Below are 60948 nucleotides of genomic sequence, written 5' to 3' on the forward strand. Positions count from 1 at the left end.
GGGTCTCTATGGGGCAGAGGCTCCCTATAGAATTTTCTATGGGGCCGAGGGGTCTCTATGGGGCAGGAAATTCCCTCTAAAATTTTCTATGGGGCAGAAAATTCCCTATAGGTTTTCTATGGGGCAGAGACTTTCTATGGGGCAGGAATTCTTTCTGGAATTTTCTATGGGGCAGAGAAGTCTCTATGGGGTTTTCTATGGGGCAGAGCCATTTCTATGGGGCAGAAATCCCCTCTAGAATTTTCTATGGGGCAGGAAATTCCCTATAGGATTTTCTATGGGGCAGAGGGGTCTCTATGGGGTTTTCTATGGGGCAGAGTCATTTCTATGGGGCAGGAAATTCCCTATAGGGTTTTCTATAGGGCAGAGGATTTTCTATGGGGCAGGAGTTCCTTCTGGAATTTTCTATGGGGCAGAGAGGTCTCTATGGGGTTTTCTATGGGGCAGAGGATATTCTATGGGGCAGGAAATCCTTCTGGAATTTTCTATGGGGCAGAGAGGTCTCTATGGGGTTTTCTATGGGGCAGAGTCATTTCTATGGGGCAGGAATTCCTTCTGGAATTTTCTATGGGGCAGAGAAGTCTCTATGGGTTTTTCTATGGGGCAGAGGATATTCTATGGGGCAGGAATTCCTTCTGGAATTTTCTATGGGGCAGAGCCTTTTCTATGGGGCAGGAATTCCCCATGGGATTTTCTATGGGGCAGGAAATCCCCTCTGGAATTTTCCACCCCCCCAATTTTAACCCCTCCCCCTTTTTTCTCTCCCCTCCCCTCCCCCCCCCCACCTCAGTCCGCCCCTCCCCCCCCTCCCTCTCCGCCCTCACTTCCTGCGGCTCCGCCCCCCGGAAGAGCGTGGCCTGCCTGGCTTCCGGTTTCTTCCCCTCCCCCCTCACCCTCAGCTGGACCCCCTCCCCCACCCCCGGCCCCTCCCCCATCCCCCAGGTGCGAGCGGCTTCCGGAACTTTCCTCACCGGAAGTCGGCTGCCGATCCCGGAAGCGGCCACCGGAAGTTACCGCTGCAACTTCCGGCACGGAGCCACGGGGAAAACCGGAAGTGTGGAGGTGGCGGGTGAGTGGGGGAGGGGCGGGGAGGAGGGAAACTGAGGCAGGTTTGGGGGGTTTTGGGGTTTTTTGGGGTTTTTTGGGGGTTTTTGGGGTGAAATTCGTCAAAATTTGGGTTTTTTGAGGGTGAATTTGGTCCAAATTTGGGGTTTTTGGGGTTTGAGGTCACCAAAAATGAGAAAAATTTGGGATTTTCGGGTCCTAAAATTGAGCAAAAATTGGAATTTTTGGGGTCTTGGGTTGACCGAAATTTGGGATTTTTTGGGGGGTTTTTGAAGTTCTAAAATTGACCAAAATTTGGGATTTTTTGGGGGAATTTTTGGGTCCTGAAATTGAGCAAAAAATTTGGGATTTTTGGGGTTTTAAAATTGACCGAAATTTGGGATTTTTTTTTGATTTTTTGGGGTTTTTGAGGTCCCAAAATTTGGGATTTTTGGGGTCTTGAAATTGACCAAAAATCGGAATTTTTGGGGTCTTAAAATCGACCAAAATTTGAGATTTTTGGGGATTTTTTGGGTCCTAAATTTGACCAAAATTTGGGATTTTTGGGGTCCCCAAATTGACCAAAATTTGGAATTTTTCGCCCTCCGGGATCTCCAAAATCCCCCAAATCCCCCCAAAATCCATTTCGGGGGGAGGGGGCGTGGCCTTGACCCCGCCCCTCCCCCCACTTCCGGCCCCCTCCAGACCCCCAAGCTCCGCCCACCCCCGGGACCCCCAGCCCCGCCCCCACCTGGACCTCCCAAAGCTCCACCCCAGGTAGGTCCAAGCCCCGCCCACCCCCACCCCATAAAAGGAGATGGGGGCGTGGTCTTCTCCTTGACCCCACCCCCTTCAATGGTGGGAATCTCCATAGGCTCCGCCCACCCCGGGGGGCTCCGCCCTGAGCCCGGAAGGAGCTCGGGGGGCTCCACCCCCAGCCCAGGTAGGTCCCAAAAATCACCTGGGGTCACGCCCAGAATGGGGCGGGGCTGGGGTGGGCGGGGCCTTGGGGGGATCCAAAGGTGAGGTTCTCCAAGGTTCCTCCAAGGTTCCTCCAGGGTTCCTCCAGGGTTCCTCCAGGGTTCCTCAAAGGTTCCTCCAAGGTTCCTCCAGGGTTCCTCCAGGGTTCCTCCAAGGTTCCTCCAAGGTTCCGTTGAGGTTCCTCCAAGGTTCCTCAAAGGTTCCTCCAGGGTTCCTCAAAGGTTCCTCCAGAGTTCCTTAAAGGTTCCTCAAAGGTTCCTCCAGGGTTCCTCAAAGGTTCCTCCAGGGTTCCTCCAGGGTTCCTCCAAGGTTCCTCAAAGGTTCCTCCAAGGTTCCTCCAAGGTTCCTCCAAGGTTCCTCAAAGGTTCCTCCAAGGTTCCGTTGAGGTTCCTCCAAGGTTCCTCCAGGGTTCCTCCAAGGTTCCTCCAAGGTTCCTCCAAGGTTCCTCCAAGGTTCCTCCAGGGTTCCTCCAAGATTCCTCCAAGGTTCCTCCAGGGTTCCTCCAAGGTTCCTCAAAGGTTCCTCCAAGGTTCCTCCAGGGTTTCTCAAAGGTTCCTCAAAGGTTCCGTTGAGGTTCCTCCACGGTTCCTCCAGGGTTCCTCCAAGGTTCCTCAAAGGTTCCTCCAGGGTTCCTCCAGGGTTCCTCCAAGGTTCCTCCAAGGTTCCTCCAAGGTTCCTCCAGGGTTCCTCCAAGGTTCCTCCAAGGTTCCGTTGAGGTTCCTCCACGGTTCCTCCAGGGTTCCTCCAAGGTTCCTCCAGCCTTGAGGTTCTCCAGATCTGAGGTTCTCCAGGTCTGAGGTTCTCCAAAGTTGAGCTTCTCCAACCTCGAGGTTCTCCAACCTCCTCGAGGTCTCCGAACTTGAGCTTCTCCAGATCTGAGGTTCTCTAGAGCTGAGGTTCTCCAAAGTTGACCCAAAGTTGACCCAAAGTTGAGGTTCTCCAGCCTTCAGGTTCTCCAACCTTGAGGTTCTCCAGATCTGAGGTCTCCAACCCTGAGGGTCTCCAGACTTGACCCAACCTTGAGGTTCTCCAACCTCGAGGTTCTCCAAAGTTGAGGCTCTTCACCCTCCTTGAGGTTCTTGAACCTCGACGTTCTCCAACATTGACCCAACCTCGAGGTTCTTCAACATCGAGGTTCCTCCACCCTCAAGGTTCTCCAACCTCCTTGAGCTTCTCCAACCTTGAGGTTCTCCAACCTTGAGGTTCTCCAAATTTGAGGTTCTCCAACCTTGAGGTCCCTCAACCTTGAGGTTCTCCAACTTTGAGGTTCTCCAACTTTGAGGTCCCTCAACCTTGAGGTTCTCCAACTTTGAGGTCCCTCAACTTTGAGTTCTCCAACCTTGAGGTTCTCTAAAGTTGAGGTTCTCCAACCTTGAGGTTCTCCAACTTTGAGGTTCTCCAACCTTGAGGTTCTCCAACTTTGAGTTCTCCAACCTTGAGGTTCTCCAAATTTGACCTTCTCCAACTTTGAGCTTCTCCAACCTTGAGGTTCTCCAAATTTGAGGTTCTCCAACTTTGAGGTTCTCCAACTTTGAGGTTCTCCAACCTCCTTGAGGTTCTCCAACCTTGAGGTTCCTCTACCCCTGGAGGTCCCTCCACCTCGGGAGGTCCCACCCCACCCCTCGATCTCCTCCCCCCATCCCCCCCCAGGCACTTCCAGGCCTCTCCTCCCACCGGGCCGCGACCCCTCCGTGACCTCCACCACCACCACCACCACCCCCACCCCCTCCACCCCAGGTAGGTCCTTCAAACCCCGCCCACACCCCCGAGACCCCACCCCTTTCTCCATTACCTCACCGATGACATCATCACCTCCTCCCAGCAGTGACCGCCAAGGTCCACCCGCCCACCGTCGAGGTCTTCCAGACCTGTGGTGACCATGGATTGGTGGAGCTCCTCTGCCTGGTCGGTGGCTTCGCCCCGCCCACCCTCAGCCTCACCTGGTTGGTGGACGGGATCCCCCTGGTGGGCCACGCCCACACCGAGAAGGCCACGCCCGACCAGGCCCCAGGGACCTTCCGGGTGACCTCGCGCCTCAACGTCACCACGGCCGAGTGGAGGGAGCAGAGCTTCTCCTGCCAGGTGGAGCACGCGGCTTCCGGAAGCTTCCAGGAGGCGATGGCGCGCAGCTGTTCCGGTGAGGAGGGGTCTTCAGGGTCCTAAAACGACCAAAAATTGGGGTTTGGGGCCTTCAAAGTTCTTGAGAACTTCAGTTTGACCAAATTTTGAGGTTTTGGGGCCTTCAAGGTCCTAAAATGACCAAATTTTGGGGTTTGGGGCCTTCATAGTTCTTCATTTGACCAAATTTTGGGGTTTGGGGCCTTCAAAGTTCTTGAGAACTTCAATTTGACCAAAATTTTGGGGTTTTGGGGTCTTCAAAGTTCTTGAGAACTTCAGTTTGAACAAATTTTGGGGTTTTGGGGCCTTCAAGGTCCTAAAATGACCAAATTTTGGGGTTTGGGGACTTCAAAGTTCTTGAGAAATTCAGTTTGACCAAAATTTTGGGGTTTGGGATCCTCAAGAACCTGAATTTGACCAAATTTTGGGGTTTGGGGCCTTCAAAGTTCTTGAGAACTTCAGTTTGACCAAAATTTTGGGGTTTTGGGGTCTTCAAAGTTCTTGAGAACTTCAGTTTGAACAAATTTTGGGGTTTGGGGTCTTAAAGATCCTAAAATGACCAAAATTTGGGGTTTGGGGCCTTCAAAGTTCTTGAGAACTTCAGTTTGACCAAAATTTTGGGGTTTGGGATCCTCAAGAACCTGAATTTGACCAAATTTTGGGGTTTGGGGTCTTCAAGGTCCTAAAATGACCAAATTTTGGGGTTTGGGGCCTTCATAGTTCTTCATTTGACCAAAATTTGGGGTTTGGGGTCTTCAAAGTTCTTGAGAACTTCATTTTGAACAAAATGTTGGGGTTTTGGGGCCTTCAAATTTCTTGAGAACTTGAATTTGACCAAATTTTGGGGTTTTGGGGCCTTCAGGGTCCTAAAACGACCAAAAATTGGGGTTTGGGGCCTTCAAAGTTCTTGAGAACTTCAGTTTGACCAAAATTTTGGGGTTTTGGGGTCTTCAAAGTTCTTGAGAACTTCAGTTTGAACAAATTTTGGGGTTCTGGGGCCTTCAAAGTTCTTGAGAACTTGAATTTGACCAAATTTTGGGGTTTGGGGGTCTTCAAGGTCCTGAAATTGAGCAAAATTTGGGGTTTGGGGCCTTCAAAGTTCTTGAGAACTTCAGTTTGACCAAATTTTGGGGTTTTGGGGTCTTCAAGGTCCTGAAATTGAGCAAAATTTTGGGTTTGGGTTCTCCAACAGACCCAAACCCAACTCCAACCCCACTTTTGGGTTCTCCAAGACCCCGAATCCAACCCAAACTCAACTTTTGGGTTCTCCAAGATCTCAAACCCAACCCAAACCCAAATTTTGGGTTCTCCAAGACCTCAGCTCAAGTTCTGAGGTTCTCCAAGACCCCGAATCCAACCCAACCTCGAATTTTGGGTTCTCCGAGACCCCAAACCCAACTCCAACCCCACTTTTGGGTTCTCCAAGACCCCGAATCCAACCCAAACTCAACTTTTGAGGTTCTCCCATGATTCCAACCTCAAATTTTGGGTTCTCCAAGACCCCAAACCCAACTCCAACCCAAATTTTGGAGTCTCCAAGACCTCAACTCAAGTTCTGAGGTTCTCCAAGACCCCAAACCCAAACCCAACCTTGAATTTCGGATTCTCCAAGACCCCAAACCCAACTCCAACCCAACTTTTGGGTTCTCCCATGGTTCCAACCTCAAATTTTGGGTTCTCCAAGACCCCAAACCCAACCCAACCTTGAATTTTGGGTTCTCCAAGACCCCAAACTCAACCCAACCTCGAATTTTGGCTTCTCCAACCTCTCCAACCCCACTCAACTTCAAATTTTGGGTTCTCCAAGACCCCGAATCCAACCCAAACTCAACTTTTGAGGTTCTCCAAGACCCCGAATCCAACCCAAACTCAACTTTTGAAGTTCTCCAAGACCCCGAATCCAACCCAAACTCAACTTTTGGGTTCTCCAAGACCCCGAATCCAACCCAAACCCAAATTTTGGGTTCTCCAAGACCCCGAATCCAACCCAAACCCAAATTTTGGGTTCTCCAAGACCCCGAATCCAACCCAAACTCAACTTTTGAGGTTCTCCAAGACCTCCAACCCCAACCCAACTCAACCTCCGTCCTCTCCAACCCCCTCTCCTCTCTCCTCCAGCCCCCACCACCAGCCTGATCCGCACCTTCGTCCTCCCGCCGTCCCCCTCGGACCTCTACATCTCCCAGACCCCCAAGCTGCTGTGCCTGGTCACCAGCCTGCCCAGCGACGAGGGCCTGGCCGTCACCTGGAGCCGCGAGTCCGGCGGCCACCTCCAGCCGCCCCTCCCCCTGCGGGTCACGCCCCAGTTCAACGGGACCTTCTCGGCCACCAGCGAGCTGCCGCTGGCCGCCGGCGACTGGGAGAGCGGCGCCGCCTTCGTCTGCCGGGTCAGCCACGCCGAGCTGCCGGCGCCGCTGGAGAGGCGGCTGCAGAGGCGGCAAGGTAAGGGTTAAACCGGTTCGGGTGGGGTTTCTGAGTTTTACGGAATTTTCCCCAATTTTCCCCATTTTTTTCTGATTTTTTTTTCCGATTTTTTCCTGGTTTTTCCCCGATTTTTTTCTGAATTTTTCCCCCTTATTTTTTTTTTTTTTCCCGATTTTTCTTGAGTTTCTCCCAATTTTTCTCCTTTTTCCCCCAATTTTTCACCCAATTTTTTACCAAATTCCCCCAATTTTCCCCTAATTTTTCCCCCAATTTTTTCCTCAATTTCCCCCAATTTTTCCCCAATTTTTTACTAAATTCCCCCAATTTTACCCTAATTTTTCCCCCCAATTTTTCCCCAATTTTTTAACAAATTCCCCCAAATTTCCCCCCAAATTTTCCCCAATTTTGCCTCGGTTTCCCCCCAACAACCCCAATTTTTCCCCAATTTTTTCACAATTTTTTCCCAAATTTCCCCCAATTTTGCCTCAGTTTCCCCCCAATTGTGCCTCAGTTTCCCCCAATTTCCCCCCTAAAAACCCCAATTTTTCCCCAATTTCTCCCCAATTTTTCCCCAATTTTTTCTCAAATTCCCCAAATTTCCCCCCAGATTTTCCCCAATTGTGCCTCAGTTTCCTCCCAATTCTGCCTCAGTTTCCCCCAATTTCCCCCCTAAAAACCCCAATTTTTCCCCAATTTTTCCCCAATTTTTCCCCAATATTTTCCCCAATATTTTCCCAAATTCCCCCGTTTTTTCCCCAAATTTTCACCCCAATTCTGCCTCAGTTTCCCCCCAACTGTGCCTCAGTTTCTCCCCAATTGTGCCTCAGTTTCCCCCCAATTTCCCCCCCTAAAAACCCCAATTTTTCCCCAATTTTTCCCCAAATTTTCCCCAATTTTTCCCCAAATTGCCCCAAATTTCCCCCCAAATTTTCCCCCAATTGTGCCTCAGTTTCCCCCAATTGTGCCTCAGTTTCCCCCCAATTGTGCCTCAGTTTCCCCCCAATTTTCCCCATAAAAACCCCAATTTTTCCCCAATTTTTCCCAAATTCCCCTGTTTTTCCCCCAAATTTTCCCCCAATTGTGCCTCAGTTTCCCCCCAATTGTGCCTCAGTTTCCCCCAATTTCCCCCCTAAAAACCCCAATTTTTTTCTCAATTTTTCCCCCAATTTTGCCTCATTTTCCCCCCCAGTTGTGCCTCAGTTTCCCCCCAATTCTGCCTCAGTTTCCCCCCAATTGTGCCTCAGTTTCCCCCCAATTTTCCCCATAAAAACCCCGATTTTTCCCCAATTTTTCCCAAATTCCCGTTTTCCCCCCAAATTTTCCCCCAATTGTGCCTCAGTTTCCCCCCAACTGTGCCTCAGTTTCCCCCCAATTTCCCCCCCTAAAAACCCCAATTTTTCCCCAATTTTTCCCCAAATTTTCCCCAATTTTTCCCCAAATTCCCCCAAATTTTCCCCCAATTGTGCCTCAGTTTCCCCCAATTGTGCCTCAGTTTCCCCCCAATTTCCCCCCTAAAAACCCCAATTTTTCCCCGATTTTTCCCCAATTTTCCCCCCAATTGTGCCTCAGTTTCCCCTCAATTCTGCCTCAGTTTCCCCCCAATTCTACCTCAGTTTCCCCCCAATTTACCCCCCTAAAAACCCCAATTTTTCCCCGATTTTTCCCCAATTTTTCCCCAAAATCCCCAATTTTTCCCCCAAAATCCCCATTTTTAACACATTTTTCCCAAAACCCCCCTTTCTCCCCCCAGGAAAGCGCCTCCCCCCTTCCGTCTTCCTCCTCCCACCCCCCCCGGAGGAAATTTCCGGGCCCCGCCCCACCCTCAGCCTCACCTGCCTGGCCCGCGGCTTCTTCCCGGAAGCCATCGACATCCAATGGCACCGAGACGGCCACGCCCCTTCCTCTTCCGGCGGCCCCGCCAACCCGGAAGTGACGCCGTGGGAGCCGCGCCGGGAGCGGGGGGGGGAGGGGAGCTACTTCCTGTACAGTCGCCTGGAAGTGACGCGGGAGGAGTGGGAGGGCGGGGCCGCCTTCGTCTGCACCGTGGTGCACGAGGGGCTGCCCCTGCGCTTCCTGCAGCGCCGCATCTCCCGCCAGCCCGGTAATTAGCGGTAATTAGCGGTAATTAGCGGTGATTAGCGGTGATTAGCGCATTAAAGCTCTTTGTTTTGGCGAAAATCGGAGTTTTTTTGGTGAAATTTGGGTGGAAAATGGGGTTTTGGGGGTTTTTAGGGCCTGGGTTTGGGTTTGGGATCGGTTTTATTCATTAAAGATGGGTAATTAGGTTAATTAGTGGTAATTAGTTAATTAAGGGAATTTTTCTTGGTGAAAATTGGGGTTTTTTTGGTGAATTTTGGGTAAAAAATGGGATTTTGGGGCTTTTTTTTGGGTTTTGGGGCCTGGATTTGGGTTTGGGATCGGTTTTATTCATTAAAGATGGGTAATTAACTTAATTAGTGGTAATTAGTTAATTAAAAGTTCAATTTTTGGCAAAATCCGTAGTTTTTTTGGCGAAATTTGGGTAAAAAATGGGATTTTAGGAGGTAAATTTGGGGGTTTGGGGCCTGGATTTGGGTTCAGAATCAATTTCATTTATTAAAGACTGGTAATTAGGTTAATTAGTGGTAATTAGTGGTAATTAGCGGATTAAAGCTCTTTGTTTTGGCGAAAATCGGAGTTTTTTTGGTGAAATTTGGGTGGAAAATGGGGTTTTGGGGGTTTTTAGGGCCTGGGTTTGGGTTTGGGATCGGTTTTATTCATTAAAGATGGGTAATTAGGTTAATTAGTGGTAATTAGTTAATTAAGGGAATTTTTCTTGGTGAAATTTGGGGTTTTTTTGGTGAAATTTGGGTAAAAAATGGGATTTTGGGGCTTTTTTTTGGGTTTTGGGGCCTGGATTTGGGTTTGGGATCGGTTTTATTCATTAAAGATGGGTAATTAACTTAATTAGTGGTAATTAGTTAATTAAAAGTTTAATTTTTGGCAAAATCCGTAGTTTTTTTGGCGAAATTTGGGTAAAAAATGGGATTTTGGGGCTTTTTTTTGGGTTTTGGGGCCTGGGTTTGGGTTCGGGATCAATTTTATACATTAAAGATGGGTAATTAGGTTAATTAGTGGTAATTAGTGGTAATTAGTTGATTAAAAGTTCGATTTTTGGTGAAAATCTGAGGTTTTTTGGTGAAATTTGGGTGGAAAATGGGGTTTTTGGGGTAAATTAGGGCCTGGATTTGGGTTTGGGATCAATTTTATTCATTAAAGACTGGTAATTAACTTAATTAGTGGTAATTAGTTAATTAAGGGAATTTTTCTTGGCAAAATTCGGAGTTTTTTTTGTGAAATTTTAGGGTTTTTTGGGTGAAAAATGGGATTTTTGGGGGTTTTAGGGCCTGGGTTTGGATTCAGAATCAATTTTATTCATTAAAGATTGGTAATTAGCCTAATTAGTGGTAATTAGTGGTAATTAGTTGATTAAAAGTTCGATTTTTGGCGAAAATCAGAGGTTTTTTTGTGAAATTTTGGGTGAAAAAATGGGATTTTTGGGGCTTTTTTTGAGGGGTTTTGGGTTTTTTGAAGTGTTTCATTCATTAAAGCCTGATAATTAAGTTAATTAGCGGTAATTAGCGGCAATTAGCTAATTAAAAGCGTTTTTTTGGCGAAATTCGTTGTTTTGGGGCGAAAAAATGGGATTTTGGGTGGTTAATTTTGGAATTTTTGGGGTGCTGGATTTGGGATCTTGAATTATTTTATTCATTAAAAACCGGTAATTAATTAATGGTAATTAGTGATAATTAATTAATTAAAGGATTTTTTTGATGGGGTTGCGAAATTTTGAGGGGTTTTTTTTGGGTTAAAAAACCCGGGATTTTGGGGCGTTAAATTTGGGGTTTTTTGGGTTTTTTTTTGTTTTGGTTTTATTAATTAAAGTCCGGGAATTCAATTAATTGGCGGTAATTGGTTAATTAAGGGGATTTTTTGGGGGAAAAATGGGGGAAAATGGGAAAAAATGGGGAAAAAACGGGGAAAAAATGGGGAAAAATTGGGGAAATGGGAAAAATTGGGGGGGAAATGGGGAAAAATGGGAAAAATGGGAAAAATGTGTAAAAATGGGAAAAATTTGGGGAAAAAATTGGGAAAAAATGGGGAAAAAATGGGAAAAAATGGGAAAAAATGGGGGAAAATGGGGAAAATTGGGGAAAAAGGGGAAAAATGGGAAAAAATGAGAAAACTTAGAAAAAAATAAGGAAAAAATAAGGAAAATATGGGGAAAAAATGGGAAAAAATGGGAAAAATGGGGGAAAATTGGGGAAAAAGGGGAAAAATTGGAAAAATGGGAAAAATTGGAAAAATGGGTGAAAATGGGAAAAATTGGGGAAAAATTGGGGAAAAATTGGGGGAAAAATGGGGAAAAAATGGGGGAAATTGGGAAAAAAATTGGAAAAAATGGGGGGAAATAGGGGGAAAATGGGAAAAATGGGGGAAAACGGAGAAAAAATGGGGAAAAATGGGAAAAAATGGGAAAAAATGGGGAAAAATGGGAAAAAATGGGTTTATACTGGTTTGAACTGGGATTTCACCCCTGGGACTGAACTGGGATGAACTGGGAGCACTGGGAATTGGAAAAAATGGGGAGAAAATGGGAAAAATGGGGAAAAAATGGGAAAAATTAGGAAAATGGTAAAAAAAATGGAAATAAAATGGGGAAAAATTGAAAAAAAATTGGGGAAAAATTGGGGGAAAATCGGGGAAAAATGGGAAAATGGGAAAAAATATGGGAAAAATGGGGGGAAAATGGAGAAAATGGGGAAAAATGGGAAAAATGGGGAAAAATGGGGAAAATGGGAAAAAAATTGGAAAAAATTGGGGAAAAAATATGGGGGAAATGGGGGAAAAATATTGGGAGAATGGGAAAAATTGGGGAAAAACGGGAAAAATAGGGAAAAATGGGGAAAAATAGGGAAAAGATATAGGAGAAAATGGGAAAAATGAAAACAAATGGGAAAAAAAGTGGAAAATGGGGAAAAAATGTGGAAAATTGAGAAAAATGAGAAAAAAATGGGAAAAAACTGAGAAAAAATAAGGGAAAAAATATGTGGAAAAACCGGAAAAATTGGGAAAAAATGGGGAAAAAACGGGGGAAAAAATGGGGAAAAAAGGGGAAAAACGGGTCAGACTGGTTTATACTGGTTTTTACCGGTTTGAACTGGTTTTGACCGGGATTCCCGCCCCCTCCCCCAGAGCTGCAGCTGCCCCCTGATCTCTGCCGGGAGGAGCCCGGGGGGGACCCCTGGGACACCTTGGGGGTGGTGATCACCCTGTTCCTCCTCAGCGTGGGCTACGGAGCCACCGTCACGCTCTGCAAGGTAACTGGTTTGGACTGGTTTGGACTGGGAGGGGCTGGGGGGGGCAGGAAATGGGGAGAAACGGTGAAAAAACGGGAAAAAACGGTGAAAAAATGGGGAAAAACGGTGAAAAAATGGGGAAAATGGGAACAAGATGGCGGAAAATGGGGGGAAATGGAGTTTGGGTTACTGGTTTGTACTGGTTTGGACTGGTTTGGACTGGGAGGGGCTGGGGGAGGCGGGAAATGGGGAGAAACGGTGAAAAAACGGGAAAAAACGGTGAAAAAATGGGGAAAAACGGTGAAAAAATGGGGAAAATGGAAACAAGATGGCGGAAAATGGGGGGAAATGGAGTTTGGGTTACTGGTTTTGTTCTGGTTTGGACTGGTTTGGACTGGGAGGGACTGGGAGGGGGAGAAATGGGGAGAAACGAGGAAAAAACGGGAAAAAACGGTGAAAAAATGGGGAAAAATGGTGAAAAAATGGGGAAAATGGAAACAAGATGGCGGAAAATGGAAACAAGATGGCGGAAAATGGCGGGAAACGGGGATTGGGGTTAGTGGTTTGTACTGGTTTGGACTGGTTTATACTGGGAGGGACTGGGAGGGGCGGGAAATGGGGAGAAACAGTGAAAAAACGGGAAAAAACGGTGAAAAAATGGGAAAAAAGGTGGAAAAAAATGGAAACAAGATGGCGGAAAATGGAAACAAGATGGCGGAAAATGGCGGGAAATGGGGATTGGGGTTACTGGTTTGTACTGGTTTATACTGGGAGGGACTGGGAGGGACTGGGAGGGACTGGGAGGAGGGGGAAATGGGGAGAAACGGCGAAGAAACGGGAAAAAACGGTAAAAAATAGGGAAAATAGGGTTAAAAATGGAAACAAGATGGCGGAAAATGGCGGGAAATGGGGTTTGAGGTCACTGATTTGTACTGGTTTGTACTGGTTTGTACTGGGAGAGACTGGGAGGGGCTGGGAGGGGCGGGAAATGGGGAGAAACGGCAAAAAAACAGGAAAAAACGGGAAAAATGGTGAAAATGGAAACAAGATGGCGGAAAACGGCGGGAAATGGGGTTTGGTGTTACTGGTTTGGACTGGTTTGGACTGGGAGGGACTGGGAAGGTGGGAAATGGGGAGAAATGGGGAAAAAACGGGAAAAAACGGTGAAAAAATGGGGAAAATGGAGACAAAATGGCGGAAAATTGAAACAAGATGGCGGAAAATGGCGGGAAATGGGGTTTGGGGTTACTGGTTTGTACTGGTTTGAACTGGGAGGGACTGGGAGGGTGAAAAATGGGGGAAAATGGGAAAAAATGGGATAAAAAGGTGAAAACATGGGGAAAATGGGAACAAGATGGCGGAAAATGGGGGGAAATGGGGTTTGGGTTACTGGTTTGTACTGGTTTGGACTGGTTTGGACTGGTTTGGACTGGGAGGGGCTGGGGGGGCGGGAAATGGGGAGAAACGGTGAAAAAACGTGAAAAAACGGTGAAAAAATGGGGAAAAATGGTGAAAAAATGGGGAAAATGGAGACAAAATGGCGGAAAATTGAAACAAGATGGCGGAAAATGGCGGGAAATGGGGATTGGGGTTACTGGTTTGTACTGGTTTGAACTGGGAGGGACTGGGAGGGTGAAAAATGGGGGAAAATGGGAAAAAACGGGAAAAAACGGTGAAAAAATGGGGAAAAACGGGGGAAAAATGGGGTTACTGGTTTATACTGGTTTATACTGGTTTGAACCGGTTTGAACCGGTTTGAACCGGTTTGAACTGGTTTGAACTGGTCTGAACTGGGCCCCGCAGGTGCAGTGGGTGCTGAGCTCCCTCCTGAGGCTGAGCGTCCAGCAAGGGGCGTGAAACTGGTTTATACTGGTTTATACTGGTTTGAACTGGTTTATACTGGTTTGAACTGGTTTGGACTGGTTTGAACTGGTTTGGGCTGGTTTGGGCTGGTTTGGACTGGTTTGGACTGGTTTATACTGGTTTAAACTGGTTTATACTGGTTTATACTGGTTTATACTGGTTTATACTGGTTTGAACTGGTTTGGGCTGGTTTGGACTGGTTTGGACTGGTTTATACTGGTTTATACTGGTTTAAACTGGTTTATACTGGTTTATACTGGGGGGAAATTCTCAATTTTGGCGGGAAAAATTTTGGGGAAAAAATTTGAGAATTTGGGGGGGGAAAATTTGGGATTTTTTGGGGCAAAAATTTGGGATTTTTGGAGCAAAAATTGGGAATTTGGGGGAAATTTTGGGGAAAAAATTTGGGAATTTTTGGGGCAAAAATTGGGAATTTGGGGGGAAAATTTTGGGGATTTTGGGGGGGAAAATCGGGAATTTTGGGGGGGGAATTTAGGGATTTTGGGGGCAAAAATTGGGAATTTTGGGGGAAAATTTTGGGGGATTTTGGGGGAAAAATTTTGGATTTTGGGGGGGAAAATTTGGGGAATTTGGGGGAAAAATTTGGGATTTTTGGGGCAAAAATTTGGGAATTTTGAGGGGAATTTTGGGGTAAAAATTGGGAATTTGGGGGGAAAAATTTTGGGATTTTTGGGGGCAAAAATTGGGGATTTTTTGGGGGGAAAATTTGGGAATTTTGGGGGAAAAACTTGGGGTTTTTGGGGCAAAAATTGAATTTTTTGGGGGGCAAAAATTGGGAATTTTTTGGGGGGAAACTGGAAAATTTTGGGGTAAAAATTGGGGAAAATGGGGAATTTTGGGGGAAAATCGGGAATTTGGGGTCAAATTTAGGAATTCGGGGTAAAAAATCCCAATTTTGGGGCAATAAAAGCGATTTTGTGTAAAAAAAAAAAGCGGATTTGGAGTGGAATTTGTGGAATTTTGGGGTGAAAAAATGGGGAATTGGGAGGGGAAAATTTGGGAGTTTGGGGAAAAAAGGGAAAATTTTGGGGAAAAAAGCGAAAATTTGGGGGGAAAAAAAGGGAATTTTTGATGCTAAAAATGGGAATTTTGGAGGTAAAAATCGGGAATTTTGGGGAGGGAAAAATTGGGAATTTTGGGGTGAAAAAATTGGAATTTTCCGGCTTTTGGAGCAGAATTTTGAGGCAAAAAAATTCGATTTTGAGGGCGAAAAATGCGAAAAATTTTATTTTTCAACCTCGAAATTTTTTGGTGTTTTTTTGGGGGTCGATTTTGAGGCGAAAAATGCAAATTTTGGGGGTTAAAAAAAGCGATTTTAGGCAAATTTGGGGGTTTTGGGGTGAAAAAAAAATCGCGTTTTTAGGTTAAAGTTGAAATTCGGGGAGGGGAAAGCAAATTTTGGGGGGGAAATGTGAAAATTTGGGTGAAAAAAGAGAATTCTGAGGCGAAAAATGAGGATTTTGGGGTCAGAATTGGGGGTTTGGGGAGGATGAGGATTTCGGGGGGAAAATATCAAATTTTGGGCCAAAAATTTGGGGTTTTGGGGGGTAAAAATTGGGAAAAAATGGGAATTTTAAGGAAAAAAAATGGGGATTTTGGGGTAAAAATCCCCAGTTTTGAGAAAAAGGGATTTTAAGGGGGAAAATTGAATTTTAGGGTAAAAAATCCTCATTTTAGAGGGGGAAAAAATGTGAATTTTAGCGGGAAAAAAGTGAATTTGAGAGGAATTTTTGGAGTTTGGGGCGGAAAAAATCAAAATGTCGATTTTGGGGACAAAAACGTGAATTTTAGGGTAAAAAAAAGTGAAATTTTAGGGTGAAAATGTGAATTTTAGGGAAAAAAAATTCATTTTTTGGGCAAGAAAATTCATTTTTAGGAGGAAAAAATGCCGGGTTTTGGGCAAAAAAAATTGGAATTCTCATTTTGGAGTGAAAAAATCGCATTTTTGGGTAAAAAATCCCATTTTGGGGTGAAAATTTGAAGTTTTAAGGGGTAAAAATTCAGGTCGAGGGAGAAAATTGAATTTTGAGGGGGAAAAAGGCGATTTTGGGCAAAAAGCGCCGGAGCTGAGGGGGGAAAATGCAAATTTTGGGCGGAAAAAAATGCAAATTTGTGGGTGAAAAAATGCAAATTTTGGGGTTAAAAATACGAGTTTTGGGCCCCTCCACCCGTTTTAGGGGAAAACCCGAAGGTTTTGGGTAAAAAACCGAATTTTTTGGGTGGCGAAAGCCGCAGGTTTGGGGTGAAATTTGAATTTTTTGAGTAAAAATATCTGATTTAGGGGAAAAAAACCGATTTAGGGGAAAAAAATGAGAATTTTGGGGAGGAATTTGAACTTTTTGGGTAAAAAAATGTGATTTTTAATAGGGAAAATCGGCAAAAATCGCGAATTTTGGGGGTAAAAAATGCGGATTTTGGGGGGGAAAATTCACATTTTTTGGAAAGAAAATGAAAAATGAGAGGGGGAATAAAAAATGGGGATTTTTTTTCAGGAGAAAAAATCACAAATTCAGAGGCGAAATTCAATTTTTTAAAGGTGAATTCTTTATTTTAAGGTAAAATTCAACAGTTTTGGGTCAAAATTCGGCGTTTGAAGACCAAAATTCCCAAATTTTTAATTAAAATCATCAATTTTAAGACAAAATTCCCACATTTTTATTTAAAATCATCAACTTTAAGACAAAATTCCCATGTTTTTAATGAAAATCTCCATTTTTAAGACACAATTCTCACATTTTTAATAAAAGTCATCAATTTTAAGACAAAATCCACGCATTTCTAATTAAAATCATCAGTTTTAAAACAAAATTCCCGGGTTTTTAATTAAAATCATCAATTTTAAGACACAATTTCCACATTTTTAATTAAAATCATCAATTTTAAGACACAATTTCCGCATTTTTAACTAAAATCATCAATTTTAAGGCACAAATTCAACGTTTTTAATAAAAACTTCCGATTTTAAGGCACAATTTCCACATTTTTAATAAAAATCATCAATTTTAAGGCAAAATTCCCAAGTTTTTATTAAAAATAATCAATTTTGAGGCAAAATCCCCCATTTTAAGGCAAGAATTCCAAACATTTCACGGCAAAATTCCGCAATTTTGGGGGAAAAAATCAATTTTTTACCATTTATTCCCTTTTTAACCCCAAAATTCCCATTTTTCCCCCCCAATCCTCCAAAAATCCCAATTTTCACCTCGTTTCCATCCCAAATTCCCGGGTTTTGACGGAAAAATCATCGGATTTTTGGCATAAAAACTTTCATTTTCCGCCCCCCAAAATTCGCTTTTTTCCACCCAAAAATCCTCGTTTTCCTTCCTCAAAAATCTCCTTTTTTCATCCCAAAATTCCTCATTTTCCTGCTTAAAAATCTTCTTTTTTCCTGCAGTTTTTAACCCCAAAATTCTTCATTTCTGGGCTCCAAAATCCCGAATTTTTCAGCCCCAAAATCGCTGCTTTTCCACCCAAAAATCCTCATTTTCCCACCCTTAAAATCCTCATTTTTCCTCCAAAAACCTTCTTTTTTAAGCTCTAAAAATCCCGATTTTTCCATCCCCAAATTCCTCAATTTTTAAGTTTTTTGGGCCTTAAAATTCACCCCAAAAATCTCAATTTTAAAGCCCCAAAATCCCAATTTTTCCACCTAAAACTTCGCCTTTTTCTGCCCAAAAAAATCTGCGTTTTAACTCTCCAAAATTCACTTTTTTCCATCCAAAAATCCTCATTTTCCAACCCCAAAATTGCCTCCAAAAATCTTCTTTTTTAAGCTCCAAAAATCCCCCTTTTTCACCCCAAAATTCATCAATTTTTGCCTTAAAATGCACCCCAAAATCCTGATTTTAAAGCCCCAAAATCCCAATTTTTCCACCTAAAACTTCTCTTTTTCCTGCCCAAAAATCTGCATTTTAACACTCCTAAATTCACTTTTTTTCCGCCCAAAAATCCTCATTTTCCCAGCCTAAAATCCACATTTTTTCCGCCCAAAATCCTCATTTTTCCGCCTAAAAAATCTTCAATTTTCCGCCCCCAAATCCTGAATTTTCCGCCCCGAAACCCCCAGAATTTCCCGCCAAAAATTCGCATTTTTCACCTGTTTTGGGTTACAAAATCTTCATTTTTAGCTCTGAAAAAATCCCGATTTTGGGTCCAAAAACTCTGATTTTGGGTCCAAAAACCTCGATTTTCTACCAAAAACCCAAATTTTGGCTGAATTTGCCGTTTCTGCCCCAAATCTCGTTTTTCCCACGGCCCCAAAATTTCCATTTTTGGCCCCTCCCCCACCAACTTCTTCTTTTTAACCCCGAATTTGCCGAATTCGACCCAAAATCCTCTCCTGGGGCTCCCCCTTGTGGAAAATGATGAAAAAAGCCTCAAAAAAACCCAAATTTTGGGTTTTTTTGGCATCAAATTATGGGGGTGGAGCCACCACGAGGCCACGCCCACTCCAGCCACACCCGCCCATTGACCACGCCTATTCGCCCCTCCCCAATCCCAAATTTAATCCAAAAATTGAATTTTTTGCTGATTTTTTCCAAAATTTTGGGGTCTTTTGGGGGGTTTTCCGCACCTTGGCCACACCCACTTTAGCCCCACCCCTTTTCCCACCAAACCCCGCCCCTTTTCCCTTCCCACCCCAAATTTTCCCACCAAAAATTCCATTTTTTATCCCATTTTTTTACCATTTCCCACATTCCTCCATTTTTTTCCCATTTTATTAAAAGTTTCCAACACTTTTTCCTCATTTCCCCCCATTTTTTACCATTTTCCCCCATTTTTTCCCATTTTCTGCCAATTTTATCCCAAATTTCTACCTTTTTTTTTCCCGTTTTCCCCATTTTTCCCATTTTCCACCAATTTTTCAAATTTCCCCCATTTTTTCCCATCTTTTTCCAATTTTTCATCGTTTTTTCCCCCAATTTTTATTATTTTTCCCATTTTCCATCGCTTTTTTCAAATTTTTCCCCATTTTCCCCCATTTTTTCCCAAATTTTCCCCATTTTCCCCCATTTTTTCCACCATGATTTTTTCCCTTTTCCCGCCATTTTGTTTTTCCCTTTTCCCGCCATTTTATTCCCCAATTTTCACCATTTTTCTCCATTTTTTTCCCCATTTCCCCCCATTTTATTCCAAATTTTCCCCATTTTCCCTCAATTTTCCCGTTTTCCACCATTTTATTCCAATTTATTCATATTTTTACCTTTTTCCGCCATTTTGTTTTCCCTTTTCCCGCCATTTTTTCCCCTTTTTCCGCCATCTTGTTTCCCCTTCTTCCGCCATTTTGTTTTTCCTTTTCCCCCCATTTTTTCCCCATTTCTCCCCATTTTTTCCCCATTTTCTCTATTTTTTCCCCCATTTTTCCCATTTTCCACCATTTTCCCCAAATTTCCCCCATTTTTTCCCGCCATTTTCTCTCCTACTTCCGCCATCTTGTTTCCCCTTCTTCCGCCATTTTGTTTTTCCTTTTCCCGCCTTTTTTCCCATTTCCCCCCATTTTTCCCCATTTTTTCCCCAAATCTCCCCCATTTTTTCCCGCCATTTTCTCTCCTTCTTCCGCCATCTTGTTTCCCCTTTCCCCGCCATCTTCTTTTTCCTTTTCCCGCCGTTTTTTTTCCCCCCCACCCCGAATTCCCAATTATTTCCCCCCAGGCCACGCCCCCTCAGCCCCACCCGGGCGGCCCCGGTGACCACGCCCACCGGTACCACCCCCGGTAGGTGAGGGCCCAGGCGGCCCAGCCCAGCGCGGCGCCGGCGGCGTTCCGCCCCCAGGTGTTGCGGTAGGTGAGGGTGACCACCAACAGGAAGTGCCACGTGACCAGGAGCAGCAAGGCCAGCAGGTAGAGCACCGAGAGCGCCGCCGGCGGCGCGCGCTCCTCCCCTCCAAAATGGCCGCCGGAGCCGTCGAAATGGCCGCCGCGGCCAGCGAGGTGGCGGCCGCGGCGGGGAAGGTGGGCGGGGGCAAGATGGCCGCCGGCGCGGTCAAAATGGCCGACGTCGAAACGGCTGAGGCGGGGTTCATGATGGCCGCTGTCAAGATGGCCGCTGTCAAAATGGCCGCTTTCAAAATGGCCGCTTTCAAAATGGCGGCCTCGGGGTTCAAAATGGCCGCCTCGGGGTTCAAAATGGCCGCCGTGAGGTTCAAAATGGCCTCCTCGGGGTTCAAAATGGGTTCCTCGGGGTTCAAAATGGCCGCCGTGAGGTTCAAAATGGCCGCCTCGGGGTTCAAGATGGCCGCTTTCAAAATGGCCGGCCTGGGGTTCAAAATGGCCGCCCCTGCCCCAAAATGGCCGCCCAAGATGGCCGCCCCAGCCATAATAGGATGGCCCCGCCCCTTCCGGTGTCAGCGGGCGGCCCCAGCCGTGATTTGCATGCGGAGGCTCCGCCCACTCCCATCGGATCGGCCGCGGCCACGCCCAGCCTCTTCTGGCCGCCATCTTGGATTCTTCTCCCACCTCATATCCGGCCGCCATCTTGGATCCGGGCGCCATCTTGAATTCCTCCCTTGCGTCATATCCGGCGGCCATCTTGGATCTGGGCGCCATCTTGAATTCCTCCCTTGCGTCATATCCGGCGGCCATCTTGCCGCGCTCCTCGGCCGCCATCTTGCCCCTCCCCCCGTAGAGGCTCCGCCCCAGCGCCGCCGCCTCCTCGGCCAATCCCAACCCACAATGCACCAGGGCGAAGGCCTGGGGGGCGGGGCCAAACCCTTCCCAGGTGTGCCCCGCCCCCCGACACGCCCCCGGATCGTCCAATGGGAGCAGCAGGATGCCCTGGGGGGCGGGGCTTCGGCACCAACCCGTGGCGGCCTCCAGGGCGTGGCCGAGGGCGTGGCCGGCGCGGGAAAGCGCCAGAGCCACGGCCAATCGGGCGAGGGCGCGGAGGGCGGAGCCCCAAGGGGGGCGGAGCCAAGGGTGGGAGGCCACCAGGAGGGAGCCAATCAGGAGCCAGGTCCAGGCGGCGGCGCTGGAGGTCAGGCGGCTGCGGGGGGGATCGATTATCGATTATTGATTATCGATTATTGATTATTGATTATCGATTATCGACTATTGATTATTTATTATTAATTATCGGTTATTGATTATCAGGGATTGATTACCGGGGATCGATTAATGGTTATCGGCGGTTGATTATCGGGGATTGATTATCGGCGTCTGATTATCGGGTATTGATTATTGATTAATCGGGTATTGGTTATCAGGGATCGATTATTGGGGATTGATTATTGGTTATCGGGGATCGATTATCGGCGTCTGATTATCGGGGATTGATTATCGAGGATTGATTATCAGTTCTTGATTATCAGTTATTTGGGATTGATTATTGGTTATCGGCAATCGATTATCAGGAATTGATTATCGGTTATTGATTATCAGTTCTTGGGTGTTGATTATTGGTTATCGGCGATCGATTATCGGGGATCGATTATCGGTGTCTGATTATCGGGGTTTGATTATCAGGGATTGATTATTGATTAATCGGTTATTGATTATCAGTAATGGATTGTTGGGTATTGATTATCAGGGATCGATTATTGGGGATCGATTATTGGTTATCGGGGATTGATTATCGGCGTCTGATTATCGGGGATTGATTATTGATTCATTGGTTATCGATTATCAGGGATTGATTATCGGGGTTTGATTATTGATTCATTGGTTATCGATTATCAGGGATTGATTATCGGGGATTGATTATTGGGGATTGATTATTGGTTACTGATTATCGGGGTTTGACTATTGGTTATCGGTTATTGATTATCAGTTATTGGGTGTTGATTATTGGTTATCGGCGATCGATTATCGGGGATCGATTATCGGGGATTGATTATTGGGGATTGATTATTTGGGATTATCGGGGATCGATTACCAGATATCGGTTATCAGGTATTGATTATTGGTTATTGGTTATTATCCCCCTGCCCCATAGATCCCTCCCAGCCCCACAGATCCCATCTCTGCCCCATAGATCAATCCCCAGCCCCACAGATCCCATCTCTGCCCCATAGATCAATCCCCAGCCCCACAGATCCCAATCCCTGCCCCACAGATCCCATCTCTGCCCCATAGATCCCTCCCGGCCCCATAGATCAATCCCCAGCCCCACAGATCCCCAGCTCACCCCACAGATCCATCCCAGCCCCATAGATCCCATCTCTGCCCCACAGATCAATCCCCAGCCCCACAGATCCCATCTCTGCCCCACAGATCAATCCCAGCCCCATAGATCCCATCTCTGCCCCATAGATCAATCCCCAGCCCCACAGATCCCATCTCTGCCCCATAGATCAATCCCCAGCCCCACAGATCCCATCTCTGCCCCATAGATCAATCCCCAGCCCCACAGATCCCATCTCTGCCCCATAGATCAATCCCCAGCCCCACAGATCCCATCTCTGCCCCATAGATCCATCCCCAGCCCCACAGATCCCATCCCAGCCCCATAGATCCCAGCCCAGCCCCATGGCGGGGAGTCCCAGCCCCACAGATCCCCAGTTCACCCCATAGATCCATCCCAGCCCCACAGATCCCATCCCAGCCCCATAGATCCCATCTCTGCCCCATAGCTCAATCCCCAGCCCCACAGATCCCCATCTCACCCCATAGATCCCATCCCAGCCCCATAGATCCCAGCCCAGCCCCATGGCGGGGAGTCCCAGCCCCACAGATCCCCAGCTCACCCCATAGATCCCTCCCGGCCCCATAGATCCCATCCCAGCCCCATAGATCCCAGCCCAGCCCCATGGCGGGGAGTCCCAGCCCCACAGATCCCCAGCTCACCCCATAGATCCCTCCCGGCCCCATAGATCCATCCCCAGCCCCATAGATCAATCCCCAGCCCCACATCTCCCCCTCCCGAGCCCCACATCTCCACCCCCAGCCCCACAGATCCACCCCCATCACCGGCCCCACATCTCCCACCTCCCCAGCCCCACAGATCCCCATTCCCAGCCCCACATCTCTCCAACCCCAGCCCCACATCTCCGCTTCATCCTCCCCAGCCCCACATCTCCCCTGCCCCACATCTCCCCCTCCCCACCTCCCCATCCCCAGCCCCACATCTCCCCCTCCCCAGCCCCACACATCTCCCACCCAGCCCTACATCTCCCCATTCCCAGCCCCAGCCCCACATCTCCCCCTCCCCAGCCCCACATCTTCCCCTCCCCACCCAGCCCCACACCTCCCCAGCCCCACATCTCCCCATTCCCAGCCCCACATCTTCCCCTCCCCACCCAGCCCCACACATCCCCATCCAGCCCCACATCTCCCTCCCAGCCCCACACCTCCCAGCCCCACATCTCCCCATTCCCAGCCCCAGCCCCAGATCTCCCCCTCCCCAGCCCCACAACTCCCCACACAGCCCCACATCTCCCCCTCCCCACCCAGCCCCACATCTCCCCCTCCCCAGCCCCACACCTCCCAGCCCCACATCTCCCATCCAGCCCCACATCTCCCCCTCCCCAGCCCCACACCTCCCAGCCCCACATCTCCCCCTCCCCACCTCCCCCTCCCCAGCCCCACACCTCCCCAGCCCCACATCTCCCCATTCCCAGCCCCAGCCCCACACCTCCCAGCCCCACATCTCCCCATTTCCAGCCCCAGCCCCAGATCTCCCCCTCCCCAGCCCCACACCTCCCAGCCCCACATCTCCCATCCAGCCCCACACATCCCCACCCAGCCCCACACCTCCCCAGCCCCCCATCTCCCCACTCACGCCTCCAGCCGGTTATGGGGCGAGGCCAGCACGCTGTGGGGGTCCCCCCGCCCCCTCAGCAGCGGCCCCAGCCCCACAAGTGCCCCCAGGAGCAGCGCGTGGGCCCGGGGGAAGCCGGGCAGCCCCAGCAGCGCCGCTGCCCCACGGCAGAGCCCGGTCAGGGCCGCCCCACAGCAGCGCTGCCCCATAGCCAGGCCCCGCCCCACAGATCCGCTCTGCCCCATAGATCCTGAGCTTTGGGGGGGTGTGGGGGGGGTCTTCCCTCCCCTCCCCCACGGCGGGAGCGGCGCGGACGCGGCCCAAGGGCAAAAGGGGGGGGGGGGAGGGGCGGGGATGGATGGGGACAGGTGGGGGGAGGGGGAGGGGTGTGGGGGGGGGAGGGGTTTGGTTGGGGGGGGTGGGGGATGGGATCTGTGGGGTTGGGAAGTGGAATCTGTGGGGCTGGAAGTGGAATCTGTGGGGCAGAGAAAGATCTGTGGGGCTGAGAATGGGATCTATGGGGCAGAGAAAGATCTGTGGGGCTGAGAATGGGATCTGTGGGGCTGGAAGTGGAATCTGTGGGGCAGAGGAGGGACCATGGGGGTGGGGATGGGATCCGTGGTTCAATCTATGGGGCTGGGATGGATCTGTGGGGCTGGAAGTGGAATCTGTGGGGCAGAAGAGGGGCTGTGGGGGCTGGGAATGGGATCTGTGGGTCAATCCATGGGGCTGGAGTGGAATCTGTGGGGCTGGGATGGATCTGTGGGGCTGGAAGTAGAATCTGTGGGGCTGGAAGTGGAATCTGTGGGGCAGAGAAGGATCTATGGGGCTGAGAATGGGACCTGTGGGGCTGGAAATGGGATCTGTGGGGCTGGAAATGGGATCTGTGGGTCAATCCATGGGGCTGGAGTGGATCTGTGGGGCACAGGGAGTGGAATCTATGGGGCACACCCCGATCCATGGGGTAGAACCGGATCTATGGGGCAGGGATGGATCTCTGGGGCAGAACTGACCTATGGGTCACACCCAAATCTATGGGGCAGACCCAGATCTATGGGGCAGATCCCAATCTATGAGGCAGACTCGGATCTATGGGTCAGAGATGGATCTATGGGGCAGAACTGATCTATGGGACACATTCAGATCTATGGGGCAGACCCAGATCTATGGGTCAGAGCCGGATCCATGGGTCACACCCGGATCTATGGGGCAGACCTGGATCCATGGGTCAGAACTGATCTATGGGGCAGGGACGGATCTATGGGTCACACGTAAATCTATGGGTCACATTCAGATCTATGGGGCAGAACGGATCTATGGGTCACACTCGGATCTATGGGGCAGACCCAGATCTATGGGGCAGAACGGATCTATGGGTCACACTTGGATCTATGGGGCAGACCCCGATCTATGGGTCAGGGACGGATCTATGGGTCACATTAAGATCTGTGGGGCAGACACGGATCGATGGGTCACACCCGGATCTATGGGGCAGGGACGGATCCATGGGTCACATTCAGATCTATGGGGCAGAACTGACCTATGGGTCACACTCGGATCTATGGGGCAGATCCCAATCTATGGGTCAGGGACGGATCCATGGGTCACATTCAGATCTATGGGGCAGACCCCGCTTTATGGGGCAAGGATGGATCTATGGGTCAGAGCCGGATCCATGGGTCACACCCAGATCTATGGGGCAGACCTGGATCTATGGGTCAGAACTGATCTATGGGGCAGGGACGGATCTATGGGTCACACGCAAATCTATGGGTCACATTCAGATCTATGGGGCAGAACTCAGTCTATGGGTCACACCCGAATCCATGGGGCAGAGCAAGATCTATGGGTAATAACTGAACTATGGGTCACACTTGGATCTATGGAGCAGACCCCGATCTATGGGGCAAGGATGGATCTATGGGTCACATTCAGATCTATGGGGCAGAACTGATCTATGGGTCACACTTGGATCTATGGGGCAGACCCAGATCTATGGGGCAGATCCCAATCTATGGGTCAGGGACGGATCTATGGGGCAGGGACGGATCTATGGGTCACACGCAGATCTATGGGGCAGAACTGATCTATGGGTCACTCTTGGATCTATGGGGCAGACCCTGATCTATGGGGCAGATCCCAATCTATGGGGCAGGGACAGATCCATGGGTCACACTTGGATCTATGGGGCAGACCCCGATCTATGGGGCACATTCAGATCTATGGGGCAGACACGGATCTATGGGTCAGGGACGGATCTATGGGGCAGACCCCGATCTATGGGGCAGACCCAAATCTATGGGGCAGGGATGGATCTATGGGTCACATTCAGATCTATGGGTCACACCCAGATCTATGGGTCACACCCAGATCTATGGGGCAGACACCGATCTATGGGTCACACCCTCCCCTCCCCCCCAACCCCATCACCAGAGGGGGCGTGGCCACACCACACGTCAATCATTTATTGCTGGGCGTGTCCCGCCCCTCCCCCTCCCCCTCCCCCTCCCCCTCCCCCCCGAGGCCCCGCCCCCGTCGTCGCCGTCGTCGTCGCTGTCGCGATAATCCCAGAGCCGGACGGTGCCGTCCCACTGCGGGGGGCGGGGCCACGTCAGGCCACGCCCCCTTCCAGGACAGGCCACGCCCCCTACCTTAAAACCCCGCCCCTTTTAGCCCCTCCCACTGCTCAAATATGCAAATTGAACCAAGCTCCGCCCACTTCTCAATTAAACCCCTCCCCCTTTAGCCCCTCCCACTCATTAAATATGCAAACTGAGCTAAGCCACACCCACTTTTCAATCAAGCCCCTCCCCTTTTAGCCCCTCCACCTCGTTACATATGCAAATTGAGCCAAGCCCCGCCCACTTTTCATTTCAACCCCTCCCTTTTAGCCCCGCCCCCTTTCAGCCCCGCCCCCTTTAAGCCCCTCCCCCAACCCTCAAATTAGCGCTTAAAAATTCCCAATTTTTTTCCCGCCAAAAATTCCCTTTCCTGGTTTTCAGGCCACGCCCCTTTCACCCCAAACCACGCCCACTCCCCCCAGATTGGCCACGCCCACTTCCGGTTTCAATTCCCCTCCCCCCGGAAATTCCCGCCCCTTTAAAATCCCGATTTCCCCGCCACTTTTAAAGCCCCGCCCCCTTTTGATTTCCCGCCATTTTAAAGCCCCGCCCCCTTTTAAAGCCCCGCCCACCGAAGCGCTGGCGAGCCACGCCCCCTCGGGGCTCCAGCTGACGTCACGCACGCAGGCGCTGTGATTGGTCAGGCGGCGCAGGGCCCGCCCCGTGGTGACGTCATAGACTGAGGAGGAAGAAAGGGGCGGGGCCAAAGGTCCCAGTTTAAACCAGTTCAAACCGGTTAAAAAACCCAAAACCCGCAGTTTTTAACCCATTTTTAACCCATTTCCCCCTCCCAGTACAAACCAGTAACCCCACCCCCCATTTCCCGCCATTTCCCGCCATCTTGTTTCCATTGTCCGCCATCTTGTTTCCCCATTTTTTCCCCGTTTTTTTCCATTTTTTTACCGTTTTTTCCCATTTTTTCCCCGTTTTTCCCTCTCCCAGTCCCTCCCAGTCCAAACCAGTAACCCCAACCCCCATTTCCCGCCACTTTCCGCCATCTTGTTCCCATTTTCCGCCATCTTGTTCCCATTTTCCGCCATCTTGTTCCCATTTTCCGCCATCTTGTTTTCATGTTTTTCGCCTTTTTTTCCCGTTTTTTCCCCGTTTCTCCCCATTTTTTCCCCCTCCCAGCCCCTCCCAGTACAAACCAGTCCAAACCAGTAACCCCAAACCCCGTTTCCCGCCATCTTGCTCCCATTTTCCGCCATCTTGTTTCCGTTTTTTCACCGTTTTTTCCCGTTTTTTCGCCGTTTCTCCCCATTTCTCCCCTCCCAGTATAAACCAGTATAAACCAGTTTACCCAGCACGGCTCCCTCGGCGCTGCCGGCCGCCAGGGCGGGGGCGAATCCGGGCGGGGCCAGGCGGCAGCGCAGGAGCGTGTGCAGAACCACGTGACCACGGAACGTCAGCAGGGAGGCGTCGCCCGGAAGGGGCGTGGCCCGGCGGGCTGGAGGGGGCGGGGACAGCGGTCAGGCCACGCCCGTGGAGGAGGGGGAATGTTTGAAGGAAAATTTGGGCGGAATTCAAGCGAAATCGATGAAAACGGAGCCAAATTCACCCGAAATTGAATGAAATTGACCCGAAATTGACTAAAATTGAGTGGAATTCACCCAAAATTGAGTGAAATAAACCAAAATTGATCAAAATGGACCCAAATTCACCCGAAATTGACCCAAAATTGACTGAAATTGAGTGGAATTCACCCAAAATTGAGTGAAATAAAACAAAATTGACTGAAATTGACCCAAATTCACCCAAAATTGAGTGAAATAAAACAAAATTGACTGAAATTGACCCAAATTCACCCAAAATTGACCCAAAATTGACTGAAATTGAGTGGAATTCACCCAAAATTGAGTGAAATAAAACAAAATTGACTAAAATTGACCCAAATTCACCCAAAGTTGACGAAAATTGAGCAAAATTCACCTAAAATGACCCAAAATTGACTCAAATTGAGTAAAATTCACCTAAAATTGACTAAAATTGACCAAAATTAACCCAAAATTCACCCAAAATGACCCAAAATTGACTCAAATTGACCCAAATTGAGAAATTCACCCAAAATTGACCCAAATTGAGGGAAATTCACTCAAAATTGACAAATTTCACTCAAAATGACCCAAAATTGACTCAAATTGAGCCAAATTGACCCAAATTTCAGCAAAATGGAGCCAAATTCACCCATAATTGATCAAAATCGAGTAAAATTCACCCAAAATTGAGTGAAATAAAGCAAAATTCACCCAAATTGACCCAAAATTGTCTTAAATTGACCCAAATTCAGCAAAATTGACCCAAAATTGGCCCAAATTGAACAAAATTCACTCAAAATTTACCCAAAATTGAATGAAATTGACCCAAAATTGAGCAAAATTGAGAAAAACTCAAAACTGAGCAAAATTCAACCAAAATTGACCCAAATTGACCCAAAATTGACCCAAAAATGACCCAAAAATGACCCAAAAATGACCCAAATCAGCCCAAAATCCACTTCCGGCTTCTCCCAGTCCAAACCAGTCCAAACCAGTAACCCCAACCCCCATTTCCCGCCATTTTCCGCCATCTTGTTTTCGTTTCCCGCCATTTTCCGCCATCTTGTTTCCAATTTTTAACCCTTTTTTCCCCATTTTTTCACCGTTTTTTGCCGTTTTTTCACCGTTTTCTCCCCATTTCTCCCCCTCCCAGCCCCTCCCAGTACAAACCAGTCCAAACCAGTAACCCCAACCCCCATTTCCCGCCATTTTCCGCCATTTTGTTTTCATTTTCCGCCATCTTGTTTCCATTTTTTTCACCATTTTTCCCAATTTTTTTCACCGTTTTTTCCCGTTTTTTCACCGTTTCTCCCCATTTTTCCCCTCCCAGTACAAACCAGTACAAACCAGTAACCCCAACCCCCATTTTTAACCCTTTCTCCCCCATTTCCCCTCGTATTTTCCCCATTTTTTCACCGTTTTTCACTGTTTTTTCACCGTTTTTCACCGTTTTTTCACCGTTTTTCCCCATTTTTCCCCCTCCCAGTACAAACCAGTATAAACCAGTCACCGTTCCGGGGCGCTCTCTGCCACCGGTAGTCCCAGCTCTGCCGCGCCACCGCTCTCCGCGCCGCCGCCAGCGCCGCCGCGCCCGAGGGGCGCCGCAGGTCCCAGAGCTTGGCCGACTGGTCCTTGGAGTTGGAGACCACGTAACGCCCGTCCCCCTGGCGGTGAAAACCAGTAAAAACCAGTAAAAACCAGTAAAAACCAGTAAAAACCAGTTTGGGCCTTTTTTTCCCCTTTTTTTGTATTTTTTTGGAATTTTTTTGGAATTTTTTTGGATTTTTTTGGATTTTTTTTGGATTTTTTTGGGATTTTTTTTTGGATTTTTTTGGATTTTTTTGGATTTTTTTTGGATTTTTTTTGGATTTTTTTTTTTTTATTTTTTTTGGATTTTTTTTTGAATTTTTTTTGGATTTTTTTTTGCATTTTTTTTGATTTTTTTTTGGATTTTTTTCACGATTTTTTTCATTTTTTTCACGATTTTTCCGCATTTTCCATGATGACAGTTTGGTCTCCTGGCCCAGTTCAGAGACGAAATCCCAGTTCAAACCAGTAAAAACCAGTAAAAACCAGTTTGGGCCTTTTTTTCCCGTTTTTTTGCTTTTTTTTTGGAATTTTTTTGGAATTTTTTTGGATTTTTTTTTTATTTTTTTGGATTTTTTTTGGATTTTTTTCACGATTTTTTTCATTTTTTTCACGATTTTTCCCCATTTTCCATGATGACAGTTTGGTCTCCTGGCCCAGTTCAGAGAGGAAATCCCAGTTCAAACCAGTAAAAACCAGTAAAAACCAGTTTGGACATTTTTCCCCATTTTTTTGCATTTTTTTGGAATTTTTTTGTGGTTTTTTTTTTATTTTTTTCGCATTTTTTCCCTTTTTTTTTGATTTTTTTCCCAATTTTTTTTCCCCATTTTTAACCCTTTCTTTGCCGTTTTTCACCATTTTTTCCCCGTTTTTTCCCGTTTTTTCACCATTTCTGCCCATTTTTCCCCTCCCAGTATAAACCAGTATAAACCAGTAACCCAATTCCCTTTTTAACCCATTTTTAACCCTTTCCCCCCCATTTTTTTACCATTTTTAACCCTTTCTTTGCCATTTTTTCCCATTTTTTCCCGTTTTTCCCCCATTTTTCCCCATTTCTCCCCCTCCCAGTCCCTCCCAGTATAAACCAGTAACCCCAATCCCCATTTCCCCATTTTTCCCCATTTTTCCCCATTTCTTCCCCATTTTTCCCCATTTCTTCCCCATTTTTAACTCTTTCTTTGCCGTTTTTCACCATTTTTTCCCCGTTTTTTCCCGTTTTTTCACCATTTCTCCCCATTTTTCCCCTCCCAGTACAAACCAGTATAAACCAGTAACCCAATTCCCTTTTTAACCCATTTTTAACCCTTTCTCCCCCATTTTTTTACCATTTTAACCCTTTCTTTGCCATTTTTCACCATTTTTTCCATTTTTTCCCCGATTTTTCCCGTTTTTTCCCCATTTCCCCCCATTTTTCCCCTCCCAGTCCCTCCCAGTATAAACCAGCAACCCCAAACCCATTTTTAACCCTTTTTTACCCATTTTAACCCTTTTTAACCCATTTTTAACCCTTTTTAACCCTTTCTTCTCCATTTTTAACCCTTTCTTTACAATTTTTCCCCATTTTTTCCCATTTTTTCCCCGTTTCTCCCCATTTCTCCCCCTCCCAGTCCCTCCCAGTATAAACCAGTAACCCCAAACCCCATTTCCCCATTTTTCCCCATTCTTCCCCATTTTTAACCCTTTATTTACCCTTTTTAACCCTTTCTTTGCCATTTTTCACCATTTTTTCCCATATTTCCCCTCCCAGTACAAACCAGTATAAACCAGTAACCCAATTCTCTTTTTAACCCATTTTTAACCCTTTCTCCCCCATTTTTTTACCATTTTTAACCCTTTCTCCCCCATTTTTTTACCATTTTTAACCCTTTCTTTGCCATTTTTCACCATTTTTTCCCATTTTTCCCCCATTTCTCCCCCTCCCAGTCCCTCCCAGTATAAACCAGTGACCCCACCCTGGCGTGGAGGAAGGTCAGCCCGTCGCGGTGTCCGGCCAGAGTGACCGCCGGCCCCTCGGGGAGGCAGCGCCGGTCCCAGGCCCGCGCCACCGCGTCGTCGCCGCCCGACAGCAGCAGCTGGCCCGAGGCGTCGGCCACGGCCACCGCGTTGACGTCGTCCTCGTGGGCGGGGACCTGCGGGGAGAGGGACTGGTTTGGACTGGTTTGGACTGGTTTGGACTGGGAGGGGGAAAGAACGGGGGGAAACGGTGAAAAAATGGGGAAAAACGGTGAAAAAATGGCGGAAAACGATGGAAAAATGGGAAACAAGATGGCGGACAACGGAAACAAGATGGCGGACAATGGAAACAAGACGGCGGAAAATGTAAACAAAATGGTGGAAAATGGCGAGAAATGGGGTTTGGGGCAACTGGTTTGGACTGGTTTATACTGGGAGGGACTGGGAGGGGAAAACTGGGGGAAAAAAGGGATGAAACGGTGAAAAAATGGGAAACAAGATGGCGGAAAATGGAAACAAGATGGCGGACAATAGAAACAAGGAAAATCAGGTGAAATGGGGGTTGGGGTTACTGGTTTGGACTGGTTTGGACTGGGAGGGGGAAAAAACGGGGGGAAACGGTGAAAAAACGGGGAAAAACGGTGAAAAAATGGCGGAAAACGATGAAAAAATGGGAAACAAGATGGCGGAAAATGGAAACAGGATGGCGGACAATGGAAACAAAATGGCGGACAATGGAAACAAGATGGCGGAAAATGGAAACAAGATGGCGGAAAATGGCGGGAAATGGGGTTTGGGGTTACTGGTTTGGACTGGTTTATACTGGGAGGGACTGGGAGAGGGGAAATGGGGAAAAAACAGTGAAAAAATGGAAACAAGATGGCGGAAAACGGGGACAAGATGGCAGAAAATGGCGGGAAATGGGGTTTGGGGTTACTGGTTTGTACTGGTTTGGACTGGGAGGGGAGAAATGGGGAAAAAACGGGAAAAAACGGTGAAAAAACGGCGGAAAACGGTGGAAAAATGGGAAACAAGATGGCGGGAAATGAAAACAAGATGGCGGAAAACGGGGACAAGATGGCGGAAAATGGCGGGAAATGGGGTTTGGGGTTACTGGTTTGGACTGGTTTGGACTGGGAGGGGTAAAAACGGGGAGAAACGGTGAAAAAATGGGGAAAACCGGTGAAAAAATGGTGGAAAACGATGAAAAAATGGGAAACAAGATGGCGGACAATGGAAACAAGATGGCGGACAATGGAAACAAGATGGAGGAAAATGGCGGGAAATGGGGGTTTGGGGTTACTGGTTTGTACTGGTTTATGCTGGGAGGGACTGGGAGGGGAAAACTGGGGGAAAAAAGGGAAGAAACGGTGAAAAAATGGAAACAAGATGGCGGACAATGGAAACAAGATGGCGGAAAATGGCAGGAAATGGGGGTTGGGGTTACTGGTTTAGACTGGGAGGGACTGGGAGGGGCTGGGGGAGGGGGGAAATGGTGAAAAAAGGGGGAAAAATGGAGAAAAAACGTCGGAAAACGGTGGAAAAATGGAAAACAAGATGGCGGAAAATGGAAAACAAGATGGCGGACAACGGAAACAAAGGAAAAAACCAGCCCAAACTGGTTTGAACTGGTTTGAACCGGTTTGAACCGGTTGGAACCGGCCTCACCCTCAGGACACGCTCCTGCGCCTGCCGGTCGTAGACGTAGAGGCAGCCGTCGTTGGCCCCGCCCACCACGTCCCGCCCATCCGGCCCCACGGCCAATGAGAAGACGGCGAAGCGGCGTTCTTCCGGTCTGGGGAGGGGGCGGGGCTTGGTGAGAGGTGGAGACACGCCCACTTTGCCAGATTTGGGTTGTGACGGGGTTTAAGCCACGCCCACTTTGCCATATCTGGGTCTAACGGGGATTAAGCCACGCCCACTTTCCCATATTTGGGTCTAATGCGGATTAAGCCACGCCCACTTTCCCATATTTGGGGCGAAAGGGGATTAAGCCACGCCCACTTTGCCATATTGGGTTACAACGGGATTTAAGCCACGCCTACTTTCCCATATTGATTTATAATGGGATTTAAGCCACGCCCACTTTCCCATATTGGGTTTGTTGTGGTTTAAGCCACGCCCAATTTGCCATATTGGGTTATAACGGGGCTTAAGCCACACCCACTTTGCCATATATGGACTTCATGTGAGTTCAAGCCACACCCACCAGCCTTTAACCCCGCCCCAATCCCGGCCACACCCCAATATGCAAATTAGACCCCCCAAACACATTAAAAATGCAAATTAGGAGAACCACGCCCACAAAATGCAAATTAATGCACAAACCACGCTCCCTAAACCAGGCGCAACCCGGACCCCCACAAATGATATGCAAATAATATGCAAATTAGAGCCTTAAAACTCAAGCCACGCCCCAAATATGCAAATTAGAGCATTGCAACCTAAGCCCCGCCCCCACCTGAGCTCCAGGGCCGTGTGGGCGTCGCCGTCGCCATCGAGATCAAAGACATGAACTGCGGAAAGGGGCGTGGCCTCGTTAGCCTACGCCCCTTTATTTTGTGGGCGGGGCTTGGGATGATCCCAGGCCACGCCCACTTCCGGTTCCCCAAAATTCCCGTTTTTTCGCCCGTTTTGCGGCCGATTTTTCCCGTTTTTTCGCCCTTTTTGAGCACTTCCGGTGACCTCCCAGTATGAACCGGTTAAAACCGGTTTAAACCAGTTTAAACCAGTATAAACCAGTAACCCCATTTCCCGCCATTTTCCGCCATCTTGTTTCCCTTTTTAACCCCATTTTTTTTGCCGTTTTTTCACCGTTTTTTTCCCGTTTTTTCGCCTTTTTTCCCCATTTCTCCCCCTCCCAGTCCCCTCCCAGTACAAACCAGTACAAACCAGTAACCCCAGACCCCATTTCCCGCCATTTTTAACCCTTTCTTTGCCATTTTTAACCCATTTTCTGCCGTTTTTAACCCTATTTTTGCCGTTTTTTCACCGTTTTTTCCCGTTTTTTCGCCCTTTCTCCCCATTTCTCCCCCTCCCGGTCCCCTCCCAGTCCAAACCAGTCCAAACCAGTTACCGGCCGAGGCCCAGGAGCAGTAGAGCGCCTGGCGCCCGTCGGGGCTGAAGGCCACGTCCAGGATGCTCCAGCCCACCTGGCGCCCCCTGCTGGCCCGGAGGAGCCGCAGCCCCTCCCCCGACACCTCGAAGAGCCGCAGGGTGTGGTCTGGGGAGGGGGGGGTTTGGGGTGAGTTTGGGGGATTTTGGGAAAATTCGGGATTTTTTGGGGATTTTTTGGGGAATTTTTTGGGATTTTTTGGGGATTTTTTTGGATTTTTTGGGGATTTTTTGGGGAATTTTTTGGGAATTTTTTTGGGATTTTTTGGGGGATTTTGGGGGATTTTTTTTGGGATTTTTTTGGGATTTTTGGGGGATTTTTTGGGATTTTTCGGGGATTTTTTTGGGGAATTTTTGGGGATTTTTTTGGATTTTTTGGGGATTTTTTGGGGGGATTTTTTGGGAATTTTTTGGGGATTTTTTTGGGATTTTTTGGGGATTTTTAAAGGATTTTTTTGGATTTTTTAAGGATTTTTTGGTGATTTTTGGGGGGATTTTTTGGGAATTTTGGGGGATTTTTTTTGGGAATTTTTTGGGAATTTTTTGGGAATTTTTTGGGATTTTTTGGGGAATTTTTGGGGATTTTTTTGGGATTTTTTTGGGATTTTTTAGGGGATTTTTGGGGGATTTTTTGGGATTTTTCAGGGATTTTTTGGGGATTTTTTTGGGGATTTTTTGGGATTTTTTTGGGAATTTTTTGGGGATTTTTTGGGGATTTTTTTTGGATTTTTGGGGGATTTTTGGGGGATTTTTTGGGGATTTTTTTGGGAATTTTTTTTTGATTTTTGGGGATTTTTTGGGGATTTTTTTTGGGATTTTTTGGGAATTTTTTTTGGTAATTTTTGGGGATTTTTTGAGGATTTTTTGGGGATTTTTTCCAAGAATTCCTTTTACCAAAACCCCCCCAAAAACCGAATTTAAACCTGAAAAAACCCCCAAAAAACCCCCAAAAACCCCCAAAAACCCCAAAAATTTCCATTTTTTTCCCCATTTTCCCAGGATTTTCCAGAAATTTCCGGGGTTTTCCAGAAATTTCCGGGGTTTTCCGGAACTTTCCGGGGTTTTCCGGAACTTTCCGGGGTTTTTCCGGAACTTTCCGGGAATTCCCGCCCACCCTGCGAGGCCGTCAGGAATTTCCGGCCGCATTCCGAGAAGATTCCGCAGAAAACCTTCTGGGGGTGGGGCTCCAGCGCCGCCTCGTGATTGGGCAGGAAGCTGAGGGGAAACCAGAACAAACCAGTATGAACCAGTATAAACCAGTATAGACCAGTATGGACCAGTTTAAACCAGTATAAACCAGTATAAACCAGTTCAAACCAGTCCAAACCAGTATAAACCAGTATAAACCAGTATAAACCAGTTCAAACCAGTATAAACCAGTTCAAACCAGTATAAACCAGTATAAACCAGTTCAAACCAGTCCAAACCAGTATAAACCAGTATAAACCAGTGAAAACCAGTATAAACCAGTATAAACCAGTATAAACCAGTTCAAACCAGTATAAACCAGTATAGACCAGTATGGACCAGTTTAAACCAGTATAAACCAGTCCAAACCAGTATAAACCAGTCTAAACCAGTTTAAACCAGTATAAACCAGTATAAACCAGTATAGACCAGTATAAACCAGTATAAACCAGTATAACCAGTATAAACCACTTCAAACTAGTATAAACCAGTATAAACCAGTATAAACCAGTTCAAACCAGTATGAACCAGTATAAACCAGTATGGACCAGTTTAAACCGGTTTAAATCACTTTGAATCAGTTTAAATTGGTTCAAACCAGTTTAAACCGGTTTAAAACCAGCTTAAACCAGCTCAAACCAGTATAAACCAGTTTAAAACCACTTCAAACCAGTATAAACCAGTCCAAACCAGCCCAAACCAGTTCAAACCGGTCTAAACCAGTTCAAACTGATTCAAACCAGTCTAAACCAGTTCAAACCAGTTCAAACCGGTTTAAAACCACTTCAAACCAGCCCAAACCAGTTCGAACCAGTTCAAACCAGTTCAAACCAGTCTAAACCAGTCCAAACCAGTTCAAACCAGTTTAAAACCACTTCAAACCAGTTAAAACCAGTTCAAACCAGTATAAACCAGTATGGACCGGTTTAAACCAGTTTAAAACCAGTCCAAACCAGTTCAAACCACCTCAAACCAGTCCAAACCAGTCTAAACCAGTCCAAACCGGTCCAAACCAGCCCAAACCAGTATAAACCAGTATAAACCAGTATAAACCAGTATAAACCAGTATAAACCAGTATAAACCAGTACAAACCAGTATAAACCAGTATAAACCAGTCACTTACTGGGAGCTCAGCTGCGATCTCTCCTGCCGGGAGAAGCTCCGCCCCCATTCGCGCTGGGAGGGGGGAGGGGCGGGGTCAGTCCCAGTTCAAACCAGTCCAAACCAGTCTAAACCAGTCCAAACCAGTCTAAACCAGTCCAAACCAGTCCAAACCAGTCCAAACCAGTCTAAACCAGTCTAAACCAGTCCAAACCAGTCCAAACCAGTCTAAACCAGTCCAAACCAGTATAAACCAGTATAAACCAGTCCAAACCAGTCTAAACCAGTCCAAACCAGTCCAAACCAGTATAAACCAGTCTAAACCAGTCCAAACCAGTCCAAACCAGTCCAAACCAGTTCAAACCAGTCCAAACCAGTCCGAACCTGTCGCAGCAGCCGGGTCAGGTTGGGCTCCGCCCCTCCCCCTCCCCCCAGCTCCGCCCGCAGCTCCTGGAGGGCGGGGCCGGGTGGGGGAGGGGCAGCTGTGGAATAAAACAGGGGGAGGGGCGTGAGTGAAGCCACGCCCACCTCGGACTAAACCACGCCCACTCCCTTTAAGTCCCGCCCCCTCCCCATTCAAACCGCGCTCCCACAATCCAGGCCCCTCCCCCTCCTTTTAACCCCTCCCCCACCCCAATTAAGCCCCTCCCCCACCCCTTTAATGACCCAAACCCCGCCCCTTTAACCCCTCCCATTTAAGCCCCGCCCCTCTTTTAACCCTCCCCATTTAAGCCCCGCCCCATCTTAAGCCCCTCCCATTCTGCTCAAGCCCCACCCCTCGGGCAAGCTCCTCCCATTTAAGCCCCGCCCCCTCTGTGTAAGCCACGCCCCTCTGGGTTTAAACCCCGCCCCTTTAAGTTTAAGCCCCACCTCTAGGTTTAAGCCCCACCCCTTCATTTTAAGCCCCGCCCCTGCCATTTAAGCCACGCCCCCTGTGTTTAAGCCCCGCCCCCTCACCCCCGGGCGCCTCCTGGGCCCCTCCCCCATCTCCTTCCTCCTCCTCCTCCTCCTCTTCCGGTTCCGGTTCCGGTTCCGGGTCGGACTCGGAGCCCTCGGAGTCCGGGGGGGGCTCCCGGAGCCGCCCCCGCCGGGCCCTGGAAAGTTCCGGAAAGTTCCCCAAAAATTCCCAAAAAATGCCCAAAAAATTCCCAAAAAATTCCAAAAATACCTAAAAAATCCACGGAAAGTTCCGGAAAGTTCCCCAAAAAATTCCCAAAAAATTCCCCAAAAATTCCCAAAAAATCCGCGGAAAGTTCCGGAAAGTTCCCCAAAAATTACCCAAAAATTCCCCCAAAATTTCCCCAAAAATTCCAGAAAATTCCCAAAAAATTCCCCAAAAATTCCCCAAAAATTCCAGAAAATTCCCAAAAATTCCCCCAAAATTCCCCAAAAATTCCCCCAAAATTCCCCAAAAATTCCCCAAAAATTCCCAAAAAATTCCCCAAAAATTCCCAAAAAAATTCCCAAAAATTCCCCCAAAATTCCCCAAAAATTCCCAGAAAATTCCCCAAAAATTCCCAGAAAATTCCCCAAAAATTCCCAAAAAATCTGCGGAGAGTTCCGGAAAATTCCCCAAAAATTCCCCCAAAATTCCCCAAAAATTCCCCAAAAATTCCCGGAAAGTTCCTCAAAAATTCCCCCAAAAATTCCCAAAAAATTCCCCAAAAATTCCCCAAAAAAGTCCCCAAAATTCCCCAAAAACTCCCAAAAGAACCCCACCAAAAAATCCCCAAAAATGCTCAAAAAATTCCCCAAAAAATTCTCAAAAATTCCTCAAAAAATTCCCCAAAAATTCCAAAAAAATTCCACCCAAAAAACCTCCAAACCCCTCAAAAAATTCCCAAATTTTCCCCCCAAAATCCCCCCCCAAAATTCCCAAGAATTTCCCAAAAAATTCCCCAAAAATTCCCCAAAAATTCTCCTGCCCGCCCCTCCCCCCACCCAAACCCCTGCCCCTCCCCCCCCGTGGGAAAACCCCTCAAAACCCCCCCAAAATCCCCCCAAAAATTCCCAAAATTCCCCCACCTCGCCCCTCCCCCCACCCCAGGCCCCTCCCCCACCCCCCTCGGCCCCAAAACCCCCTCAAAAAAATCCCCCCCCCAAAAAAATTCCCAAAAAAATTTTTTCCCGGCAAAATCTTCCCCCCCTCCCCCTCAGGGCCGCCCCCTCCCCCTCCCCCTCCCCACAATTCCCGCCCCTCCCCCACCCCCCCCCTCACCTCCTCAGCAGCTCCCGCAGCTCCTGCAGCTCCAGCCCCTCCCCCCGCCTCCCCTCCCCTCCCCCACCCCTCCCCCCACCCCCCGCCCCTCCCCCTCCCCCTCCCCCACCGCTCCTGCCGCCCATTCCCCACCGAATCCCCTCCCCCCCACCCCTTCAGGAACCGCCGCCACTTCCGGGTTCGGGCCGCGCCTTAACTCAGCCAATCACAGACAGGCCACGCCCCTTCCAGCGCGGTTTGGACCAATCAGGAGCGGGCGTGGAGGCCCCGCCTTTTTCCCGCCCTTTTTTGCGCCCCCCCCCCCCCCCCCCCCTTTTCCCCTCAGGGTTGTTTGTGCGTGAGGGGAAGGGGGCGTGGCTTGAAGGCGCGACTGGGATTGGTCGGCGGTGTCACGTGGTGGGAAAAGGGTGAAAGCGCGGCGCTGATTGGCGGAGGGGAAGGGGAGAGATGAGAGGAGGGCGGTGATTGGTGGAGAGGGGGGAAGGCGGGAAAAGGGGCGGGGTTTGAGGGGAATTTGGGGGAAAATCGGGGGAATTTGGGAAAATTTGGGAAAAACGGGGAATTCTGAGGGGAAATGCGGGGGGAAAAGGGGGAATTTGGGGGGAAAACGGGGAATTTCGGGAAATTTTGGGGAAAAACCGGGAAATTTGGGAAAAAAACGGGAATTTTGGGCAAAAAATTGAATTTTTGGGGATAATTGGGGAATTCTGTGGGAAAATTTGGGGGGATTTGGGAAAAATGGGGAAATTAGGGGAAAAAATGGGGAAATTTGGGGAAAAAATGGGAAATTTTGGGGTAAAATGGGGAAAAATTGGGAATTTTGGGGAAAAATTTGAATATTTGGAGGGAATTTTGGGGGAAAAATTGGGAAATTTGGGAAAACTTGGGGGAAAAAAGGAAGAAATGGGGAAAAAAGGGGAAATTCTGGGGAAAAAATCGCCTCAAAAAATTTTTTAAAATATTTTTTTTATTATTTTTTTTTCTCTCCCCCTCCCCCCCCCAAAAAATAATAAAAAAATTTAAAAAAAATTAAATTTTTTTCTTTTTTTTTTTTAATTTTTTTTTTCTACCCCTCCCCCACAACCCCCCAAAAAAAAAACCCCCCCCAAGCCCCTCCCCCACCTTTCAAACCCTCCCAAAATCCCCCAAAATTTTATTTTTTAATTTAAATTTTTTTTTTTTATCCTTTTTTTTTTTTTTTTTCCCCTCCCCCTCCCCCGACTTTTTTTTTTTTTAATTTATTTTTTTTTTATAATTTTTTATAATTTTTTTTTTTTCCGTCTTCGGCTCCACCTGCAAAAAAAACAAACTCGGGAATTTTTTTTTTTTTTTTGGGGTGAAAAAAGGGGAAAAAAATGAAAAAGAAAAATTAAAAACTTAAAATTAGAATTGAAAATAAAATTTGGGGATTTTTTCCGGATTTTTTTTGGGTTTTTTTTGGGGTTTTTTGGGGTTTTTTTGATTGGGGTGGGGGAGGGGCGGGCTTGCCCCTCCCCCCACCCTTGGGGGGGTTTTTTGTTGATTTTTTTTTGGGGAGATTTTGGGGGTTTTTGGGTATTTTTTTTTTTGTTAATATGGGGAGTACCAGGAGGTGGCTCGGGATCGGCCCCTGCGGAGAGAAATGGGGAGAAAAATCAGGATTTTGGGAAAAAAGGAGGAGATTGACGCAAAGTGACGCAAAATGGAACGAAAATGACCCAAAATTGACCTGAAATGACCCAAATTGACCTGAAATGACCCAAAATGACTCAAAATTGACCCAAAATGACCCAAAATTGACCTAAAATGACCCAAAATTGACCTAAAATGACCCAAAATTGACCCAAATTGACCCAAAATTGCCCAAAACGATCCAAAATTGACCCCAAATTACCCAAAATTGACCTGAAATGACCCAAAATGTTCCCAAATCGACCCAAAATGACCCAGAATGACCCAAAATTGACCTGAAATGACCCAAAATTGACCCAAATTGACCCAAAATTGACCTGAAATGACCCAAAATTGACCTAAAATGACCCAAAATGACCCAAAATTGACCCAAAAGTTACCCAAATTGACCCAAAATTGACCCCAAATTACCCAAAATGACCCAGAATGACCCAAAATAGACCTGAAATGACCCAAAATTGACCAAAAATGTCCCAAAATTGGCTCAAAATGACCCAAAATGTTCCCAAAATGACCCAAAATTGACCTAAAATGTCCCAAAATGACCCAAAATTGACCTAAAATGACCCAAATTGACCCGAAATGACCCAGAATGACCCAAAATAGACCTGAAATGACCCAAAATTGACCAAAAATGTCCCAAAATTGGCTCAAAATGACCCAAAATGTTCCCAAAATGACCCAAAATTGACCTAAAATGTCCCAAAATGACCCAAAATTGACCTAAAATGACCCAAGTTGACCCGAAATGACCCAGAATGACCCAAAATGTCCCAAAATTGACCTGAAATGACCCAAAAATGACCTAAAATGACCCAAAATTGACCTGAAATTGACCTAAAATGACGTAAATTCACCCAAATTGACCCAAAACAGACCCAAAATGACCCAAATTGACCCGAAATGACCCAGAATGACCCAAAATGTCCCAAAATTGACTCAAATTGACCCAAAATGACCCAAATTGACCCAAAATTGACCTAAAATGACCCAAAATGTTCCCAACTTGACCCAAAATGACCCAAAATGTTCCCAAATTGACCCAAAATGACCCAAAATTGACCTAAATTAACCCAAAATGTTCCCAAAATGACCCAAAATCGACCTAAAATGACCCAAAATTGACTTAAAATGTCCCAAAATGACGTAAATTCACCCAAAATGACCCAAATTTGACCTAAAATGTCCCAAAATGACGTAAATTCACCCAAATTGACCCAAAATTGGCTCAAAATGATCCAAAATTGACCCAAAATAGCCCAAAAATGTCCCAAAATGACCCAAAATGACCCAAAATGACCCGAATTGACCAAAAATTGATATAAGATGACCCAAATTCACCCAAAATCGACTTAAAATGTCCCAAAATGACCCAAAATTGACCTAAAATGACCCAAAATTGACCTAAAATGACCCAAAATGACCCAAAATTGACTTAAAATGTCCCAAAATGACCCAAAATTGACCTAAAATGACCCAAAATTGACCTAAAATGACCCAAAATTACCCAAAATTGCCCAAAAATGACCCAAAATTGACCTGAAATGGCCTAAAATGACCCAAAATTGACCCAAAATTGGCTCAAAATGACCCAAAATGTTCCCAAAATGACCCAAAATTGACTTAAATGTCCCAAAATGACGTAAATTCACCCAAATTGACCCAAAATGACCCAAAATGTTCCCAAACTGACACAAAATGTCCCAAAATTGACCTAAAATGACCCAAAATTGACCCAAAATTGATCTAAAATGACCCAAAATAGACCTAAATTGACCCAAAATGTTCCCAAAATTGACCTGAAATGACCCAAAATGACCCAAAATTGACCTGAAATTGACCAAAAGTGACCCAAAATGACCCAAAATGACCCAAAATTGACCCAAAATGACCCAAAATGACCCAAAATTGACCTGAAATGACCCAAAATTGACCCAAATTGACCCAAAATTGACCTGAAATGACCCAAATTGACCCAAATTTGACCTAAAATGACCCAAAATGACCCAAAATGGCCCAAAATGACCCAAAATCGACCTAAAATGACCCAAAATGATGCAAAATTGACCTAAAATGTCCCAAAATTGACCCAAATTGACCCAAAATTGACCTAAAATGTCCCAAAATTGACCCAAATTGACCCAAAATTGACCTGAAATGACCCAAAATGTTCCCAAAATGACCCAAAATTGACTTAAAATGTCCCAAAATGACCCAAAATTGACCCAAAATGTCCCAAAATTGACCCCCAAAAAAAAATCAAAAATAACCCTAAAAAATCCTTCAAAAATCCCCAAAAAATCCTAAAAAATCGGAAAAAATTCCAAAAAAATCCCAAAAAAATCCCAGAAAATTCCCAACCCCTAAAAACCCCGAAATAGCCCCAAAACGTCCCTGAAAACCCTAAAAAAACCCCCAAAAATCCAAATTAACCCTTAAAAACCCTTTAAAAAATCCATAAAAAATCCTTAAAAAATCCTAAAAAAATCGTAAAAAATTCCTAAAAAATCTTAAAAAAATCGTAAAAAATCCTAAAAAAATCCCAAAAAATCGTAAAAAATCCCAAAAAATTCCCAATCCCTAAAAACTCCCAAATAACCTCAAAAATGCCCCAAAAATCCAAATTAACCCTTAAAAACCCTTTAAAAAATCTGAAAAAAATCCGAAAAAAATCCGAAAAAAATCCCAAAAAAATCGAAAAAAAATCGAAAAAAAATCGAAAAAAATCCCAAAAAAATCCCAAAAATTCCCAAAAAAATCCCAAAAAATTCCCCAAATCCCAGATGACCCAAAACCTGTGGATTTTGCCCCAAATACCTGTAGCCTCCAAATTAACCCTTAAAAACCCTTTAAAAAATCTGAAAAAAATCCTTAAAAAATCCGAAAAAAATCTAAAAAAATTCGAAAAAAATCCCAAAAAATTCCCAAAAATTCCCCAAATCCCAGATTTCCCAAAACCTGAGGATTTTGCCCCAAATACCTGTAGGCTCCAAATTAACCCTTAAAAACCCTTTAAAAAACCCCCAAAAAATCCGAAAAAAATCCAAAAAAAATCAAAAAAAAATCGAAAAAAATCCCAAAAAAATCGTAAAAAAATTTTAAAAATTCCCAAAAAATTCCCACAACTTCCACAATCCCTGGATTTCCCAAAACCTGTGGAATTTGCCCCAAATACCTGTAGCCTCTGGCGCGGGGCCGTGCGTAGCCGCTGTAGAAGCGACAGAATTGCCCCCAAAAAATCCCCTAAAAAATCCCCAAAAAATCCTAAAAAATCCCCAAAAATTCCTAAAAAATTCCTAAAAAATCCCAGAAAATTCCCAATCCCTAAAAACCCTGAAATATCCCCAAAAAATCCCTAAAAACCTCAAAAATCCAAATGAGCCTCCAAAAATCCTTAAAAAAAAATCGAAAAAAATTCGAAAAAAAATCGAAAAAAAATCGAAAAAAATCCCCAAAAAATCCTAAAAAAATCCTAAAAATTCCCAAAAAAATCCTAAAAAATTCCCAAAAAAATCCCCAAAATTCCCCAAATCCCAGATGACCCAAAACCGGTGGATTTTGCCCCAAATACCTGTAGCCTCCAAATTAACCCTTAAAAAATCCCCAAAAAATCCGAAAAAAATCCGAAAAAAATTGAAAAAAAATCGAAAAAAAATCAAAAAAAAATCGTAAAAAATCCCAAAAAATTCCCAAAAATTCCCCAAATCCCAGATGACCCAAAACCAGTGTATTTTTCCCCAAATACCTGTAGCCTCTGGCGCGGGGCCGTGCGTAGCCGCTGTAGAAGCGACAGAATTGACCCCCAAAAAAACCCCTAAAAAATCCCTAAAAAATTCCTAAAAAATCCCAAAAAAATCCTAAAAAATCCCAGAAAATTCCCAATCCCAAAAAACCCCGAAATAGCCCCAAAACGTCCCTCAAAACCCTAAAAAATGACCCAAAAATCCAAATTAACCCTTAAAAATCCTTTAAAAAATCCCGAAAAAATCCGAAAAAAATCCTAAAAAAATCGTAAAAAATTCCTAAAAAATCTTAAAAAAATCCTAAAAAATCCCAAAAAAATCCCAAAAAATCGTAAAAAATCCCAAAAAATTCCCAATCCCTAAAAACTCCCAAATATCCCCAAAAATGCCCCAAAAATCCAAATTAACCCTTAAAAACCCTTTAAAAAACCCCGAAAAATCCGAAAAAAATCCTTAAAAAATCGAAAAAAAATCGTAAAAAATCCCAAAAAAATCCCAAAAATTCCCAAAAAAATCCCAAAAAATTCCCCAAATCCCAGATGACCCAAAACCGGTGCATTTTGCCCCAAATACCTGTAGCCTCCAAATTAACCCTTAAAAACCCTGTAAAAAATCCCGAAAAAATCCTTAAAAAATCCAAAAAAAATCCGAAAAAAATTCCTAAATATCCCAAAAAAATCCTAAAAAATCCCAAAAAATTCCCAATCCCTAAAACTCCCAAATAACCTCGAAAATGCCCCAAAAATCCAAATTAACCCTTAAAAACCCTTTAAAAAACCCCGAAAAATCCGAAAAAAATCCTTAAAAAATCGAAAAAAAATCGAAAAAAAATCGTAAAAAATCCCAAAAAAATCCCAAAAATTCCCAAAAAAATCCCAAAAATTCCCCAAATCCCAGATTTCCCAAAACCGGTGGATTTTGCCCCAAATACCTGTAGCCTCTGGCGCGGGGCCGTGCGTAGCCGCTGTAGAAGCGACAGAATTGACCCCCAAAAAAACCCCTAAAAAATCCCTAAAAAATTCCTAAAAAATCCCAAAAAAATCCTAAAAAATTCCTAAAAAATCTCAAAAAATCCCAGAAAATCCCCAAGTCCCAAAACCGGTGGAATTTGCCCCAAATACCTGTAGCCTCCAAATTAACCCTTAAAAACCCTTTAAAAAATCCGAAAAAAATCCGAAAAAAATCGAAAAAAAATCGTAAAAAATCCCAAAAAAATCCCAAAAATTCCCAAAAAAATCCCAAAAATCCCCAGACCCCCCAGAATCCCAAAACTTGAGGATTTTTCCCCAAATACCTGTAGCCTCTGGCGCGGGGCCGTGCGTAGCCGCTGTAGAAGCGACAGAATTGACCCCCAAAAAAACCCCTAAAAAATCCCTAAAAATCCCTAAAAAATCCTAAAAAATCCCAAAAAAATCCTAAAAAATCCCAGAAAATTCCCAATCCCAAAAAACCCCGAAATAGCCCCAAAACGCCCCTCAAAACCCTAAAAAATGACCCAAAAATCCAAATTAACCCTTAAAAACCCTTTAAAAAATCCCGAAAAAATCCTTAAAAAATCCTAAAAAAATCGTAAAAAATTCCTAAAAAATCTTAAAAAAATCCTAAAAAATCCCAAAAAAATCCCAAAAAAATCGTAAAAAATCCCAAAAAATTCCCAATCCCTAAAAACTCCCAAATAACCTCAAAAATGCCCCAAAAATCCAAATTAACCCTTAAAAACCCTTTAAAAAATCCCGAAAAAATCCGAAAAAAACCGAAAAAAATTTAAAAAAAAATCGAAAAAAAATCGAAAAAAAATCGAAAAAAAATCGAAAAAAATCCCAAAAATTCCCAAAAAAATCCCAAAAATCCCCAGACCCCCCAGAATCCCAAAACTTGAGGATTTTTCCCCAAATACCTGTAGCCTCTGGCGCGGGGCCGTGCGTAGCCGCTGTAGAAGCGACAGAATTGACCCCCAAAAAAACCCCTAAAAAATCCCTAAAAAATTCCTAAAAAATCCCAAAAAAATCCTAAAAAATTCCTAAAAAAATCGTAAAAAATCCTAAAAAAATCCCCAAAAAATCCCAGAAAATCCCAGAATCCCAAAACCGGTGGAATTTGCCCCAAATGCCTGTAGCCTCCAAATTAACCCTTAAAAACCCTTTAAAAAATCCCCAAAAAAATCCGAAAAAAATCCGAAAAAAATAAAAAAAAATCGAAAAAAAATCGAAAAAAAATTGAAAAAAATCCCAAAAAAATCCCAAAAATTCCCCAAATCCCAGATTTCCCAAAACTTGAGGATTTTGCCCCAAATACCTGTAGCCTCCAAATTAACCCTTAAAAACCCTTTAAAAAAGACCCCAAAAATCCGAAAAAAATCGAAAAAAAATCGAAAAAAAATCGAAAAAAATTCAAAAAAAATCGAAAAAAAATCGAAAAAAAATCGTAAAAAATCCCAAAAAAATCCCAAAAATTCCCCAAATCCCAGATTTCCCAAAAGTTGAGGATTTTTCCCCAAATACCTGTAGCCTCTGGCGCGGGGCCGTGCGTAGCCGCTGTAGAAGCGGGAGCGCTGGGAGCCGAACCCACCCCCCCGCCCCCGGAATCGTCCCCGGGGGAATCCGCGGTCGGTGCTGCTGATCCCGGGGCGGTTGGTGCGCTTGGGGATCACCTGCAGGGGGGGATTTGGGGTGAAAAGGGGGGGATTTGGGAAAAAAAGGGGGAAAAATGGTGAGAAACGGTGAAAATTTGGGGAAAATCGGTGAAAAAATGACAAAAATCGGTGAAAAAATGGGGAAAATAGAGGGAAAAAAGGGGAAAAATGGGGAAAATGGGGAAATTTGGAGGGAAAAGGGGGAGATTTGGGGTGAAAAGGGGGAGATTTGGGAAAAAATGGGGGAAAAATGGTGAGAAACGGTGAAAATTTGACGAAAATCGGTGAAAATTTGGCGAAAATCTGGCGAAAATCGGTGAAAATTTGGCGAAAATAGAGGGGAAAATGGGGAAAAATGGGGAAAAAAGGGGAAATTTGGAGGGAAATTGGGAAGATTTGGGGTGAAATGAGAGGGATTTGGGAAAAAATGGGGGAGATTTGGTGAGAAATGGTGAAAAAATGGTGAAAATCGGTGAAAAAATGATGAAAATCGGTGAAAAAATGGGGAAAATAGAGGGAAAAAAGGGGAAAAATGGGGGAAAAAGGGGAAATTTGGAGGGAAAATGGGGAGATTTGGGGTGAAAAGGGGGGGATTTAGGAAAAAAAGGGGGAAAAATGGTGAGAAACGGTGAAAAAATGGGGAAAATCGGTGAAAAAATGACAAAAATCGGTGAAAATTCGATGAAAATAGAGGAAAAAACGGGTAGAATAGGAGGAGAAAGAGAGGAAAATGTGGGAATTTGGGGAAAATGGGGAATTTTGGGGTGAAAAGGGGAGGATTTGGGAAAAAAAGGAGAAAATTTGGTGAAAAAAGGTGAAAATTTGGGGAAAATAGGTGAAAATTTGGCGAAAATCGGTGAAAATTTGATGAAAATAGAGGGAAAAATGGGGAAAAAGGGGAAAAATGGGGGGAAAAGGGGAAATTTGGAGGAAAATTGGGGAGATTTGGGGTGAAAAGAGGAGGATTTGGGAAAAAATGGGGGAGATTTGGTGAGAAATGGTGAAAATTTGACGAAAATCGGTGAAAATTTGACGAAAATCGGTGAAAATTTGGCGAAAATAGAGGGGAAAAATGGGGAAAAAGGGGGAAAAAAGGGGAAATTTGGAGGAAAATGGGGAGATTTGGGGTGAAAAGAGGGAGATTTGGGAAAAAATGGGGGAGATTTAGTGAGAAACGGTGAAAATTTGGTGAAAATCGGTGAAAAAATGACAAAAATCGGTGAAAAAATGGGGAAAATAGGGGGAAAAATGAGGAAAATGGGGGAAAGGGAAGGAAAATGGGGGAATTTGGGAAAAATGGGGAATTTTGGGGTGAAAAGGGGGGGATTTGGGAAAAAATGGGGGAGAAATGGTGAGAAACGGTGAAAAAATGGGGAAAATCGGTGAAAATTTGGGGAAAATCGAGGGGAAAAAATGGGGAAAATAGGGGGAAAAATGACAAAAATAGAAGGAAAAATGGGGAAAAATGGGGGAAAAAAGGGAAAATTTGGAGGGAAAAGGGGGAGATTTGGGGTGAAAAAGGGGAGATTTGGGAAAAAGTGGGGGAGAAATGGTGAGAAACGGTGAAAAAATGGGGAAAATCGGTGAAAATTTGGTGAAAATCGAGGGGAAAAATGGGGAAAAATTGGGGGGAAAAAGGGAAAAAAAACAGGAAAAAATGATGGAAAATTGGGAAAGATTGGGCAAAAAAATCAGGAATGAAAATGGGGAAAAAACCTGAGAAAAATTGGAAAAAAATTGGGGAAAAAGGGAAAAAAAATCGAAAAAAAATTGAAAAAAAATTGAAAAAAATGGGGAAAATTGGGGAAAAAATGGGAAAAAATGGGGAAAAATTGGGGAAAAAATCAGGAAAAAAATGGGGAAAAAACTCAGAAAAAATGGAAAAAAATTGGGAAAAATGGGAAAAAAATCAAAAAAAAATTGAAAAAAAATTCAAAAAAAATGGGGAAAAAATGGGAAAAAAGGGGAAAAAATGGGAAAAAAACCAGGAAAAAATGATGGAAAATTGGGAAAAATTGGGCAAAAAACCAGGAAAGAAAATGGGGAAAAAAATTGAGAAAAAATGGAAAAAAATTGGGGAAAATGGGAAAAAAAATTGAAAAAAAATCGAAAAAAAATTGAAAAAAATGGGGAAAAAATGGGGGAAATTGGGGAAAAAATGGGGAAAAATGAGGAAAATTGGGGAAAAAATCAGGAAAAAAATGGGGAAAAAACTCAGAAAAAATGGAAAAAAATTGGGAAAAATGGGAGAAAAAATCAAAAAAAAATTGAAAAAAAATCGGAAAAAAATCGGGAAAAATCCCCAAAAATTGGGAAAAATTTGGGAAAACTGGGGAAGGGTTGGGAATGTTGGGAATGTTGGGAATTGTGGGAATTGGGGGCTCTGACCTTGATCTGTCGGCCGCGGAACAGCGACTCGTCCAGCGCCATGGAGGGGGAAAAAATGGGGAAAAAATGGGGAAAAATTGGGGAAAAAATGGGGAAAAAATGGGGAAAAAAAGCAGGAAAAAATGATGGAAAATTGGGAAAAATTGGGCAAAAAATCAGGGAAAAAAATGGGGAAAATCCTCAGAAAAAATGGAAAAAAATTGGGGAAAAATGGGAAAAAAATCGAAAAAAAATTCAAAAAAATGGGGAAAAAATGGGGAAAATTGGGGAAAAAATGGGAAAAAATGGGGAAAAATTGGGGAAAAAATCAGGAAAAAAAATGGGGAAAAAACCTGAGAAAAATCGGGAAAAAATCGGGAAAAAATCGAAAAAAATGGGAAAAAAATCGAAAAAAAATTCAAAAAAATGGGGAAAAAATGGGAAAAATGGGGAAAAAAAGCAGGAAAAAATGATGGAAAATTGGGAAAGATTGGGCAAAAAATCAGGAAAAAAAATGGGGAAAATCCTCAGAAAAAATGGAAAAAAATTGGGGAAAAATGGGGAAAAAAATTGAAAAGAAATTGAAAAAAATTCAAAAAAATGGGGAAAAAATGGGGAAAAATTGGGGAAAAAATCAGGAAAAAAATGGGGAAAAAACTCAGAAAAAATGGAAAAAAATTGGGAAAAATGGGAGAAAAAATCGAAAAAAAATTGAAAAAAAATTCAAAAAAAATGGGGAAAAAATGGGAAAAAATGGGGAAAAATTGGGGAAAAATTGGGCAAAAAATCAGGAAAAAAAATGGGGAAAATCCTCAGAAAAAATGGAAAAAAATTGGGAAAAATGGGAAAAAAATCAGAAAAAAAATCAAAAAAAAATTGAAAAAAAATCGAAAAAAAATCGAAAAAAAATCGGGAAAAATCCCCAAAAATTGGGAAAAATTTGGGAAAACTGGGGAAGGGTTGGGAATGTTGGGAATTGTGGGAATTGGGGGCTCTGACCTTGATCTGTCGGCCGCGGAACAGCGACTCGTCCAGCGCCATGGAGGGGGAAAAAATGGGGAAAAATTGGGGAAAAATGGGGAAAAAAATCAGAAAAAATTGGGGAAAAAAGCAGGAAAAAATGATGGAAAATTGGGAAAGATTGGGCAAAAAATCAGGAAAAAAAATGGGGAAAAAACCTGAGAAAAATCGGGAAAAAATCGGGAAAAAATCCAAAAAAAATCGAAAAAAAATCGAAAAAAAATGGGAAAAAAATCGGGAAAAATCCCCAAAAATTGGGAAAAATTTGGGAAAACTGGGGAAGGGTTGGGAATGTCGGGAATGTTGGGAATTGTGGGAATTGGGGGCTCTGACCTTGATCTGTCGGCCGCGGAACAGCGACTCGTCCAGCGCCATGGAGGTTCGCACCGACTCCTTGTCGGAGAACTCGATGTAGGCGAAGCTGCCGGGGGAGGAGATGAGGTCAGAGCCGGAATTTTCCCGGAATTCCGGCCCTGGAGGGACCCCCCCGGAGTGGGGGAGGGGTGGGGAGTTCATGGGAATTTTTGGGATTTTTTTGGGAATTTTTTGGGGTTTTTTAGGGATTTTTTTGGGGTTTTTTTGGGAATTTTTGGGGATTTTTTGGGGAATTTTTGGGGATTTTTTTTGGGATTTTTTGGGATTTTTTGGGGTTTTTTAGGGATTTTTTGGGGGATTTTTTGGGATTTTTTTTGGGGTTTTTTTGGGATTTTTTTGGAATTTTTGGGGATTTTTTTGGGGATTTTTTTGGGATTTTTTGGGTTTTTTTGGGGGATTTTTTTGGGGATTTTTGGGGATTTTTTTGGATTTTTTTTTTGGATTTTTTTGGGTTTTTTTGAGATTCCTTTGGGATATTTTGGGGATATTTTTGGGATTTTTTTGGGTTTTTTTGGGGGATTTTTTTGGAGATTTTTTGGGATTTTTTTGGGGTTTTTTTTTGGATTTTTTTGGGTTTTTTTCAGGTTTTTTTGCGATTCCTTTGGGATATTTTTGGGATTTTTTTGGGGATTTTTTGGGGTTTTTTTTGGTTTTTTTTGGGATTTTTTGGGGATTTTTTGGGGTTTTTTTTGGTTTTTTCTGGGATTTTTTTGGGGATTTCTTGGGGGGTTTTTTTGGGTTTTTTTGGAGATTTTTTTGGGGTTTTTTTGGGATATTTTTGGGATTTTTTTGGGGATTTTTGGGGATTTTTTAGGGATTTTTTTGGGGATTTTTTGGGGATTTTTTACGAATTTTTTGAGGATTTTTTGGGATTTTTTTGGGGATTTTTTGGGATTTTTTTTGGGATTTTTGGGGAATTTTTGGGGATTTTTTACGAATTTTTTGGGGGTTTTTTTGGGATTTTTTGGGATTTTTTGGGGGGTTTTTTTGGATTTTTTGGGGTTTTTTGGGGATTTTTTGGGATTTTTACCATAAACCCCGCCCACACCCCATAAATCACCATAAACCACCCCAAATTAGCATAAATCTGCATAAACCTAAAAAAAACCCCTTAAAAAAACCCAAAACCCCCTCAAAAAACCCCAAAAAAACGTAAAAAAAACCCTTTAAAAAACCTCAAAAAAATCCCTAAAAATCTGCTTAAAAAACCCAAATAAATCCCAAAAACAATCCCAAAAAAATCCCAAAAATCCTTTAAAAACCTGAAAAATACTAAAAATCGCCAAAAAACCCAAAATCCCCTCAAGAATCCCCTAAAAAACTCAAAAAAACCCTCAAAAAGCTGCAAAAAAACCCACAAAAAAAAACCTTTAAAAAACACAAAAAAACCGCTTAAGAAACCCAAAAAAAATCCCAAAAAAATCCCAAAAAATCCCCAAAATTCTTCAAAACCCCAAAAACCCCTCTAAAAACCCCCAAAACCCAAAAACCACCTCAAAAACCCCCAAAATCCCCTCAAAAAAATTAAAAATCTCCTCAAAAAACCCCCAAATTCCATTTTCCCGCCATTTTCCCCTCAGGGAAAAAAACCCCTCAGGGGCGCGGCCTAACCCCCGGTAATTACCATAAACCCCGCCCACACCCCCATAAATCACCATAAACCACCCCAAATTAGCATAAATCTGCATAAACCTAAAAAATACCCCTTAAAAAAACCCCAAAATCCCCTCAAAAAACCCCAAAAAAACCTCAAAAAACTCTAAAAAAACCCTTAAAAAAACCAAATAAAAGCCAAAAAAAATCAAAACAAACCACAAAAATCTTTTAAAAACCTAAAAATTGCCAAAAAACCTAAAATCCCCTCAAAAAAAACCCCAAAACACTCAAAACTCCCCCCAAAAAACGCAAGAAAACCCTCAAAAAAAACCTTTGAAAAACACAAAAAAACACTTAAAAAACACCAAAAAAATCCCAAAAAAATCCCAAAAAATCCCCAAAATTCTTCAAAACCCCAAAAACCCCTCAAAAAACCCCAAAAACCCAAAAACCACCTCAAAAACCCCCAAAATCCCCTCAAAAAACACGATTTCCCCTCATAAAAAAACCCAAAATCCCGTTTTCCCGCCATTTTCCCCTCAGGGAAAAAACCCCTCAGGGGCGCGGCCTAACCCCCGCTAATTACCATAAACCCCGCCCACACCCCCATAAATCACCATAAACCATCCCAAATTAGCATAAATCTGCATAAACCTAAAAAATACCCCTTAAAAAACCCCAAAATCCCCTCAAAAAACCCCAAAAAACCTCAAAAAACTCTAAAAAAACCCCTTAAAAAATCAAATAGAATCCAAAAAAATCCCTAAAAATCCCAAAAATCCTTTAAAAACCTAAAAAAATGCAAAAAACCCAAAATCCCCTCAAAAAACCCTCAAAAAACCTCAAAAAGCCGCTTAAAAGCCCTCAAAGAACTGCGAGAAAACCTAAAAAAAAACCCTTAAAACACATAAAAACCACTTAAAAACCTAAAAAAAAAATTAACAAAAAATCCCAAAAAATCCCCAAAATTCCTTAAAAAACCCAAAAACCCCAAAACCACCTCAAGAAACCCAAAAAAACCCCAAAATCCCCTCAAAAAACACGATTTCCCCTCATAAAAAACCCCAAAATCCCGTTTTCCCGCCATTTTCCCCTCAGGGGAAAAAAACCCCTCAGGGGCGCGGCCTAACCCCCGCTAATTACCATAAACCCCGCCCACACCCCCATAAATCACCATAAACCACCCCAAATTAGCATAAATCTGCATAAACCTAAAAAAACCCCTTTAAAAACCCCAAAATCCCCTCAAGAAACCCCAAAAAAACGTAATAAAAACCCTTTAAAAAACCACAAAAAAATCCCTAAAAATCTGCTTAAAAAACCCAAATAAACCCCAAAAAAAATCCCAAAAAAATCCCAAAAATCCTTTAAAAACCTGAAAAATACTAAAAATCGCCAAAAAACCCAAAATCCCCTCAAGAATCCCCTAAAAAACTCAAAAAAACCCTCAAAAAGCTGCAAAAAAACCCACAAAAAAAAACCTTTAAAAAACACAAAAAAACCGCTTAAGAAACCCAAAAAAAATCCCAAAAAAATCCCAAAAAATCCCCAAAATTCTTCAAAACCCCAAAAACCCCTCAAAAAAACCCGAAAAACCCAAAAACCACCTGAAAAACCCCAAAATCCCCTCAAAAAAATGAAAAATCTCCTCAAAAAACCCCAAAATTCCGTTTTCCCGCCATTTTCCCCTCAGGGAAAAAACCCCTCAGGGGCGCGGCCTAACCCCCGGTAATTACCATAAACCCCGCCCACACCCCCATAAATCACCATAAACCACCCCAAATTAGCATAAATCTGCATAAACCTAAAAAATACCCCTTAAAAAACCCCAAAATCGCCTCAAAAAACCCCAAAAATCCTCAAAAAAATGTAAAAAAAATCCTAAAAAAACCCCTTAAAAAATCAAATAGAATCCAAAAAAAATCCCTAAAATCCTTTAAAAACCTAAAAAAACCTAAAAATATGCAAAAAACCCAAAATCCCCTCAAAAAACCCTCAAAAAACCTCAAAAAGCCGCTTAAAAGCCCTCAAAGAACTGCGAGAAAACCTAAAAAAAAACCCTTAAAACACATAAAAACCACTTAAAAACCTAAAAAAAAAATTAACAAAAAATCCCAAAAAATCCCCAAAATTCCTTAAAAAACCCAAAAACCCCTCAAGAAACCCAAAAAACCCCCAAAATCCCCTCAAAAACCACGATTTTCCCTCATAAAAAAACCCAAAATCCCGTTTTCCCGCCATTTTCCCCTCAGGGGAAAAACCCCCTCAGGGGCGCGGCCTAACCCCCGCTAATTACCATAAACCCCGCCCACACCCCCATAAATCACCATAAACCACCCCAAATTAGCATAAATCTGCATAAACCTAAAAAATACCCCGTAAAAAACCCCAAAATCGCCTCAAAAAACCCCAAAAAAACTCAAAAAACTCTAAAAAAAACCAAATAAAACCCTTAAAAAATCCAAAAAAACCACAAAAATCTTTTAAAAACCTAAGAATTGCCAAAAAAACTGAAATCCCCTCAAAAAAACCCCCCAAAACACTCAAAACTCCCCCCCAAAAAACCCAAGAAAACCCTCAAAAAAAACCTTTAAAAAACCCAAAAAAACCCTTAAAAAACCCCAAAAAATCCCCAAAATTTTTTAAAAATCCTAAAAAACCCAAAAACCCCAAAAACACCTCAAGAAACCCAAAAAAACCCCCAAAATCCCCTCAAAAAACACGATTTCCCCTCATAAAAAAACCCAAAATCCCGTTTTCCCGCCATTTTCCCCTCGGGGAAAAAACCCCTCAGGGGCGCGGCCTAACCCCTGCTAATTACCATAAACCCCGCCCACACCCCCATAAATCACCATAAACCACCCCAAATTAGCATAAATCTGCATAAACCTAAAAAATACCCCTTAAAAAACCTCAAAATCGCCTCAAAAAAACCCAAAAATCCTCAAAAAAATGTAAAAAAAATCCTTTAAAAAACCTCAAAAAAACCCCTAAAAATCCGCTTAAAAAACCCAAATAAATCCCAAAAAAATCCCAAAAAAATCCCAAAAATCCTTTAAAAACCTGAAAAATACTAAAAATCGCCAAAAAACCCAAAATCCCCTCAAGAAACCCCTAAAAAACTCCTCAAAAAACTGCAAAAAACCCCTCAAAAAACCATAAAAAACCGCTTAAAAAAACCCCAAAAAAACCCAAAAAAATTCCAAAAAATCCTCAAAATTCTTCAAAACCCCAAAAACCCCTCAAAAAACCCCCAAAACCCAAAAACCACCTCAAAAACCCCAAAAATCCCCTCAAAAAAATGAAAAATCCCCTCAAAAAACCCCCAAATTTCGTTTTCCCGCCATTTTCCCCTCAGGGGAAAAACCCCCTCAGGGGCGCGGCCTAACCCCCGCTAATTACCATAAACCCCGCCCACACCCCCATAAATCACCATAAACCACCCCAAATCAGCATAAACGAGTGGAAATTAGCATAAATTTGCATAAATTACCCCTTGGGGTGCCCGCTGTACTTGTCGCAGAGGATGGTGACGCGGTTGACGGAGCCGCAGCCGTGGAAATGCGCCTCCAGCTCCTCGGCCGTGGCGCCGTAATCCACCTTGGGGGGGAAAAAAAACATTCCAGAACATTCCTGGGGAATTCTGGGGATTTTTTGGGATTTTTTGGGGTTTTTTTGGGGTTTTTTTGGGGTTTTTTGGGGTTTTTTTGTCCCTTACGTTGCCGACGTAGATGGAGCGAGCGTCGGCTTCCATTTTCTCCTCCAGGGACATGATCACCGGGCCGGCTGTGAGAGGGGGGAAAAAATGGGAATTGTTTGGGAATTCTGGGGGTTTTGGGAATTTTTGGGAATTTTTGGGGTTTTTTTGGGATTTTTTGGGATTTTTTTGGGGATTTTTTGGGGATTTTTTTTGGGATTTTTTGGGATTTTTTTCGATTTTTTTGGGGGATTTTTTGCATTTTTTTTTAATTTTTTTGGGGATTTTTGGGATTTTTTAGGGATTTTTTAGGACTTCTGGGAGTTTTTGGGGATTTTTGGGGAATTTTGGGGATTTTTGGGATTTTTGGGGGATTTTTGGGGATTTTTTGGGAATTTTTTTGGGAATTTTTTTGGATTTTTTTTATTTTTTAGGGATTTTTTGGGGGATTTTTGTGATTTTTTTGGGATTTTTTTGGGGAATTTTTTAAAATTTTTTAGGGATTTCTGGGAGTTTTTTTGGGGATTTTTGGGGAATTTTGGGGATTTTTTTGGATTTTTTTTTTTATTTTTTAGGGATTTTTTGGGGGATTTTTTAGGGGATTTTTTGTGATTTTTTTTGAATTTTTTTTGGATTTTTTTGGATTTTTGGGATTTTTTTTGATTTTTTGGGATTTTTTTTTATTTCTATTTTTTAGGGGATTTTTGGGATTATTTAGGGACTTTTTGGGGATTTTTTTTTTTTAATTTTTAGGGGTTTCAGGGAGTTTTTGGGGATTTTTTGGAATTTTTTTGGGATTTTTTTAGGGATTTTTGGGATTTTTTTTTTGATTTTTTAGGAATTTTTTTTTGATTTTTTAGTGGATTTTTAAAGGAGTTTTTGGGGATTTTTTTTTTAATTTTTAGGGGTTTCTGAGAGTTTTTGGGGATTTTTGGGGAATTTAGGGGATTTTTTGGATGATTTCCCCCATTTTAATTCCAATTTCACATTTTAATTCCATTTTCCCTCATTTTTCCCCATTTTAATTCCATTTTTCCTCATTTTTCCCCATTTTAATTCAAATCTTCCCCATTTTAATTCCATTTTTTCCCACTTTAGCTCAATTTTTTTCCATTTTTTCCCCATTTTTGGTCAATTTTTTTCCCCAGGGTTTTTTTGGCTGATTTTGTGCCATTTTTGGGTCATTTTCTGCCATTTTTGGGCTGATTTTGGGTCATTTTTGGGCTGAATTTGGGCCATTTTTGGGCCATTTTTGGGTCATTTTCTGCCATTTTTGGGCTGATTTTGTTGCCATTTTTGGGCTGAATTTGGGCCATTTTTGGGCTGAATTTGGGCCATTTTTGGATCAGTTTTTGTTGCCATTTTTGGGTCATTTTGTGCCATTTTTGGGCTGAATTTGTGCCATTTTTGGGCTGAATTTGTGCCATTTTTGTGCCATTTTTGATCCGTTTTTTGTGCCATTTTTGATCCATTTTTGTTGCCATTTTTGGGCTGATTTCGATGCCATTTTTGGGCTGAATTTGTGCCATTTTTGGGTCATTTTTAGGCTGAATTTGGGCCATTTTGTGCCATTTTTGGGCTGAATTTGGGCCATTTTTGGGTCATTTTCTGCCATTTTTGGGCTGATTTTGGGTCATTTTTGGGCTGAATTTGTGCCATTTTTGTGCCATTTTTTGATCCGTTTTTGTTGCCATTTTTGGGCTGAATTTGGGCCATTTTTGGGTCATTTTTAGGCTGAATTTGGGCCATTTTTGGGTCATTTTTGGGTCATTTTGTGCCATTTTTGGGCTGAATTTGGGCCATTTTTGGGCCATTTTGGATCCGTTTTTTGTGCCATTTTTGAGTCATTTTGTGCCATTTTTGGGCTGAATTTGGGCCATTTTTGGGCTGTTTTTGGGCCATTTTTGGGCTGAATTTGGGCCATTTTTGGGCCATTTTTGATCCATTTTTTGTGCCATTTTTGATCCGGTTTTGTCGTCATTTTTGGGCTGATTTTGGGCTGATTTTGGGGCATTTTGGGGCTGATTTTGGTGCCATTTTTGGGCTGATTTCGATGCCATTTTTGGGCTGAATTTGGGTCATTTTTGTGCCATTTTTGATCCGTTTTTGTTGCCATTTTGGGGCTGATTTTGGTGCCATTTTTGGGCTGATTTTGGGCCGTTTTGGGTCATTTTTCCCCTCTCACCGTTGCCCGGAGGGGGGCTCATGTTCATCTGTTTCTCCACCTCGTTCTGCAGCTCTTTCAGCTTTTCCGCCTCCTCCTCCATCTCCCTCACCCGGGCCTTGATCGCCTCCAGCTCCTGCAAAATTCACAAAAAAATTCACATTTTCATCCCCAAAATCCACCTGGAAAACAAAAATCCCAAAATTCTCCTTTTTATCCCTCAAATTCTCCTTTTTTCCCAAAAAAAAATCTCATTTTTATCAGCCAAATTCTGCTTTTTTCCCCCAAAATTCTCATTTTTTCCCTCAGTTTCCCGTTTTTATCCCTCAAATTCCCATTTTTTCCCCTCAGATTCTCCCTTTTATCCATCAAAATCTCATTTTTATTCCCAAAATCCACCTGGAAAACAAAAATGCCCAAATTCTCCTTTTTATCCCTCAAGATCCGCTTTTTTCCCCCTCAAAAATCTCATTTTTTCCCTCAATTTCCCATTTTTATCCCCCAAATTCCCTTTTTTTCCCTCAAATTGTCCCTTTTATCCTCAAAATCTGCTTTTTTTCCCCCAAAAAATCTCATTTTTATCCCTCAAATTCTGCTTTTTTCCATCAAAATCTGCTTTTATTCCCCAAATTCCCATTTTTTTCCCTCAAATTCTCACTTTTACCATCAAAATCTCAATTTCATCTCTCAAACACAAATTTTCTCCTAAACTCCCATTTTTCCCCCTCAAAAATCTCACTTTTATCCTCCAAATCCCCGCTTTTATCCCCCAAATTCCCATTTTTATCCCTTGAATTCCCAGTTTTACCCCTCAAATCCTCTTTTTTCCCTCAGATCCTCCTTTTTTCTCTCAAATTCCCCATTTTCCCCCCTCAAATCCCAATTTTTCCTCTCAAATCCCATTTTTCCCCTCAAATTTCCCATTTTTCCCCTCAAATCCCAACTTTTCCCCTCAAATCCTAATTTTTTCCCTCAAATCCCCATTTCCCCCCTCTACTCCTCCTTTATCCCTCAAATCCCAATTCTTTCCCCTCAAATCCCAATTTTTTCCCCTCAAAACCTTTCTTATCCCCTCAAACCCCCCATTTTTCCCCTCAGATCCTCCTTTTATTCCCCAAATCCCCATTTTTTCCCCTCAAATCCCAACTTTTCTCCTCAAATCCCAGTTTTTCCCCTCAAATTCTCCCTTCACCTCCCAACCTCCCTTTCTTCCCCTCAAACCCTCCTTTATCCCTCAAATTCCCCCTTTAAACGCCCAAATCCCACTTTTTTCCCTCAAACCTTCCTTTACCCCAAATAATTCCTGTTTTTCCCCCCAAATTCCCAACTTTTCTCCTCAAATTCCCCATTTTTCCCCTCAAACCCTCCTTTATCCCCTCAAATTCCACATTTTTCCCCTCAAACCCTCCTTTTCCCCCCTCAAATCCCCATTTTCCCCCTCAAATCCCCAATTTTTCCCCTCAAATCCCAACTTTGTCCTCAAACCTCAACTCTTCCCCCACAAATTCCCAATTTTTCCCCACAAATTCCCAATTTTTCCCCTCAGACTCCTTTCCCCCCCCCACCAACCCCCATCCCTTTCCCGCCTTTTTCCTTCCCGCCTCCCCCCCTCACGCTCCCCTCACTCACCGGGTCCTCAATGGCGGCTTCTCCCGCCTCTCCTTCCCCCAGCCCCGCTTCCTCCTCCAGTTCCTCCCCGGTGGCTTCGTGAGGCGGCCCCGGCGCTGAGGCGGCGGCGGCGGCGGCGGCGGCAGCGGCGGCGGCTCCGGCCCCGGTTCCCCCCGCCGCCCCTCCCGACCCTCCCCCGGCCCCTCCGCGGCCGCTCCCTCCCCGGCCCCGGCTCCCCCCTTCTCCCAGCGCCGCCTCCTCCGGCCCCGCCGCCGCCCCCAGGCCGTTGCCGTAAGGCGGGGAAGGATCCCCGGTTCCTCCGGGACCCCCCGGGCCCGCCCCGGTTCCGGCCGCGGCTCCTCCGGCAGCCGCCGCCATGGCCGCCATGGCCGCCCGCCCGCGCCGTGAGAGGCCGTGAGGGGGCGGCCAATCACAGAGCGCGGTGGGGCTTCGTGGGCGGGACTTCGCGCGAACGAACCAATCAGCGATCGGATCGCCCGATAGGCGGGTGAGGCGGCCAATAGAACGGCGGATGCGCTAGGGGACTCTAACCAATCGGATTAAAGGAAGGCGGGACAAAGAGGAGGGCGGCCAATAGAAACAGGAGGCGGGAAGAGCGGAGACCAACGCCGGCGGAAGACGGGGGCGTGGCTTGGCGGCATCTAACCAATAGCAACGCGCATCTCGGCGGAACGGGCGTGGCTAAGAGAAGACAACCAATAGCGACGCGCCTGAGGGCGGAAACTGCTTGAGGATTCAGCCAATCGGCGCTGGGGGGCGGGGTTAGGCAGAGCGGACCAATAGGAAGGCGCGGGAGGCGTGGTTTGCTCTTAAAGGAGCCCTCACCGCTTCCCTCAGCGCCGTCAATTAACGAGCGAGGCTTAATTAAGCTAATTAGCGAGCGAATAAATTAATTAATAATTAATTAAGCGGGGACGAGCGCTGCGCGTAACTGGGGACGCCTCAATTAGGCTCATTAGCGTTAATTAGCGTGCGGACGGGGCTTAATTAGCGCGCGGAGGGGGTTAATTAGCATCCAATCCATTGATTGAGCGGGCAGCCGGTTAATTAAATCGCCTTTAATTGTGTTTTTAATTGCGGAGGGTCTTAATTAGCGGCCAAGCGGGCGGCGGGGAGCTCAATTAGCGGAAGGGGTTAATTAGAAACCCCGCGGAGGCCCCGGGGAGTTAATTAATAACCCGCTAATGACGGCGCGGGGTGGTTAATTAGTCATGTATTAACGAGAAACTGGAGGGTAATTAATGAGGCGTTAA

At 44.7% G+C, this 60948-nt stretch overlaps 3 protein-coding genes, 1 long non-coding RNA gene and 1 gene segment (V, D, J or C); 2 read left to right on the forward strand and 3 right to left on the reverse strand.

The window, feature by feature from the left end:
- The first annotated feature begins 1754 nt into the window (after positions 1-1754).
- On the forward strand, positions 1755-3841 carry LOC147647807 (uncharacterized). Its single transcript, XR_015281339.1, has 3 exons — positions 1755-1821; positions 1919-1987; positions 3676-3841. It is a non-coding gene; the product is annotated as an uncharacterized LOC147647807 (long non-coding RNA).
- A 63-nt stretch (positions 3842-3904) lies between these two features.
- LOC111943548 (Ig mu chain C region-like) lies at positions 3905-8676 on the forward strand. The segment is given in 4 exon segments: positions 3905-3912; positions 3960-4162; positions 6262-6585; positions 8318-8676. Coding segments are annotated over 4 exon segments (894 nt in total).
- A 10767-nt stretch (positions 8677-19443) lies between these two features.
- On the reverse strand, positions 19444-23818 carry LOC147647808 (uncharacterized). Its single transcript, XM_086870696.1, has 2 exons — positions 23505-23818; positions 19444-20771 (listed from the first exon to the last, which is right to left on the reverse strand). The coding sequence occupies exons 1-2, from the start codon at positions 23726-23728 to the stop codon at positions 19454-19456; spliced, it is 1542 nt and encodes a 513-aa protein (XP_086726822.1). The 5' UTR covers positions 23729-23818; the 3' UTR covers positions 19444-19453.
- Positions 23819-25939: 2121 nt separating this feature from the next.
- Positions 25940-38926, reverse strand: DCAF11 (DDB1 and CUL4 associated factor 11). Its single transcript, XM_086870671.1, has 13 exons — positions 38802-38926; positions 37541-37677; positions 36968-37065; positions 36606-36658; positions 35408-35508; positions 34256-34402; positions 33641-33695; positions 32848-32974; positions 31179-31355; positions 29150-29303; positions 27405-27551; positions 26677-26783; positions 25940-26074 (listed from the first exon to the last, which is right to left on the reverse strand). Exons 1-13 carry the CDS (start codon positions 38924-38926, stop codon positions 25940-25942), a joined length of 1563 nt encoding a protein of 520 aa, XP_086726797.1.
- Positions 38927-40207: 1281 nt separating this feature from the next.
- Positions 40208-59851, reverse strand: PABPN1 (poly(A) binding protein nuclear 1). Its single transcript, XM_086870700.1, has 7 exons — positions 59696-59851; positions 58088-58202; positions 55924-55991; positions 55699-55805; positions 50568-50655; positions 46717-46865; positions 40208-40410 (listed from the first exon to the last, which is right to left on the reverse strand). The coding sequence occupies exons 2-7, from the start codon at positions 58167-58169 to the stop codon at positions 40371-40373; spliced, it is 534 nt and encodes a 177-aa protein (XP_086726826.1). The 5' UTR covers positions 58170-58202; positions 59696-59851; the 3' UTR covers positions 40208-40370.
- Between the last annotated feature and the right edge of the window lie 1097 nt (positions 59852-60948).

This window comes from Cyanistes caeruleus, chromosome 33 (genome assembly GCF_971803275.1).
Source record: "Cyanistes caeruleus chromosome 33, bCyaCae1.hap1.1, whole genome shotgun sequence".
NCBI classification, from domain to species: Eukaryota; Metazoa; Chordata; class Aves; order Passeriformes; family Paridae; genus Cyanistes; species Cyanistes caeruleus.

Excerpts from the sequence above, each read along its gene's own strand:
- LOC147647808 (XM_086870696.1), bottom strand. The coding sequence starts at position 23,728 with ATGGGGCAGAGCGGATCTGTGGGGCGGGGCCTGGCTATGGGGCAGCGC. Across the intron at positions 20,772-23,504 it reads CCCCATAACCGGCTGGAGGC|CCGCCTGACCTCCAGCGCCG; the intron begins GTGAGTGGGGAG and ends TCCCCCCCGCAG.
- DCAF11 (XM_086870671.1), bottom strand. The coding sequence starts at position 38,926 with ATGGGCGGCAGGAGCGGTGGGGGAGGGGGAGGGGGAGGGGCGGGGGGT. Across the intron at positions 37,066-37,540 it reads GGCCCAGGAGGCGCCCGGGG|CTGCCCCTCCCCCACCCGGC; the intron begins GTGAGGGGGCGG and ends TTTATTCCACAG. Across the intron at positions 26,784-27,404 it reads CGCCGAGGGAGCCGTGCTGG|TCTATGACGTCACCACGGGG; the intron begins GTAAACTGGTTT and ends CTTCCTCCTCAG.
- PABPN1 (XM_086870700.1), bottom strand. The coding sequence starts at position 58,169 with ATGGAGGAGGAGGCGGAAAAGCTGAAAGAGCTGCAGAACGAGGTGGAG. Across the intron at positions 55,992-58,087 it reads GAGCCCCCCTCCGGGCAACG|CCGGCCCGGTGATCATGTCC; the intron begins GTGAGAGGGGAA and ends CCCCTCTCACAG. Across the intron at positions 50,656-55,698 it reads TACAGCGGGCACCCCAAGGG|CTTCGCCTACATCGAGTTCT; the intron begins GTAATTTATGCA and ends CTCCCCCGGCAG.